Source organism: Pleurodeles waltl, chromosome 3_1 (genome assembly GCF_031143425.1).
Source record: "Pleurodeles waltl isolate 20211129_DDA chromosome 3_1, aPleWal1.hap1.20221129, whole genome shotgun sequence".
Taxonomy (NCBI): Eukaryota; Metazoa; Chordata; class Amphibia; order Caudata; family Salamandridae; genus Pleurodeles; species Pleurodeles waltl.
Genome location: NC_090440.1, coordinates 1,869,094,597 through 1,869,166,685, shown reverse-complemented (window position 1 = coordinate 1,869,166,685; position 72,089 = coordinate 1,869,094,597). Strand labels below are relative to the sequence as shown.

At 44.8% G+C, this 72,089-nt stretch overlaps 1 protein-coding gene across 1 annotated transcript; it reads right to left on the bottom strand.

The window, feature by feature from the left end:
- Positions 1 to 25,526: 25,526 nt before the first annotated feature.
- On the bottom strand, positions 25,527 to 34,027 carry LOC138283456 (gamma-crystallin-3-like). The gene is made up of 3 exons (XM_069221410.1): positions 33,947 to 34,027; positions 30,650 to 30,892; positions 25,527 to 25,863 (listed from the first exon to the last, which is right to left on the bottom strand). The coding sequence occupies exons 1-3, from the start codon at positions 33,953 to 33,955 to the stop codon at positions 25,588 to 25,590; spliced, it is 528 nt and encodes a 175-aa protein (XP_069077511.1). The 5' UTR covers positions 33,956 to 34,027; the 3' UTR covers positions 25,527 to 25,587.
- Between the last annotated feature and the right edge of the window lie 38,062 nt (positions 34,028 to 72,089).

Sequence of the window (72,089 nt, the reverse complement as noted above, 5' to 3'; positions counted from 1 at the left end):
GATGGCCCAGTGGGCAGGCCACCCACTGTATGGACTGTATGGACTGTGGCTTTGCTCTCCCCAGGATGGCCCAGTGGGCAGGCCACCCACTGTATGGACTGTATGGACTGTGGCTTTGCTCTCCCCAGGATGGCCCAGTGGGCAGGCCACCCACTGTATGGACTGTATGGACTGTGGCTTTGCTCTCCCCAGGATGGCCCAGTGGGCAGGCCACCCACTGTATGGACTGTATGGACTGTGGCTTTGCTCTCCCCAGGATGGCCCAGTGGGCAGGCCACCCACTGTATGGACTGTTTGGACTGTGGCTTTGCTCTCCCCAGGATGGCCCAGTGGGCAGGCCACCCACTGTATGGACTGTATGGACTGTGGCTTTGCTCTCCCCAGGATGGCCCAGTGGTCATGGAGTCCCCTCGTGGATCTGGCGTCGTGTACTCAAGTGGCTGAGGTGCCCCCCCTTCCCTTCCCCCTGAGGTGCCTGTCCTATTTTCTTTCTGATGCCCCTGCAGTGTTCTCTCCGTGGAGTTCTTGTCGTGGGACTGGGCCTTGCCCCTTTGCACAGGACCCCTGTGATCCACGGACAGTGGTTGGACTACATTTAGTAGCTGTATATATTTTGTACATAGTTTATTTATTTATTGGGATTAATGGCGTACATATTTCAATATATCTGCCCGTTTATGATCTCTTCTTTTGGTCTTTGCATTATTTCGGAGGGGGGTGGTTTGTGGGTTGTGACAGTGATCTGTGGGAATGCATTGATGTGTGTGTTGTAGTGGGTGTGGGTGGGTGGGTGTGTGCCGGTAATCTTTTCCCTCCCCTGTGTCGTAGGTGCAGTACTCACCGATGTCTTCCGCGCCGCCGGGCGTGCTCCTGGTATATGAGGAGGAATAGGAGTGCGGGGATGACCTGTAACTCTGGCTCCATACTGCCGGAATCTCCCGTGGAGTGCGTAGAGGTGAGCGTTTTCCCGTTCGTAGTCTGTTTCCGCCGTGTTCTTATCGGCGGTGCTCCCGCCCCGGAAAAGGTGGCAGATTGGTGGGTCGTAATAGGGTGGGCGGTACTTTGTCTGCCGCCGGGCTGTTGGCGGGAACCGCCGCGCTGTTTGTTTGTACCGCTGTGGCGGTCGGAGTGTTAAGTTGGCGGGCTGTGTTGGCGGTTCCCGCCAGGGTCAGAATGCCATTTTTAATACCGCCGGTCTGTTCGCGGTCCGACCGCCGCCTCTCCGCCGACCGCCAGGGTCAGAATGAGGGCCAATATGTTCAACCGTTGATTTTTGGTTGTCTGAGGGTCATGAGATCCTTGCTGAACACTAAAGGATTTTTTATCTTTCGATTTCTTGCTCACCCTTAACAGGTCTGAGGTTTTGTGGAGACAGGCCAAATAAATATCAAAGTCATCAAGTGAAGCAATTTGGTCCTTTGATACTAGTCCCTTGAGTAGGGCATCACACATATGGCAGCAGATATCTCTCTGAAGCATGTGACCAGGATGATAACTTTACATATCACTTTTGCAGTCCTTTATTTGTGTGGTTTTGCATATGGACCTTCTGATCTGATGGCATGGCCTCATATGTGCACTATTGCCGCCCAGATAGTTCTCCATTATGAAAGTGAGATTGAAGATTAAATCCTAGATAAGCTCAAAGACTTGTTCAGGAATCACTGTTCAGCAGTGCATTATGAGTTTGTAGTTGTGTGTGGATATGAAAGAAGAGGTCACAAGGCTGAGGAGTGATATAAAAGCATATACAGAAAGAAGACATAGCAGGGGAGATGTTCAATGGTTAAGGAATCTGACTCAGGCAAGCCTCTAAGAAGGACTACTGTAGTTTATGTTAGGTGTAGGTATGTGTTTGCATGTCAATGGACTGCTATAATCTCCGATAAGTTATGCAGGACCAGGAATGCAAGAAGGGAGAGGGAGGCAAATACATGAACTCATAGTGGTAAAGGAAAGGGTGAAGTAGAGGGATAAAGGGGGTAGCTAGTGAAGAAGCACAGATGCAAGAGGTCAAGCTTGAGGTACAATGGAAATTGTAAGGGTAGGAGGGGCAGGGGAATGAGGCTTCAATGTAGCAAAAGAGCTCTACTGGCATGAAAGAGAGAGGGTGAGAAGCACAGGGAAAGGCCAGAGTTGCATAGCATTGTAAGGATGGAGAAGAGGCCAGAGCTATGAAAAAGAGAACATGGGATATGGATCAAGAGAAAGAGGTCAGAGGGAGTGTGAAGAGGGCCGACTTGGAATTCAGGGTGAGTAGAGGAAGGTTGTTGAAAGATTGGGAGAGTAAGATTGAGAGAGACACATAGGGTCTGAGGAAGTCTAACATTTGCATGGCAGAATCATAAGACTAAGAGGCAAGGGAAGTGAACCTATTATTGAAGCAAGTGTTTATTTTACCTACGATTAGGACTTCTAGGTACTAAAAGACTTGGGGTCTGATTTAGATATTGGCAGACGAGTAACTCTGTCACAATGGTGATGGTATCCTGTCCGCCAAAAGTCTAAATTCCACAGGATATAAAGGGCTTTAGATTTCAGTGGATGGGATATCTATCACCATTGTGATAGAGTAACACATCCACCAATATCTAAATCAGGCTCTTGGTGATGAAGTTGATTGGGATTGGGATGTTTCCTGAGGGAACTTCTCATAGCAACCTTTAAGCAGGTATGAACCTTGTTTCAGCTAATTGATGAGACAGGCAATTAATCCCCCAGGGAGTAGTAGATGAGGCCCATAAGACATATTTTCCTAACCTATAACAGAATTAAATCTTAACCAATTATGAGGGCCACCAAGAAGTTGCGCTATTGCCGTGAAATATGATGTTCCCTTAGGTAAGGCAGGGAAATGACCAGAGAAAGATCCAGTACCTATAAGGTGGAGTGAAGGGTGACATGGATGTTCCCAGAAAAAAATGCTGCTTCCTCAATACCTCAAACACATAAAAGGTGATGAGAAGAATACTTGCAATAAGTCTTACCACTAGCAGTTATGCGGGTAGCATTCTAATCCATCTTTCTTTTCCCTACAATGTCACCTCAGTTTGGACCCAACCATATGCAAATCAGTCTTGACCTTGCTCCAATAGGAACTGTCAAGCCTGAACTGCCAGGCCATGTCCTCACAAAATTGAACTCAAGCAATCCAAATCCAGTTTTGCCCTGATTGAGGTTCTTCAGTTGGGTGTTGCTTAGTTCTAGTGGCTAAGGGAGCAACCCTTGGGCATACCCTTGGCTACTTAACCTCTTCTGTGCCTTGGACGAGATCATCTCGTCCATGGCACAGGGGAACTTGGGGGCGCGCTAGCGCGCCCCCCGTGCACCCCCCTTCCCCCCCCAAGTCGGGGATGGAAGGGGAAGACCTTCCCCTTCCACCCCCGACCCCCCCCCACCCCCCCTGTGACGTCAGCGCGCGCGCTGATGTGTCACAGGGGCCTCCCTCGTCGCGCTGGAAACTCTGCTTCCAGCGCGATTGAAAAAGAAATGCAAAAGCATTTCTTTTTCAATCACTTGGGAGGCCCGGAGGGGCTTCAAAGGGAAGGAAAAGTATTTCCTTCCCTTTGAAGTCCCTCCGAGGGTTTCAAAAGCCGGATTGCTTGCAATCCGGTTTTTGAAACCCCACTAGACACCAGGGATTATTTTTTTTTTCGTAGAAATTGACAAAAGGTAGCGACCCCTTGGGCAAGGGTCGCTCCCAGGGGGGGCATTTTTTTGAAAAGGCCTTTTCTGCCCCCCCTGGGGGCAGAAACCTCTAGGCACCAGGGACCATTTTTTTTTTTTTTGTTTCATTTTTTTTTTATTGAGGTGGGGAGCGACCCCTTAGGCAAGGGTCGTTCCCCTTGGGGGAAAATTATATTTTGGCCATTTCTGCCCCCCTTGGGGGCAGATTGGCCTATTTTGATGAGGCCAATCTGCCCCCAAGGGGGGTAGAAACCACTAGACACCAGGGATTTTTTTTATTTTTTATTGTTATTGACAAAAGGGAGCGACCCCTTGGGCAAGGGTCGCTCCCAGGGGGGCATATTTTCGGGAAGGCCTTTTCTGCCCCCCCCTGGGGGCAGATCGGCCTACTATTAGGCCGATCTGCCCCCAGGGGGGGCAGAAACCTCTAGGCACCAGGGACCATTTTTTTTTTTTGTTTCATTTTTTTTTTTTTGGTGGGGAGCGACCCCTTAGGCAAGGGTCGCTCCCCTTGGGGGGAAATTATATTTTGCCCATTTCTGCCCCCCTTGGGGGCAGATTGGCCTATTTTGATGAGGCCAATCTGCCCCCAAGGGGGGTAGAAACCACTAGACACCAGGGAGTTTTTTCTTTGCGTGAATTTCACGCAAAGGGAGCGACCACTTAGGCAAGGGTCGCTCCCTGGGGGGGAGGGGAATTTATTTTAGGCCATTTCTGCCCCCCCTGGGGGCAGATCGGCCTATTATTAGGCCGATCTGCCCCCAGGGGGGGAAGAAACCTCTAGGCGCCAGGGCAAATTTTTTTTTTGTGTTTTTTTTTTTGTTCTTTTTTTTTTTTTTAGAGATGGGGAGCGACCCATCAGGCAAGGGTCGCTCCCCTGGGGGGCAAATTGTATTTAGACCATTTCTGCCCCCCTGGGGGCAGATTGGCCGATTTTAGGTCAATCTGCCCCCAAGGGGGCAGAAACCACTAGGCACCGGGGATTTGTTTTTTGGCGCCAATGTCACGCAGGGGGAGCGACCCCGTAGGCAAGGGTCGCTCCCGGGGGGGGGGGGTTGGGGGGGCAAATTTATTTTAGGCCATTTCTGCCCCCCCGGGGGACAGATCGGCCTATTATTAGGCCGAACTGCCCCCGGGGGGGGGGGGCAGAACACTCTAGGCGCCAGGGCAATTTTTTTTGTGTGTGTTTTTTTTTTGTTGTTTCTTTTTTTAGAGATGGGGAGCGACCCATCAGGCAAGGGTCGCTCCCCTGGGGGGGCAAATTGTATTTAGACCATTTCTGCCCCCCTGGGGGCAGATTGCCCAATTTTAGGTCAATCTGCCCCCAAGGGGGCAGAAACCACTAGGCACCGGGGATTTGTTTTTTGGCGCCAATGTCACGCAGGGGGAGCGACCCCGTAGGCAAGGGTCGCTCCCGGGGGGGGGTGGGTGTTGGGGGGGCAAATTTATTTTAGGCCATTTCTGCCCCCCCAGGGGGCAGATCGGCCTATTATTAGGCCGATCTGCCCCCGGGGGGGGGGGGGGCAGAAACCTCTAGGCGCCAGGGGAATTTTTCTTTTTTTTCTTTGTTTTTTTTTTTTAGAGATGGGGAGCGACCCATCAGGCAAAAGTCGCTCCCCTGGGGGACAAATTGTATTTAGGCCATTTCTGCCCCCCTTGGGGGCAGATTGGCTGAGTTTAGGTCAACCTGCCCCCAAGGGGGCAGAAACCACTAGGCACCGGGGATTTGTTTTTTGGTGCCAATGTCACGCAGGGGGAGCGACCCCGTAGGCAAGGGTCGCTCCCGGCGGGGGAGGGTGGGGGTTGGGGGGGCAAATTTATTTTAGGGCATTTCTGCCCCCCCCCCCCTGGGGCCGGCTGAGCTACAGGCCAAACACCACAGGTAGGCACCTTGCAAAAAACACCTCTGTTTTCTGCGAAAAAATATGTTGTGTCCACGTTGTGTTTTGGGCCATTTCCTTTTGTGGGCGCTAGGCCTACCCACAGAAGTGATGTACCATTTTTATCGAGAGACTTAGGGGAACGCTGGGTGGAAGGAAATTTGTGGCTCCTCTCAGATTCCAGAACTTTCTGTCACCGAAATGAGAGGAAAAAGTGTTTTTTGGGCCAAATTCTGATGTTTGCAAAGGATTCTGGGTAACATAACCTGGTCAGAGCCCCGCAAGTCACCCCATCTTGGATTCCCCTGGGTTTCTAGTTTTCAAAAATGCACTGGTTTGCTAGGTTTCCTCAGGTGTCGGCTGAGCTACAGGCCAAAATCCACAGGTAGGCACTGCTTTTTATAAAACAAATTGATGTGTCCACGTTGTGTTTTGGGCCCTTTCCTTTCGTGGGCGCTAGTCCTACCCACACAAGTGAGGTATCATTTTTATCGGGAGACTTGGGGGAACGCTGGGTAGAAGGAAATTTGTGGCTCCTCTCAGATTCTAGAACTTTCTGCCACAGAAATGTGAGTAACATGTGTATTTTTAGCCAAATTTTGAGGTTTGCAAAGGATTCTGGGTAACAGAACCTGGTCCGAGCCCCGCAAGTCACCCCTCCTTGGATTCCCCTAGGTCTCTAGTTTTCAGAAATGCACAGGTTTGGTAGGTTTCCCTAGGTGCCGGCTGAGCTAGAGGCCAAAATCTACAGGTAGGCACTTCGCAAAAAACACCTCTGTTTTTTTCCAAAATTTAGGATGTGTCCACGTTGCGCTTTGGGGTGTTTCCTGTCGCCGGCGCTAGGCCTACCCACGCAAGTGAGGTATCATTTTTATCGGGAGACTTGGGGGAACGCTGGGTGGAAGGAAATTTGTAGCTCCTCTCAGATTCCAGAACTTTCTGCCACAGAAATGTGAGGGACATGTGTTTTTTTAGCCAAATTTTGAGGTTTGCAAAGGATTCTGGGTAACAGAACCTGGTCCGAGCCACACAAGTCACCCCTCCTTGGATTCCCCTAGGTCTCTAGTTTTCAGAAATGCACAGGTTTGGTAGGTTTCCCTAGGTGCCGGCTGAGCTAGAGGCCAAAACCTACAGGTAGGCACTTTGCAAAAAACACCTCTGTTTTTTTCCAAAATTTAGGATGTGTCCACGTTGCGCTTTGGGGTGTTTCCTGTCGCCGGAGCTAGGCCTACCCACGCAAGTGAGGTATCATTTTTATCGGGAGACTTGGGGGAACGCTGGGTGGAAGGAAATTTGTAGCTCCTCTCAGGTTCCAGAACTTTCTGCCACAGAAATGTGAGGGACATGTGTTTTTTTAGCCAAATTTTGAGGTTTGCAAAGGATTCTGGGTAACAGAACCTGGTCCGAGCCCCGCAAGTCACCCCTCCTTGGATTCCCCTAGGTCTCTAGTTTTCAGAAATGCACAGGTTTGGTAGGTTTCCCTAGGTGCCGGCTGAGCTAGAGGCCAAAATCTACAGGTAGGCACTTCGCAAAAAACACCTCTGTTTTTTTCCAAAATTTAGGATGTGTCCACGTTGCGCTTTGGGGTGTTTCCTGTCGCCGGCGCTAGGCCTACCCACGCAAGTGAGGTATCATTTTTATCGGGAGACTTGGGGGAACGCTGGGTGGAAGGAAATTTGTAGCTCCTCTCAGATTCCAGAACTTTCTGCCACAGAAATGTGAGGGACATGTGTTTTTTTAGCCAAATTTTGAGGTTTGAAAAGGATTCTGGGTAACAGAACCTGGTCCGAGCCACACAAGTCACCCCTCCTTGGATTCCCCTAGGTCTCTAGTTTTCAGAAATGTACAGGTTTGGTAGGTTTCCCTAGGTGGCGGCTGAGCTAGAGGCCAAAATCTCCAGGTAGTCACTTTGCTAAAAACAGCTCTGTTTTCTGTGATGTGTCCACGTTGTGTTTTGGGGCATATCCTGTTGCGGGCGCTAGGCCTACCCACACAAGTGAGGTATCATTTTTATCGGGAGACGTGGGGGAACGCTGGGTGGAAGGAAATTTGTGGCTCCTCTCAGATTCCAGAACTTTCTGCCACAGAAATGTGAGGAACATGTGTTTTTTTAGCCAAATTTTGAGATTTGCAAAGGATTCTGGGTAACAGAACCTGGTCCGAGCCCCGCAAGTCACCCCTCCTTGGATTCCCCTAGGTCTCTAGTTTTCAGAAATGCACAGGTTTGGTAGGTTTCCCTAGGTGGCGGCTGAGCTAGAGGCCAAAATCTACAGGTAGTCACTTTGCTAAAAACAGCTCTGTTTTCTGTGATATGTCCACGTTGTGTTTTGGGGCATATCCTGTCGCGGGCGCTAGGCCTACCCACACAAGTGAGGTATAATTTTTATCGGGAGACGTGGGGGAACGCTGGGTGGAAGGAAATTTGTGGCTCCTCTCAGATTCCAGAACTTTCTGCCACAGAAATGTGAGGAACATGTGTTTTTTTAGCCAAATTTTGAGATTTGCAAAGGATTCTGGGTAACAGAACCTGGTCTGAGCCCCGCAAGTCACCCCTCCTTGGATTCCCCTAGGTCTCTAGTTTTCAGAAATGCACAGGTTTGGTAGGTTTCCCTAGGTGGCGGCTGAGCTAGAGGCCAAAATCTACAGGTAGTCACTTTGCTAAAAACAGCTCTGTTTTCTGTGATATGTCCACGTTGTGTTTTGGGGCATATCCTGTCGCGGGCGCTAGGCCTACCCACACAAGTGAGGTATCATTTTTATCGGGAGACGTGGGGGAACGCTGGGTGGAAGGAAATTTGTGGCTCCTCTCAGATTCCAGAACTTTCTGCCACAGAAATGTGAGGAACATGTGTTTTTTTAGCGAAATTTTGAGGTTTGCAAAGGATTCTGGGTAACAGAACCTGGTCCGAGCCCCGCAAGTCACCCCTCCTTGGATTCCCCTAGGTCTCTAGTTTTCAGAAATGCACAGGTTTGGTAGGTTTCCCTAGGTGGCGGCTGAGCTAGAGGCCAAAATCTACAGGTAGTCACTTTGCTAAAAACAGCTCTGTTTTCTGTGATATGTCCACGTTGTGTTTTGGGGCATATCCTGTCGCGGGCGCTAGGCCTACCCACGCAAGTGAGGTACCATTTTTATCGGGAGACTTGGGGGAACATAGATTAGCAAAACAAGTACTATTGCCCCTTGTCTTTCTCTACATTTTTTCCTTCCAAATATAGGAGTGTGTGTAAAAAAGACATCTATTTGAGAAATTCCCTGTAATTCACGTGCTACTATGGTCACCCCGGAATTCAGAGATGTGCAAATAACCACTGCTCCTCAACACCTTATCTTGTGCCCTTTTTGGAAATGCAAAGGTTTTCTTGATAGCAATTTTTTACTCCTTATATTTCAGCAAATGAATTGCTGTATACCCGGTATAGAATGAAAACGCACTGCAGGGTGCAGCTCATTTATTGGCTCTGGGTTCCTCGGGTTCTTGATGAACCTACAAACCCTATATATCCCCGCAACCAGAGGAGTCCAGCAGACGTAACGGTATATTGCTTTCGATAATCTGACATTGCAGGGAAAAGTTACAGAGTAAAACGTAGAGAAAAAATGATGGTTTTTTCACCTCAATTTCAATATTTTTCTTTTTCAGCTGTTATTTTCTGTAGGAAACCCTTGTAGGATCTACACAAATGACCCCTTGCTGAATTCAGAATTTTGTCTACTTTTCAGAAATGTTTAGGTTTCTGGGATCCAGCATTGGTTTCATGACCATTCCTGTCACTGACTGGAAGGAGGCTGAAAGCACAAAAAATTGCACAAATGGGGTATGCCCCAGTAAAATGCCAAAATTGTGTAGAAAAATTGGGTTTTCGGATTCAAGTCTGCCTGTTCCTGAAAGCTGGGAAGCTGCTGAGTTTAGCACTGCAGACCCTTTGTTGATGCCATTTTCAGGGGAAAAACCACAAGCCTTCTTCTGCAGCCCCTTTTTCCAATTTTTTTGAAAAAAACGAAATTTTCACTGTATTTTGGCCAATTTCTTGGCCTCCTTCAGGGGAACCCACAAAGTCTGGGTACCTTTAGAATCCCTAGGATGTCGGAAAAAAAGGACGCAAATTTGGCTTGGTTAGCTTATGTGGACAAAAATTTATGAGGGCCTAAGCGCGAACTGCCCCAAATAGGCCAAAAAGGGCCTGGCACAGGAGGGGGAAAAGGCCTGGCAGCGAAGGGGTTAAGGCATTACATTGAACACACAAAAGAAGAAGGGAGTCACTGGGGATAGCATTTCAACCTATCATTCTTTTGCCCACCATGCCACCTCAGTTTGGACCCAGCCTCAATACCTGTCACAATAGTATTTTGCAATGATTATGATTTCATCCAAATAAACAAGTGTGTTGTTTCATTAGTGTTGGAAGGTGATTTATTAGTAGGGGTTGTTAGGAACCCATCACTAGTAATAAGGCCACAATCACAATATAAGGTCCAGGCAAGATCTCAATAAATTAATCCTATTCTCCCAGAGGTTAAGATCTGGCTAAGCCATCCCACTGGTGTGGCTAAGTTTCCTTAACACCCTCTCTCCAGCCACTCTGCCAATCTAACTACTGGTCCTGCGCAGCAGAAATTAGCAGAACTCTGCAAACTCTACCTAGAATGATTGCTTTGCTGCCTGGAGCCAGCCTTGAAACCTAAGAGGCAAGCCCTGCTGTTGAGCCCCGCATCTAGACCTGCACCCAGGACTACCAGAAGTGAATCCAAGGGCTAGTTTGCTGGCCTCCTGTTCAGAGCCACAGGGACAGAACAGGATCCCTTCATCTTGAACCTACACCTGGACCCAGCCTGAGTGAATCCTGAACCACCCAGAGCTATCTCATCATCCCTGGACCCTTTGATCTGATACTAAATGCGACCAGAACAGAGAAACTCAAATATATCTGAAATATGCTCTGAGAACCAGGAAGAGATTGGGGCCAACCTGCTTGCCTACTCTGAGAACCAGGAGTAGATTGGGACCAAACTGCTCACCTACCCTCCTGAGGTGCATCCTCAGACGCATTGACTTCACGACTTTCCCCCGCTATATTCTTAGTTGTAGCAAATCTGTTTCAGCAGTCCTTCTCCAAAGGGGTATCAAACCTTGTGGAAATGTCTTCAACTACAGCCTTCTGCCTCATCTTGGTAGAGGTTTTCAACTTCCATTTCAGTGACTAAGTTCAAAAATAGAAATCTTTACCCCAGCTTCGACCCATTGCTATCCAATGATGATGCTCCCTCCTCGGGCACCTCCTGTAGCCTTGCAAAGTAAGCGTTGACTGGGGCCAAATCCACTTCTTGTCTCCAAACCATGCTCCATCCTGGCCGGCCTCAACTTTTGACTTTGATCCAATCTTGCTTAACCAGATGTCAATGGTTAGCGCTATGATCTTTTCGGTGCTATTTTGAACTTTAAAAATATGTAACTCTGGTTCAACTGGTTGGATTTTGGTCATTTTTATGTCAACTAATATATTCAAATTTACCATATTTTTCTGAATTGGTTTGGGATTTTTCTTTTGCTGTGTTTTCACTTTATTATTAGTTGTGGGCTGCATAAATACTTCACACATTGCCTCCTAGTTAAGACTGCCTGCCTTTGGTGCCCCTCTGTAAGGGATTGTGGTTGCTGCTTGACCAAGACTCACATCTCAGTACAGCAAAAACCCAATTTCTCACAATCAGCTTCACAAAATCACCTACTCCTAACAATATAAAAGCCACACCTCCACCATGCCACCCTTTCCTTCCTCCACACTCACAACTAGAGTAGGTGTAGCAGCAGCAATATTCCGAAACCCATTTTTTATGTAACTACATATTTTTTAAAATTTTATTTGACAGGAAGATGTGCCCCATAGATTTCTGAAAATGTTTTAACAGTTATGGTGGATAAAGTAGTAAAGGATTACGTACTGCTACTAGGAGCCCTAATGCATACAACAGCCATGAATCAGAGAAATCAAGTGTGGAATGGAATAGTGGATAAATGTCAAGGGTCTCAAGTTTGATTCCAGGTCTATTTTCATTAACTATCGGTGTTTCCCATCATTGCAGTGATCGCCTCATGTCAGAAGCCATATCTCTCAGTGTTTACCATTTTTGAGTGTTTCTGCACGTCAAAGGCATGTTGTGCAAATACCATTGTATGATGTATCTGGTTTATATTCATGCAATTTGTCTCCGAGTCTCACCCCCCACACTGGGGGTTTTTCATCATCGGTCTCAGGCTCTGCTTGATGTCAGATGGCATTCAGGATGCTACTTCCTGGTCTTTGACTAAAATGCTCTAGTGTTTTCTGACGGACGCTGAGATCTTGGGGGATCAGATGATCTCATGAGCCGTCTTGGGTGTGGTCTTGCGTGCAGTCTATTTAAACTACACTTGACCGCCAGCACATGCATTGTGTCAAGGATTGAAGAGACATGGACCTCCCTGCTCCAAGAATACAGAGATACGCACCCACCCACTCCTGTTTTAAGAATCCAAAATACTCAACAAATTGGAATTTGGCGCTCCTGGAGCCCGATCCTGAAAACCTGCAGGAAAAGGATAGAAAGAACTGTAAGTGCTTACAAGATACATAGCAACAATGGTAAAATAAGGCAAAATTGCGATAAGGCATATAATTTTATACTACCACAGATACTATTTTGGATAGAATGGAGTGTAATAACAAGAAAGCTCAATAACTAACGAATGCATGCCAAAGGGCCGGCTTGTATACAGGAACAAATTAAGACAGTTAACAGCTTTTTAATGCTTTTCATAAACAAGACTCATGATGTGAATCAGTAGAAAAAACTGGTGATTCACAAAAAATTTAACAGCGGGCATTGTGCAATAGGATCCACAGACACTAACAAATAGTTGCAGGACTGACGCCACTTCTGTATATAGAGTTAAACATGTTATGCCAAATCCAAAGATGTCAAGTACGTGATACTTTCTTATTCATGACTGTCTCAAGCAGTGAATGTATATGTGTGCCACGCCATATTTGTGGTTCTGGTTTGTGTCTCCTCAAGTAACTCTATAGCTGCCCTTCCCATTTGGAGGACTAATGAACATTACCATTTCGAGTTAGATGGTCTTCCAGTTGATCACAGGTATCATTCAATAGGGTATACACTCATAGGTCAGGTAGGAGGATGGAGGGTTAACTCTAGTGAAGGAATCAGTATTGTAATCGCTCCCTATCTTTTGAAGATTGACAAGGTATTCCTGTTTCGTTATCAAGATTGGATTGTTGATTGATTCAGATCAGAATGTTCTGCGACTATTACTTATTTCGGTGAAATGAGTTCCATGTGAATGATTGTTTCTAAGTTTCTCACTTTCTAGAAGCAGCATTTCTAAAGTACTAATGTTAAATCCAACTTTACCAGTAAAGAGAATGTATTATTACCATTCCATTGATGTAACAAATGACACAGCTACTCCTTCTCAATCAGGAAGTTCAGCTTAAAAGTGTAATAAGAAACTCCCAATGTTAATCTATTGGAGGAGTAAGCCTCACAGTAGTGTGAAAAGAGTTTAGGTGTTTTCCCTACCAGGACATGCAAAACGTGAATGTACATGCCCTACCTTTTACTTACATAGAACCCTTCCCTATGGGCTTACTAGATAGAAACATACAGTGCGTTTGCCTATTTAACCCCACATCACCAGGGCTTAAACAAATATGAAAAAACAAATTGGCAATCTGGGGACTGATCAACAAATATTCAACATGGTGAAAATATAAATTAATCACCGGTATACTGAAGAAATATATCATCAAACAATGTTATTTGCAGTTTTATGCACAAGCCCAAAACCCAATAGTGCAGTTACTTGAGCAATAAAGGCATCATACATATTTTACAGACACGACAATACATAAACAACACAACATGATTCCAATCGTACAAGAACAAATAAATAAAAAGGCATATCTGCTATCTTCAAGTCTTTTGTAGATGTATGGCTTAAACAACCTTTTCAGGAAAAGTCCACAATTGGAGGTAGTCTTAATTAGAGTACACACAAGGAAGACCTCCTAGCCTTCCGTACCGTCACTCAATGTACTTTTGCAATATCCAATATTTTAGAACTTGATGTAGACTCCTCCACAGACGTGCAATGGGCTATCTAGGACCTACCTTAGGAGTGACGTGCATTAAAAGTGGAGTTGAAGTCTTGCAAAAGGTTTTGAAAGTCAAGTCAAACCGGCAGTAAAACTGCAGGCAGGCCTGTGACATGTTTAAAGGGATTTTTATGTGGGTGGCACAAGCAGTGCCGCAGGCATATTAGTAGCACTTAGTTTATAGACCCTGGGTATATGGTATACCACTTTACAAGGGACCTACAAGTAAATTGAATGCGTCAATTGTGTATACACCAGAGTCACCATGTTTAGGAGAGAAGCACATGGACTTTAGTACTGGTTAGCAGTTGCCCAGAGTCATCAGGCCAAGAGAAAGAATCCGTTCAAACATGAGGCAAGTAGGCAAAAAGTTTAGGAGCTGATAGGTGAAACATCCCCTTTTTTAAACCATTTATATTAAAATCCTAAATCTGTGGCAGTGCCAAAAACTCACACCACCCCACAGGTGGCAATACTTTTATTCCTCCTTGTTTTTCTTTTTTCTCTGTGTGCTGCATGATGCAGTACACATAGAAAGAGCAAAAGGCCATGATTGATTGTTTATGGGCAAGAAGGGACACCTTCCTGCACATAAAGAATCACACCCCTCGATGTAGACAACCTTGCACTATGGCGCAAGGATGCCTGTGTTGGCGTTGGCAGCTTAATATAGTGACAGTGCAGGGGGAAACACAGGGGTGAGCCATAGTTTTGTAAATACAGTGCATCGCTGCAATTCAAAAGTGGGGCAGCGGGCACTGCAAATTTTATTACCTGGGCCAAATTCTGAAATTTGATTGGAGAACTGACATTCCCAATGTGAATAACATGTCCCTTTGCTTATTTCCTAGTAATCTTATTGTATGTTGTTTTTTTACAAATTACTTTTTTCACACAGGTCATGACAGCAAAATCACAAGCGCACCAATCCAGCTAAGAATCATTCCTTACCTATTTTTTTTGGTGGTTAGATCCAGACTGCATTATTTGACTTGTAATGAAATATAAAAAGTATATATGAAGCATTAACCTGATGGAGACTCATAGGCAGTGTCTAATGTTATGTCACTTGGGTTATTGATTTTGAGTTTGTGCACACCACACGAGTAAACCCTCATTATACTCAGAGAGACAGATGAATATCAGGCATTATTTGTTTCCCACTGGGGTTTTATATTGTAGTTTGATGTGATTACGCAAGTGCATGCCTCTTAAACATCTAGGTCCTCATTATGAGTTTGGCGGGCGGCGGTGTCCACCCTCCAAACTCTTTGGGCTTGAAAACCAATAGTCCAGTTTTCCACCCACTGGCCATATTACGAGTTTCAAGTTGGGTCAGCGGGAAACAAGCCACAACATTGATGCCGGCTCGTAATTGAGGCGATGGCAATGTTGAAGTGGGCCCGGGTGTGATAGGGAAATCATAATCCACAGGGCAGCGCTGCTTGCAACGCAGCCCAGGTGGATTAAGAACATCGGCACTGCCAGGCTGTCGACCCGTGACAACGTAGCAGTGCCGGCTATCGGACGGTGGTGGCTCTGCCACGGTCCTAATGTGGAGGCTAGATGGCTGATTTGCTGGTGGTCCGACCACCACTGCAAGTCTGGCATCCCAGGACTGCCAGACTCAAAATAAGGGCCCTAGTCTTGAATGACTGATTATGGGCATCCATCCTGTGGACATTTCACTCAGCAACACAGCTTAGCATCACTTTTTATGAGGTTAACAGTGGCAGCACCTTGAGATATTATTAGTGTGGAAGTACACACATTAAAGATTAGCCAACACATCGCATGCCTGTAGTCTTTGTACACAATGGTGGCGTGATTATTTCAGCATAAGTGGCTTTATTATCATTTACAGTATTCTAACATGGTACCTGAATGAGAAACATCTCAACAACTATTTATGATTCTGAACAGTGGTTTAGTGTGCCTAACCTGCAGAACAGTATGAACTCTTACAATTAAGAAATGTGAAATTCAACTCAACTCAATTTGATGCAATTTGTAGACAATAATGTGTTGAATATTGCTAAATCTTATCAATTTTGCAGTGATTATGTTGTTACAGGATACATTCAAACATGTCATCCATGAAATAACAGGAGGATCTCGGTTTGCATTGATCATAATTAATCTTATCACTTTTTGTATTTAAATATATGGTTTACTGCTGAACCGCTACCCATGACCAAGGTTATATGGCTGAAAGGTGTAGGGTTTCTGATCATCTGCTTCAATAAGCAAATTGCAAGTACACTTGCAATTAGTCTCCTTGTTAATTTGACTGCATTCTTCTCCACATAGTTCAGGGCATCTCACACCCTGTGACCTGAAACCTTGTGTGGACAATCCATATACCTATATTTACTGAGTGGGGGTAGCCATTCTGTAGTTATAGCTAGGTTTCCCAGTTATAGGAATTCCTTGGGATTTTGGTAACTGATAAGTTTTCCCACATTTGATGAATCTCCACCAAACTTTCCAGACCTATTGTTTTTCTAAATTTGTGGAAGATAGAAAGATTTGTGGAGACTGGTTAAGAGCGTGCAAAGATAAAAGGGCTGGGTTATGAAATGTATTTTTCCGCCCAGACTTTTGTATCCCACATTGCACAAAAAACAGCTGAATGGATTAGACATTATGGTGCACAGATTATAATTTTGAGTGCTACAGATAAGTATATTTTAAGTTATAAGGCATTTTAACTTAGCGACATCTGTTGTTGATGTATTTTCACAAAAGTTCACAGTTCTTCACTGATATACCATGGTACATATTGATGACAAGTCATTATGTCATTGGCTAAATACTGTATTTTCAAAAGGTAAAGGCAGTTATGTTGTTCTTAGGTAACTTTGCCTGTGTTCTGCATCTGACCCATTGATGTAGATAAGTATTAAGGGACATATTTACAAGCCCCTAGAGCCACACTGTCCCACCCTAACATCATTATTTTTAACATTAAGGTGGCATTACGGAGGCCTTTCTCCTCTTGCATTGTGCCACTTTGTGAACCCTTCTGCCATATTATGCCTGCACCAGGCATAAAGTATGCAAGGGGGCATTCCAAAGCAGAGAGGCCTGAAAAAATGAGCAGTGAAATTTAAAACATTTCACTGCATTTATATTTCCGTCATTTCTAATGCCTTCTCAGAGCAGGTGTTAAAATTACACACCCATTTTAAACAATGGGCACCCTTGTGCTTTGCTGCACTAGTATAAAAAATGTTGATGCTAGTACAGCAAAGTACCACAATAGGGTAAAAAATGTTGACGCTATTGTCCTAACGACTGCCATGGTGTGCCGTATTGTAAATACGGTGCAACAATGGTGCCATTAGGTGGGGCAGCGGTGACGCAAGAAAAGTGGAGCATTGGGACCAGTGGGCCACTTTCTTATAAACATGCCCCTAAGTCTGATATTTTTTATCTTCCTATTACTATTTTATTAAGGGGAAAATAGATAGGGAAAATATACATAAGTTCATAAGGTACCAAAAATAAAATTTAAAAATAAGTATGTGAAACCATTAAAAGTACACTGTGGTGCCCTCTATTTTTCAAATATAGAATACATGTGCTACAATGCATATTCTATTTTTAACATATTTAAATCTTCACAAAAAGGATGGTGGCATCTGCCCTCAAAGGATAATATAGCTCACCAGCCTGCAAGGATTCTTGCCTCTTTTATGGTATAGCTAGTTTTGCCATCCCGCTCTTGCGACCCACCTCAGGTGATCTATCCTCACAGTTGTTTTCCAGACTACTATGTATCCAGCTAGCCACCTACCTTTGTCTTGTCTATCAGCCTGTAGATCATGTGTGCATCACCTTTCAGGAAAGCATGAATACGTTAAGAGTTTCAAGCTCAGTTAGGTGTGATGCTCATATAGGCAAAATGATTCTCACTGTGTTCTTGTGAAGTGGGGAACTCAGTCACCAAGACAAGACACCGGGCCTATATTTATTATTGTATGGCATTAGAGCAATGCAGCAAGATAACTATGCTATGCTGCGTCAAATGGAGAGGGCTAGAATGCACCATATCTATCAAGTTATGGCGCATTCCTGGTCTTTCCCAGTTCTGGTGCGCATTTGGCTCCTTTGCACAATTTTACAATTTATTTTATTTCATGATTTGGAACTCCAAAGAGGTCCACATGTACACACATCATCAACACAAAATAAAATCCATAAAAAATATGTACAGACTATCTTGAATACAAAACTTAATATACATAAAATCAATGAAAAATATAAAACAGGGTTCTCTTCAAAATACAAAATAATCAGATCTCTACCCATCACTTGTGTCTTTGAATACCGTGCAATATTTACATGAAGGAAATGACAATCCCCGAGAAAACTACAGTTTGATCACTTAAGTTCTCAACCCCCTCTAACCAATTACACAAATATAATCCGCTGCGTAACATTATGATATATAAAAGATAGGTTAAAACCCAGCAACATGAAAGTTTAGTGCATAACCCTAAGCAAATAGCTTCTGGGAGGGGCCAGAACAGCACGTCCCAGACTGTGAGGTAAAATAGTGCATTTGGAATGTGGCATCCATTACGTCCACCAAAAGATAATAAAATCAATAAAGATTTTAAAAAGACATGAAAAATGTAAAAATCCTAAAACAAAATATTTGATTCAGAGGTTTATACATAAATTGCAATACCTCACCTGCTGAAAGCATATTAAAATTCACAAAAAGCAGTTTCAGCCATTTTTTCCTTAATTTAACTAAGGTGGGACAAACGAATAGCACATGCTTGAAATTCTGTACCCCCAACTGGCAAATATCGCAAATGTTCGAGGATCCATCTCACTTGGAAGTTAAATCTTTAAGGGGTAATCTATCAAATCTCTACAGGATAAGAAAGCGTCGTACTCCATGTGGTAAATTTCAAGATAAATAAGTGTGAGGGTATTTAAAAATCATGAATTAGTTAATGGCCCAAGACTCCTCTTTTGATGACAAAACTAATTTCCAATAAAAAACGTTTACTTCGTATACCCTCTTTTAGGCTCTTTGTAAACTAAAAGGGGTGTTGAGGAAAAAACGGATCAACATCTAACTGAAGACATGGCATTGCAAGGTTGACATTGCTAAAGAACCAAGATTTATCTCTTAGCGTACGTATTTCTTTGTACGCTAGGGTGGAATCTGCATTCTGAGCTAAGCAGAAGGCCCTCAAATTACCGCAGCTAGTACTCTTAATGGCAAATTCAAGCCTTAAGGCTGGCACGGATACCGAATTATTAAAGGAGACCAAGCTTCCTAAAATACAACCTTCTATCTTTTTTAAAAACTCCCATTTTGGAAATTTCAATTCCTTCTATGGCATACAGGAGGGTGGGCGGGATGTTTTTTTGATAAACAGATAATAGATGAGAAAAATGCCGCCGGCCCACTGCATTGTAAACGGCCAATATACTGTGTGCCTGTGACAGAGCCTTGCTGACATTATTACATATATGGTCTCGATCCCTAAGAGAACAGGATAAGGTTTTTCTAAAAAAACAGTAGGATTTCCCCCGCTCCAACTTCTGCTGACCCACAAACCATACAAAATTAATTTATTTATGGGATTTATTCCCTAAAAAGCATACCACTTGAGACTTTAATGCATTGATTTTTAAATGATGCTGCTTAGAGTAATCATATAAGGCAGCCAGACGCCAATTGAGACCTTTCGGGGTAAGATCAAGCAACACTATGTCATCAGCATAAAGAAGGCAAGGAATTGAACTGCCTCCAATTTTAGGCGCAAAGCCTTGTGTATTCCCCAATACAGAGGGCAGATCATGAATATAAAAGGAAAACAGAAAGGGCACCAACAGGCAGTTTTGTAACAAATTCTGCAGACAGACCCTGCTCTCCACCTAAGAAAACTTTACACCATGTAGAAGAGTGCAGGGCTATAACTGAGCGTAACAAATTTGTAGGAACACTCAATTTAGATAATTTCTCCCATAAAATCCACCCTATCAAGGCTGTTCAGAAGTGTATAAAAGCGGCATATACCACCTCACCTCTAACCAGAACATACTTTTCATTTATACTTTGCATTAATAGGATATTATCTAAAGTATTATGATCCTTCCTAAAACCTGCCTGTTCAAAAGGGATTATCGAATTTTCTTCCACCCAAGATGTTAAATGCACAAGTATGCTTTTAGCAAAGATCTTACCAACCGCATCCAGCAGGGCTATTTGCCGATATTTTATGGGTGAAGATTTATCACTCTTTTTATACAAAGGGACTATGATACTCCCAGTCCAAGATGCCGTAATTATGCCTTTTGAGTAACAGAAGTAGAATACCAGGTTAAGAATCCTTGCCCAGAGCGAGGGCTTTTGTTTAATTACTGCCATTGGAACCTCATCTGGACCCATTGCTCCAGAGGCCCGCATCAACCTTATAAACCCCTCAATCTCGGTAACTGAAGGGGCACAGAAAGCATCAGGCTCCAGCCAACTACCAATCTTGATGTCCAATTCATCTGACTCAACTTCCTCCATTTCCGCATACAGGGGAGTAGTCCCTCCATTCTGCCTCAGCTATCGGAGGAGCTGAGGAAGATTCATGTGACCCACAGCCTTCGAAAATGAGTGACCAAAATTTACGAGTATTTTTAATCATGCCTGCTTCCCTCAAGGCTTCCCTCTGGTCTGCCTCCTCCTTCCTTATTCCCAACTTCATCCGTACTCTTCTCTTCTTACGTAGGGAAATTCTTCTATTCCGCTCCTCAGATTCCAACCCATTCTGCCACCTAACCAATCTATTGATTTCCCTATTCAATAGAAGAAGAGAAAGGCTTGATTTCTTTCATGGAGGTTTAATACTGTTTAACTGTTCTCTCTGAATTATGTTTCCCATGAAGTCAGAAAATCACTTTAGCGCATCTTCATTCCAATCATCAATATTTCTCATAGCCATTTCAAGCATTTCTTTCACACATAAAGTTTTCAAAGGTGACCAATAGATTCTACCTGTTTTTCCATTGAAGTTAATATCATGACCCTTGAAATTCCATGTTCTCTATTGAGGGCAGTTGGAGTTTTAGCGTAAGGCTCAGGATCTTATTGTCACTAAATGGAGTATCGATGATTGTCATGTCCTCCACTAATTGTGCTAGGGAGTAGGATGCCAAAAAATAGTCAATGATGGAATTACTCAGACGAGATTTGTGGGTAAAGTCTGCTGGGGAGTCGGAGTGAAATCAACCATTTAAAATTATACAACTAAGTTCCCTCAAACCTTTCAATAAAATATACCCCCTTTTATCCGTCCTAATTCTTGGAGGAAATAGGATAGGAGGAATGTTGAGCACAGATTCCCTCTCTTTATCACAGAAAATGAAAAGAGACAGATAAGAGATTTTGCAATTTAAATCCCCCGTTCACTTTCATGTGAATTTAAACAAAAAGAGGAAATACAATTAAGCATATGCAGTAACGTTGTATCATGCTCCTTATCAGGGAGAATATAAGCATTCACCACTAACACAGGTATTTTCATACCATCCACCATTGTTGGATTAACTCTAGTTATCTGATATGGTTTCAGTGAGACGGAAATATTTTCAAACTCCCATTTGTACATATCACTTAAAAGCATAGGGATACCCCCTTTTGCATACCCCTTCCTGGACAGCTGTGCATTTTGACGAAGGACCGTGTACCCCGTGCAAGAGAGATTGGTTACACTCCAGGTCTCTTGGATGTAGATTAGATCTCCCTGTAGAGAGTAGATGTAATCTAATTTACCCGTATGATTCTCTTTTCCTGCAGCATTCCAAGAGACCACATGAAGTTTATGGTTAAAAAACATGTTGTGGTAATTTTCCCTTCACCCGAGTACTATTTAAAGCCCCCGCCAACCAACTCCAGTTATCCTGCTTAGGACTCCAATGAGAAGACGAGACATCTTCAACAAGCTTCACCACTCTTCCTCCATGGAGAAGAGGGACCTTAACATTTTCCAGGGAGGAAGCGGAAGACTCTCGCCCATGAAAGAGATTACTTCCGTTCACACATGGAACAATGTGGGACTGCATTCTGAACAAATGAGAGTCCTTTCTCCTAACTGGAACCACACCTATGCCTCTACGCTGCAGTTTTTCACAGTTGATTAAAATCAAATTTACAATTGTTTTAGAATAAAAACAGACTTTTGTCTTTACAGATCCGAGACCTTGCATAATGAATACACCAGAGATATTACTACTTTCAATTAGTTTTAACTCAGATATATCTCTAAAGCAAGATATTAAAAGAGAAGTAAATTCAAATCAAATAAAACAAAAAACTCAAGACATAACGTTGTCTCAGATTGCTGGGAGAGGTTCTCCATCTCACAATTAACATGTCCACCACCTAAGGGGTCAGAATTTAAGTACGAGGTCACTGGGTTTGTTTTTGCATTGCAAAACAAATTGGCATCTGGATTTAGGGAGGATGAAACCCTCTTTACAATAGGTAGGTCATCCGAATTGTTCAAAGGAGGGCCCCGAAGGGGTACTAAATCAAGTTCTTCCCTGGACGGGTAAGATCTTCCAAATCTTCCAAATCTTCTGAGTCTTTAGACCTATCCTTCCTTGGGACCTTATTATTGTCTCCCTTAGGAGAGGGGCTTCCTGTAGGTACCTGGATGTCGAACTTTACCTTTCTTGTTTTTTGGGGGGGAAATTTGCTGTTTAATCTTTATTCCCAACTTTTTTCCTATTAATGACTTTCCCATATTCCTTTCGTTATCTGCTTGCTTAATAGGTTAATTCCCATTGTTCTCAGGAATCGAGGAATTGGGAGGTATTTTAGACTGCGGTAGAAAGATGGGGAAAAGGACTACTTGGGAAGTTGACTTTAACTCCAGGTTTACTGGCACCAAGATATTCGACTGAGTAAGTGAAGAGGAAAATAAATGTTCCTAAAAATAGTCAAAACTTTCTGATTGAAAGGTTTCAGCGCAGATCCACGGTTTAAGGGACACTTGTGGTTTACCAGCCTGGGTTCCCTTATTTGTATGATCTGAATATTTGGCTAAATTCACATTCCAATTTACATCGAAGGTACACAATGGTATACTAGGACTGCTGCATCCCCCGATTTATTGAAGGCTTCCTTTGTAGGCATCAGGACTTTCTCAATCAGAGTTGGACAATCCTTCTTTTGACCCGTCAGAGCTTTCAATATAACCAAGTGAGTGTCTTGAGAATGATCAAAACTATTTGTTGATTTTTCTAAAAGAGCTAAGATAAAAGATAATATTCTCTCTAAGCATTTAATGAACTCAGAAATTACTGTGTGTTGATCCAAAGGTACACTTGGGGATTTCCAGGGAAGCATAACATTTGGTGTCAATGAAGAAAATACTGGAGACAAAGTGGGGTCCGAAGGTGTACTGCTAATAAGCCTTAGGCCGGGAAAATTATCTCTTCCATGGAAGGACAGGGTCACACAACAGGACAGGCTCTTTACATCTTGCGCTCCTTTCACCTCAATGTCCAGCATTGGGGGGGGTCCCATGTTAATAGGAGGAAAGTTAATGTTCTTCAAATCCCCCCAACGATAGGCGACTTACTGATCGGGGAAATTAGAGCCACACCCTTTCCAGAGTTATCAAGAACATTAGAGTTTGCGTTAGCTTGTTCCTTGGATGGTAGCTCATCAAGTAGGTCCTTTTGAAAAAAGGGAAGAATAGTGCAAGAGCTTTTTTATTCAAGTGAGAAATGCTCTTGTTTCTTAGGGGATTTGATTTAGTGTTTTTACATGACCGGTTAAGGAAAGCTCCACATGTATTTGGAGACGTTTAGCCATCATATCCAAAGGAGGAACTACCTTGGGGAATTGGCCTACAGCTCTGAACTTTTACCTCTCGACTCCTGTTTTCAGGTCTCTTATATTCAGCGCCTTAATATCCCAACTTACGAAATTTTGTGTACGGGAGTAGTCCAGAATAGACCGAGTAGACCAGAGTAGGAGTTCTAGGTAAAAGCAGTATGAGCTAAAGGTCAAGTACACTGGTGGAATGTCAAACAAAATTGTCAATAAGCAGGTAGCATGCTAGAATGCGGGAAGTGATTAGTTTAGGGAGTTTGATAGAAATAATCCTGAACTTCCGCCTTTTCCACCCTCAATTCTCCACTCCCCAATAGCTCAATAGTGGTACAGCAGAAATACAGGCGTATGACAAAACTGTGCCGTCGTCGTCTTGCTCCTCAGGCCACTGACCAGGCGCTCCCACAACTTTCGTTGCCAGGCCAGACGCTCACAATAAGTTTTATTGCTTTTTGTAGTCTTTTATCATCTATAATTGCCTCTTTGTTCTGTACTTTTTTCTGCCGGTTTACCTTAACTGGCTCTCCTGGTAAGATCACAGCGTCAAAGAGAATGCCCAAAGGACTTCACCAGTCCGCACCAGCATTTTCTGCTAGCCTTATGTCCGATATGGGCGTAGCGAGGAAGAAAGTGAGGAGCGGCTGTGCAGAGCTATGTTGGGCTATGCTGAGCTATGAAGGGGGGTTCTCCATGCCCAAGGCCTAACAACCCATTGTCCAGCAACGGCAACTCAACTGGATGCCAAGCCTAGCCACCAGCCCCCAGCCAAATCACCAGCCATCAGACACCCAACAGAATGCAGCACATTAGAAGGAAGAAACAACAAGGAGAAATAAAGATATTTCTCCTCGTTTCCCCTCTATCTTGAAGGCGTACAATTTTGATGTATTCCCAGTTTTACCAGTCTTGGTAAATCTGGAAATGTGCCAAAACACATGGGTGGATGCTTGGGAACCTCCATGCTCCATCCATGGCACAAAGTAACGCAAACCAGCAACTTGCACTGACTTGTGTTACTCCAGACTTACCAAGCCATGTGAGGCCACACAAGGTGGTCTTGCATAACTTGGTAAATCGGACTTAAGGACTGTGTTCTCTTGCGTCACCTTTAATAAATCTGGGCCCAAAAGCAGTAAGTACAGTACAACAAATTGAGAGGTCTCTGGGGTTTATTTTAGTGTCTCCAAGAGCCTCTCCTTGCACCCTCGGTAGTCAAAGAGTGTGTGTGAATCAGTGTTTAGCTATGACATGGGTCACATAGGGTCCCACGTATGTGCCATGCTCGGAAAAAAGTTAAGACAGCTGGATAATTCAAAAAGGAAATAAGGCAAAGGACAATTACAAGACAATAAATGATGGCTAAAAAAAGAGAGGCAAAGAACGCTTCAAGGATTGTATGACGTTTTAGTATTTACATAATACTTCACCATTCTATTAGATTGATTAAAGCAATTTGATTAGAGAGATGTGCTGAGTTGGAAAATCATAAATCCAACAGCTCACAAATGACATTTAAGTAATTGCTTTCTAGATAAGTGACAAAGTAGTGCACTCAGGTTCAATTAGCATATGGCAAGGAAACCCAGGGTTGTCTGTCTCACAAGCTCATTGGGAAGCTTATCAGGGAATGTATTTGTCTCAAGACATGGGTTGGTGGGTGTCACAGGTATAATGGGGTTAATGCTTAGATCTTGGTAGTGTTTTCCAAGCATGCTGCCTAGAAACTGCCACTTCTTTGGCTTTCAGTTGGACCTTTAGGGAAACTAGTTATTTTGAATACCCATGGCACCAGGGTTATTATGTGGGTACTTGCTTCTAGTGAATTTAATTGGCTTGCTTACATTTAAGGGCTGAAAGGTGTTAACATCCCTTGCTACTTTGGTACCCTGTGAATTCAAGGACCACAATTGAATTATTGATTATTAATAAAGAAACAAAACAAATTAATTTGTCCAATATTTAATTTTGTTACATGGATTGTTAAAGCAGAACATAAAAAGTATCTCAGTAAAGATCCCGAACTCTCCTGAAGGATCCAACTCTAGGGCTTGAGGCTCCCCAGTCACTGTATCTCCTGTACTCGCTGGGTCTCAGGTAGTACTGAGGTCCTCTGTAGTTGGGCTCTTCATAGAAGACCCAGTGCCCATCCTGCACGTTACAGGAATAGATGTCATTGTAGCGGAACTTCTCATACACATGTGGACAGTCTTCAGAGAACTCCATCATCTGACCTCCAAAGTTCTCTCGTTCGTAAATCCTTATTCTGTAGGATCCACGGTGCTGGATATCAGACAAGGCACGACATGGAGAAAAAAGAAACTAGGATGAACGTTTGTCTCAAAATAACGAATACATATTGTAAGATAATAGAGCGCGTTTCTCTTAAGCAAAAGTAGTGTTTGTAGTTTTGAGATGTGCATGTAGCTCACTGCCCCTCTTACACAAACCTAACTTTACTTGACATATTTATTATGTAATCTTATAATGTGGTTAAAAATGCCTTATAACCATGTGTGCCTGTGTTATAGCATGAATTGTGGACTGTATAATGGACGCAGAGTTTCTACCTTCATAAAAAAAATCAGTGGCCTAAATGCATAAACCAAACAATCTGTACATTATTTACCAACTCAGAGTTCTCAGAATTTGTTTTTCGAGCAAAATAAATTGTAATAAGACTTGAAACATTCCAAACCAGGAACATGTGCCACAATTTCCTGTTTTCTGTGTTTCGCTAGGTAATATGACCTCTTTCTGCAAGACGTAAAGACAATGGCATGGTCGTTTCATAGCAGCCTCACTCTTGCTGTTTGTTCTATTTTAAATTAAGCTTTGGTGCAATTATGAGCATTTTGGAGAAAGGCAACGCGATAGATTTAATTTTATTTTAATAAAATACAATGATTTTCCGGGATATAAAATGATATCCATCACATTGAGAAAATTAATAAAATATAAAGGTTAAACCGACTCTAACAATGAAAGGACGAAAAGACATCGAATTATGAGGTAGGTTAAAGTAGGGGTTGTTACTATAGCTAGGGAGTGAGTTAGCTTTTGGGTTTGTTAAGAAATAGAGTTAGGTACGAACTATTGCAGATGATTTCCCTCATTCTGGTTTTCCTTTTTTCTTTGATGGGGATTTCTCATAACTACTCCCTGCAAAATGTTTTTCATCATTGTTGAATTTTTCACTGTCACATAGATCAAGAATCTGCCTCATGTGAAACTAATTCCAATAATGACCAAACCACAAAACATTGATAGTTTTTAACGAGATGCTGTCAAATTGTTCTCTCAACACAACTATCAGATACATGATATCTTCCAGTGTTATATGTATGCAATAGTGATAGTGCCTGAGCAGTCCCCATATTGTATCGCTAGTATCATACCAGATTAAGAGTGAAATAGTAGTAAAACGGAACGCAGATGTTTACTTAGCAGATAAAAACATACTGATGGTGGCCATAGGGCAACACCTGCTAAATATTCAAGCCACTGAAAATAAAGATCATAACAACAGTGGTACTAGAAAACTATACTGCTATGTCAAGAGAATTCATACACTACTTGTCCACAACTAGGATCCCCAAACAAAAGGGTTGGAATGAGAGTGCTATTGGGTGGTATGATAAGGAGTGTAGATTTGCCATGGTAAAAGATTTTAAAGCATAAACAGGGCCGATTATCATTGGTCAGCTTCAGTTCAAATGTTTAGGATTGAAAGGAGTAAGTATAAATCATTACTAAGGAAGAAGAAAGTAATCTTACATCAAGGAGTGTGAAATAACCTGATTAAGGCAGCTGATGAGAAAAAACTGAGGACCTGTTTATGACTTTGACGGTCCGATTGTCGGACTGCCAAAGCTGCGGGGAGAAGGTCACCGCCAAGTCAGCGCCCTCACCCCTGTCGTATTATGATGTGTAGCTGCACTGGCCTCAGCTCCCTTAAGGCCTCTGAATACACACTGCCTGCATTGATGCTGGCAGAGGGCCCCCTGCACTGCCCACAACATGGTCATGGGCAGTGCATGGGTTCTCATGCCATGGAAAGGGTTGCAGAAAGTGAAGTAGTTATCAGCACTGCAGTGCTGCCGTGCTGCCGTTGCCGTTGATCCTATCGATATCATAATCTGGCCGTCGGACTGACAGGAGTGCGGCGGTCAGACTTCCACCAGGAGTTTGGCAGTCAGTGGACTGACAAACTTGTAATGAGGCCCTAATTTTGGGGGAGAAAAATGTCTGTGTGTTTAGGGATGGCCCAAATAGTCATGACAATAGATTTGCTCACAGATCTGAGTGAACCACTATAAGGCAGTGTGTAATATCAGTGATGGTTCAGTTCACTTAGAAGAACCTGCCAACCATGTATCAACTGGAGAATTCAATGTTCTATGCCCAGAGTTAGACAGAACAATCATAGATCAAAAGGCCAATAAATCCCAGGTCCTGACCATGTTTTAGTGGACATATTTCGATCTGACCAGAGGCCAGGTCAACGATCTTGGATAAAATCTTCAAGTGAAGTGTTAGGGAAAATCTGCCTTCCTTCTTCAAGGCAAACTGCAATCATAGTGCCCTTTCATAAAAAGGAAGTAAGTTATGTTCCAGTAATCATAGGTCCATTTCATTACCTGATAGTCCTGGGAAAATCATTAGCCATGTTCATTTAAACAGGTTACTGGCCTGGGTTGATAAAAAGAACATATTAATTGATGCACAGGCTAGATTCCGCAAAGGCATCAGCACCATTGACCAAGCAGTCGAACTATATATGGCATATGCCAAATTTAGAAGGGTGCATACATTGGCACTATACCTCTCAGTTATAGATTTAAAATCAGCAGTATAGCTGGTTAATTTATACAAATTATGGTACTCGCTTGAAAAATGGTGGTCGAAGATACCCTCCTCCAAGCTTGTAAAATGTTTATGCAGAAACAAGTGCCTCTGTGCACTATGGAAGCTCTGGAGTAGGTATCCCCTATTTTTCAATATGCTCTGGTGTACGCAAGGATTTGTATTGACCCCGTTGTTTTTCTAATTTTTAAATGACTGTGAAGAGATGTTATGAAGAGAAAGCCCAGATGTTCTGAAGTGAATCTTTTCACAGATGATGCAATTTCATTGACGTGTATGCAGGACAAAATGCACAAAGCCTTGGAGAAATTTGAGAGCCTAAGTAGCCAGAAGGATTTTCGCATCAATGCACAAAAAAAACCAATTTCTTCGTCCCGGCCTCTAGGGAAGTCTGCAGGGATGGCATACCAGGTGCTCCAAACAGTGAAAACCTATAACTACCTGGATATTTGCTTCAATAATAAATTGAATAGGCAAAAACACACTGAAAAGACAGCCACTACTTTGCAATCCCAAGCAAATGCTACCCTGCAGGTTAAAAACAAAATTAGTTGTGCCCTGACCATCATTCATCAAGTCTATAAACAAAAGGCGGTAGAAGCAGAACCACAACATTTGCTGCCGAAATATGGGGATAGGGATATAGAGATTGAAAAAAATTGAAAACTCATTCTTGTGCCCCTTTTTAAGTTTGGGTCCTGGCATGTCACTTTTTCCCCTATATCTGAAATTTGGGTTTCTTATTGGCCAAGTCGGTTCCTCATGCCTGACTGTTTTCTAGTAAAACAGGCATTGGGCATTGAAAAATATTTTAACACAATTGTCCTTGATACACGTCTTACTTTGTTTTTAAAATGTCTCTTTGGCATTTTGCCTTCTAAAGTGTACTATGCAAAGTTTGCTGCTAACAGTGTTGGTATTGATTGCTGTGATTGTAAGTTTGGAGGGCAGGAGACGTTAATGCATTTTATGTTTTATTACACGAAAATTAGCACCTTCGCTCTGAGGGACTCATTTACAACAAACTGGCACCTTGATTACGATGCGCTAGTTTGCTTGTGCTGCCCGGTGTCCCCTTAATGACACCTTGGTAGTGCTGTATTTACAGTACAGCTCACCATGGTGCTTCTTAGCAGAGGTGCATCAAAATTTCTGATGAATTTGTGGCGCTTTAATGGGCTAGCATCAAAAATGTGGACGCTAGTCAAGCAAAGCACGGGGAGGCCCCCTCAAAGCAGCCTGGCATCACTTTAATGTCTTCCCCTGTACAAAATGACGCTAGAATGATGCAGTGAAATCTTGTAGATTTTACTGTGCCAATTCTGCGGGCCTCCTTGTGGGAGAACACCTCCCTTGAATACATTATACATGGTGCAGGTATAATGTGGCACAAGCGTTTTTAAACTGGTGCAATGGTACCCTTGCACCAGTTTGTAAATATGACATGGGTTGGGTGATATTCTGCACCACTGTAGCCTAAAGAAAAAAAATAACGCTATTGCGGTGCAAGGGACTTGTAAATAAGTCTCTAAATGTCTTGTACCACAACTTGCACTGTAGTGCTTGAAATTTGCTGTTGAACGAATAATCTAAAGATCTACATGGCAGTATCCAGTTATGTCTAGGCTGCTTGAACAGCCAGGAGAAGGCCCGAGCTAACGTTCTACTGTGCTACTACTAAGCTGACATTTCCTTTGCTCTAAGTATATGTCTATTGTCTGACCTAACTAATGAAAACTTTTACTTTTATTATTTTAATCATTTTTGAGAGGACTGATTATATAGTATAAACTATGGAAACTGGTGATTCATGAAATGCGAGGGCTGCTCTTTGTTTTTAAAGTTTTTAATGGTTGCTCATATTAATTATTTTATTTGATACTGTGTAATTTAGTTTGTCATGCCATTGCATATTTATGCTAATGAAGATTGCTAATTGAGATAAGTCACATACCACTGAGTTCATTGTCAATTCCATAAACTGTGGGAATGAAGACATTTACTATATAGCTTTGATGAAACACCCGTGTTTATTTTGGTTGGGTCATATGTTGTAATTAGAATGTGAATTTCCACCTGAGGACGTCAAGAGCACCAGCCTGTCAGTCATGGAGTGGGTGCCTAGTGATTAGTTCTCATAGGCCACTGTGGAAGTGTTGGTTTTAAAGGAGGAATAAATACAATGAAACACAGCAACACTCACTTGTGGGGTCAAGCGGCAAGACTTGATCGAGTCATTGAAGCCCATCCAGTGCTGAAAGTCAGGGTACTCCCCTCTTCTGAGATAGTACTGGTGACCCCGGAAGTTGGGGTGTTCATAGAGTATCCAGTTGCCACTTTCCACTCGGATGGAGTTACAGCGGCTGAAATAGGAGCTCAGATCGGCACACTCAGAGCTGCACTCATAGGACCGGCCCTGGAAGTTCCTGTCCTCATAGAAGATGATCTGTTTGAAAGGAAATAATATTTTTTGTATTATCAGTTCAAAATTACAAAATATGATCTGTGATTCTGTTGTCAACTATGAAATCTTTTGGTTTTATAACTTCAATTTCCGAACATCAACTTGCTTAACTGACTTGCAAAAGCATATCAGAATGTTTTCGCTCACAATTTCAAATGACTCAGACAAAGGACAAATATTAATTTTTCGTCAGACTTCAAAGCCGAACTATCCTCCTCACATAGAGGGTTTAGCTAGGATGCAGTTGTAGAAGTAAATGTGAAACAAGGTGTCTCAAACTATGACACAAACTGCCATGTAATCTGTTGCAGGTCAGGATTTTTTTCACACACAACAAAAAATTATTGTCAAATGGAAACAGTGGCACATTACAAAATGCAGCCATTTTGGATGCATTTTTCATTTCTGCAATACAAGGAGTATATGTAATTTTCAGAAAGTGAAATATTATTGATAATCTTTCACCTCCTATCTGTATCTCTCTACCGTTTGGATTTCTTCAACCCACTGTACAGACTAAGGTGCTCATTTACAAGAAAGTGGCGCATCGCGATCAATGCACCAGTTTTCTAGCACCGCCCTGCACCCCCCTAACGATACCATGGGAGCCCTAAATTTACAATACAGTGCTCCATGGCGCAAAGTGTCCACAACAGCATCAGAAATTCTGATGCTGTTATTGATCTGAACCTTAATATTGCTGGACTAGCGTCAAAATTTTTGCCCTAGTATAGCAATGTTAAGAGAGTCCTTTAGACACCAGCACAGCATCACTTTTAACGTCTGACCTGAGCAAGCAACAAAAGAAAATGAAGAAATGCTGGTGCAGCATGGTGCAGTGAAATCTTGTAGATTTCACTGCCCCATTTCTGCCGGGCTTTTAATGAGGGAATGCCTACCATGCATACAATATATCTGGCACAGGCATAATGTGGAGCAAGGCTTTACAAACTGGTGCAATGGTGACACTGTGCCAGTTTGTAAATATGGCTTGGGGTCGGGAACTGTTTTGCTCTGCCTTAGTGTAAAAAAAAAGAAAATATGCTAAGGCGGCGCAAAATCCTTGTAAATAAGGCCCTAAGGGCCAGATGTAAGTAGAAAGCAAATTGCGAGTTACAATTTGCTATGCAGAAAGGTGTCTCAGACACCTTCAGCGACTCGCTATGGGGTCGCAAAGACCCACCTTATTAATATTAATGAGGTGGGTCACAGTTTGCGACCCCATAGCGAGTCTGGGCACTCACGGGGATGGTGGCCTGCTGGAGACAGCAGACCACCATGTCCGTGACTGCTTTTCAATAAAGCATTTTTTTTTTCTATCTGCAGCCCATTTTCCTTAAAGGAAAACGAGCTGCACTTAGAAAAGAATACCGAAACCTTTTTTTTTTTTTTTTTTTCAGAGTAGGCAGTGGTCCATAGGACCACTGCCTGCTCTGAAAAAATACTTTTGTGATCATTCACAAAGGGGAAGGGATCCCATGGGGACCCCTTCCCGTTTGCGAATGAGTTACCATCCAATTCAAGTGGATGGTAACTGCGAGTTGATTTGCAACTTACATCACGGTGCAAGTCGCAAATAGGAAGGGAACACCCCTTCCTATTTGCGAGTCAGAAACACATTTTGCGAGTCGGTTCCGACTCGCAAAATGTGTTTCTGCATCGTGCGCAGGCATTAGCGCCTCGCAAACGGCATTTTTCACCGTTTGCGAGGCGCTAATGCCTTGCTACATCTGGCCCTAAGTGTACAGACATGACTCATAAAGTATTACCCTCATTCTCTTGTGATAGAAACATGTTTGAATACGCATTCAAAACACGCAGACCCTCATTATGAGTTTAATGGAAATCCGATAGGGATTGTGAAATTGGCAGGAAACCGCACCCCTTCAAGATTTTCCTTGGGCACGTTGCCCCCTCAAAATCTGGTAGAATTTATCCAGAGAACGTTATCTCAGTGAGTAGAAACTCACAAAAATTATGCGCAAAACACAGACACCACTGATATCCAAAACTGCCATCTAGCCAGTGGAAACAGTGGCTGTACCTTGACATGGGGCAGCTAGAAATATAATTGCCCTGAATCTAATCATAAGGGCGGTTCACATGGAATCAAGTCAAGTGGTGAATACATAATCGTAAAGCACTCAGGGGCGTATTTAAGAGCCCCTAGCACCTCCTTGCTCCACATTAACATAATTTTTTTCATGGTAATGTGGCCCAACGATGCCAAAATCATCCCACCAGATTTACAAAGTACTGCAATGCATGCATTGCACTACTATGTAATCCTTTGCGCTACATTATGCCTGCACCAGGCATAATGTATACAAAGGGGGCGTTCCCCAATTAGGGAGGCCGAAAAAAAATAAGAGATTTCTTTGCATCACTTTTTTTGGCACTATTAACACTTGCTCAGAGCAGGAGTTAAAAGGAGACACACCATTGTTTACAATGGGCCTCAATGGGCTTTGCAGGATTAACGTAAAAAAAAATTATGCTAATCCTGCAAAGCTTGAAATTAGCATCAAAATCTTTTAAGCTAGAACGCCTAACTACTGCCATGGTATGCCGTACACATGGTGGTGTTAGGGGTGCGCTAAAGTGTGAAAGAAAAGTGGCGCTGCACTGGGTGCAACGCCACATTTCTTAAATCAGGCCCTCAGTACATTCACATTCATTCTCACTCAAGTGAACAATAACAATATGCATCTTCCCCCTTAGTGTCTCTTCTGATGTTATCTATCTCAAGGTGAAACAGTTCACTAATACGGAGATGAAGTGGCGTGCGCCAGACTCATTGGACGCACTTGGCCACGTGCACTCGGAATTCGTCTCCAATATGAGTGACATAATCTACAAAAACATCAGAGTTGAATGAGCTTTATGAAAAAAAAACATATTTGACTAATGTCAGGTAATTTATAAAAAGGCATATTAGATTTAACGAAAACTTCTGCTACTCATATATATCGTTACATTCTTGTGTATGAATGAAGTACTGTCACAAAAGTACACAAACGGGCACTTCTCACTTACTTTCCCCATGTTGGCTGCTGGATGGATTTGAGATCTCGGTGTTGTAGATGGGAAAGCACACCCCTTATATACATGCTCTAATCCTACCGTCTGTATGTGAACAATACATTGACTGCATACAACTGTTTTTGCACAATAAGGTTAATGCGCTCTCAGTCCTGTAAAACGCCCACTGGTATTGTTTGGAGTTGCTTACTTAACAATCGTTCTGCAGTGAACAGTAACTACAGCACAACGCACTGAAAGTGTTAAAAGCAACCTATTGTATATTAGAACAAATGACTGTGAGAAACCGAAAAAAAAATCTAGTGTTCTCGCTGGAACAATGGCTTGATTATTTGTCTTTGTTTCAAGCTGCGCTCACTAAAAATTCTCGTTTGAGCCAGTAGATGCATCGAAGATCGATTAAATTAAGTATATCCCTTATGCCAAGAGCGCAACGAGATGGATTTCCATTGTATAGACGCTATGATAATATTTGCATCTTTTCATTTGTTTATGTATTTATTTTTTGGTTTTATTAGGACCAGCCAAATACAGGTGTCAGAGCTTTGGAGCAGTTCATAAAACAAAGTTTAAGAGACCAAAAAATATCAATTACAACTGAAAACAATATAGTGTAATTAAATATACATACTATAAATCGAGACTCACTGAAAAAACAAAGATTACAGGGAATACAAAACAGTGGAAATTCACCAGTTGCAGTCAGAGTTCTTTCAAGTATCTAAAACTCGCATCCTAAGGTAACTATAACTCACAACTTCGCTATTGCACAGTTGTCTCATCAATAATTTTATTGCAAATGTTGCAATGAGAATATGAAGGATGACAAAGAATATGTCATTGATGATATAATATGTGGAGTAATCAGCTGTGCATGGCAAAGGTGCTAGTTACAGTTACCTTAGGGTGCGAGTTTTAGTTATTTGAAAGAACTCTAACTACAGCTGCTACATTTCTAAGGTTTTGTATGAGTTAATTTAGAACATAACTATAAAGTCCCTGTAACCTTTGGTTTTCTCAGTGAATTTCTATGGCTTTTTTGACATATTGTAATTTTACTTGCTAAACGTGAATCCACGCACCACAACTAGGTAATATCTATATGTATCTCTCTCGCTATCTATATATATGGATATATAATTAGGACTATGTTTCCATAGAAATTTTTTGGGGGACTTGCCTAGATCTTTGGCACCATTTAACAAATCTTCAAAAAAAATTCCCAAAAAAAGTGGCCCAGTGATTCTTGTTGTGCACAGGAGGTGATCCATTAAGCGGGGGCCGAGAAAAAGTGGGCTAAAAAAACATTGTATTTCCCATTTTAATTCCCATAGGATCTGTCAACAGGTCTACAGCCCGAACGACTTGACGGAATTACGCCAAATTTGGCCGAAAGCTAGCTGCTGGGGCGCAGATTGTGCTTTTCGTTATTTGGTGTAAATCTATTCAGTAGTTTATGAGTTTTTTAAGGGCAAATAAATTGTATAGCTCTGGCCGTGATTAATTGGAAAATTCACAAATATTTGCAAATACGTGTGCGAAAAGAAGCATTGCAATTGGCTCACCACAACCTGACTAGAGTTGCAACTGTGATTTATTTAACTGGACACGGTCTCTTGGGAGTGAAAATTGAAAGTGGCATAAGGGGTCAGGGTGAAGGTAGCCTGACCCAGGGGTGTGATATAAGTGTGTTTTAGGGGACAATTATAGTTTTATAATAATTTTGTCATGGCGCACGATATTCGTGAAAATTCAAAACATTTCACTCATTTCTGAGATTTATTTGCAAATATTCACGATTGTGAGAAAACACGCCTGATTGCAGAGGCCCCCTAACTTTTTGCCCCCACTTTTCACTTTTTGCTGGGGTTTTCCTGACTGTGATGGTGCCCTGGGTACTGCAAACTAGCCCCTGTGTTCTGTGTAAAATGAGTATGCAAATTAGGCTAATTGTAATTGGCTATGTATATTGTAGGGCATGTCGGTTTTTGGGATCCCAGCATAAGTAGTGCACCCATAGGTGTACCCATAGGTGCACTACTGAGGTGCCCAGTGTCATTTGAAAGGTGGACCTGACTTGCTGGCTGCTTTTAAATTAAAGTTATATGCAAATTCGACTTTGGAATTAAAAGTACTTCTAAAGTCTTAAGCTACCTTATTTTTCAATATGTCACCCCCAAGGTGTGCCCTATTTGCCCCTAGGGTAAGGTGCCATGTAACTATAAGCAGGGACCTTATCAAAATAGTTTTATAAGCCCTGGTGAGGTAAAAAAGTCAAAATTGTTTCCCCTTAATCTAGGGAATGGCCTCTATAGGCTACAATGGGGGAACTTTATTTTAATTAACAGAGTCCCCTTAAGTGTCAGATACCCTGAGTTTGGTATCAAATTAATTGCTATAATACATCCCACAACTTACAATTGTTGGATTTAATATAATTAGTTCAGGTAAAGAGTTTTAAACTCTACCTGAAAAGTTGCAAACTGCAGTTCTGTTGTGCCCTTCTCTGACTGGACAGCCTCTGGCAGCCTGTCCAGGCTGCCTTGATTACGTGTGAAGTGGCCTGGCCTGAACACAAAGGATGTGCCTGGAGGAGAAGATCTGCCTCAGCAGATGAGGAAGCAGGATGGGGGAAGGGCTGCCAAACTGGTCTTCAAAGGCAGGGAAGGAAATTTGGAGCATCCCAGCACCTCCCTCACATCCTGCAACCCCAGACAACTATATCCCCTCTTGATTAGATTAGGAGAGGGCAGGAAAGGGGTGTGCTTAGGGTTTTTAGCCACAGCAGTGGGTGGGCTCAGCCAAATCTAACCTCCAAAAATCATTTTCAGCTATGTTGTATTTTTGAAGAATGGTGCTACCTGGGATTGATTTTTGCCACACTTCCCAGGAAGTGGTCATCACATGGGGAAGAACCCTGCCTCTGACTGGACACCCAGGACCCCACTATTGTTCACACAGGAGCAAGGATAAATATGGAAAAACTGCCCCCCACATCAGATGCCTACCAGATCCCTACAAGGAAGAACATCAGAAGAAGAAGGACTGCCCTGCTGGACCCCTGACCTGCACCTGGACCCTGCACTCTGAAGGACTGCACCAGCTGCACACTTGGGACTCATCACTAAAAGCACTAAAATTACTTTGCCTGTCTTCAACTGGTTCAAGAAGGGACTTCCTGCTTGCTACAGGTATAAAGTAGCTAACCAGAGTCCCCTGCATCAAAACCTGAAGGAACTGACCAGTGGCCATTTTTGGATTTGAACCAGGTGCATTCTGGAAGCTGGAGTCCAACTCAGAGCTTCTGGAACCTTGGTCAGAGCTGCAGATTCCTAAAGGACCTTCAAAGACCTTCTAGGAGAAGATCCAGAAGTTTGGAGAAGATTGATGGACTATTGTAAAAAGCTCCATAAAGGGACCGACCCACCGCTGAGAGTCAAGCCGGTTTATGTTGACTGCGACCCGGCCTGACTTGCAGGTTCATCCCACTGAAAAGCTCAGGACCCCCAGACTTCCAGGATTTCACCGGGGGCTCCTTGAAAGTAAATCGGACAACTTTGACTCAAAATCGGCTTGCTGTGGAGGGTCATTGGACGTCCGAGAGAAAAAGCTCCAAAAAAGTGACAAAGTCCGAATGTAAGAAGCTTATCGAAGGAGGGCTCCATGGACGTCATATCAAGATTCAGCTGTGGCCCAGAGGAAGATTTCCACCCTGAAAAATCATCTAAATCCGAAGGTAGAATTCTTCATTGACGTCTCCTGCGAAGCGTATCTGAAGAGGGCTTCAGCGAGGTTGGAGCCGATTGGTGACTTCATCCCACTGAAGAAAACCTTCAAGAAAAAGGCTAAGGGACATATTTATGAGCCCCTAGTGCCCCTGACGCATCACTTTTTATGACTCTCCGTGGCGCTATGCCCTACGCCGTATTTACAAGGTGGCTTTAAGCCACTTTTTTGTGGCTTAATGCCACCTTATAAATACGAACCCTTCACATGCAGCCCTTTGCGTGGAAGGGGAGTGCAATGGGTGTTGCTGTGAGCATGCCACAGCAACACCTATTGCATTTTGATGCTGCCTCAGATTTATGAGTTTTCGTAAACCTGAGGCAGCACCAAAATCTGGGGTAGCGTTAGCAAGTCGAATACTTTGATTCTTCCTCGTTTTTTGCCTTTTCTACGTGTGCTGCACTCTGCAACACACGTACAAAGAGCAAAATGCCCGGCAAGATTGTTTACGTGTGAGAAGGTGTCCCTTCCTGCACATAAACAGTCATTTCAAAATGACGCTTTGGCACTTCTGTGTGTGCTACATCCTGCAGCACACACAGAAGTGCCAAATTGCCACTAGTGATTATGTGAAGGAAGGGACACCTTTCCACACATAAACATTCAAACCCATCAACGAAGACATCCTTGCACAATGGTGCAAGGATGCCTGTGTTGGCGCTGACAGCTAAATTTAGTGCCAGCACAGGGGACAACACAGGGGTGTGCCATATTCAATTAAATATGGCGCATAACTGCATTGTGAAAATTAAGGAGGTGGTGCTGACAATTTTGCAGTAATTTTCCTTTAGATATTGGACTAAATCCGAAAGTAAACATTTGACCGAGGCCTCCCGCTTGCTGTAGCTGAGCAGGGCTCCATCGCGGTCAGCCTCAAACTCTGATTTTGCCTCGGTCTAGAGCGACCAGATTGGCGCTTTTAGCTTCTATAAGCTAGAAAACATTAAGGCCCTCATTCTGACCTTGGCGGGCGGCGGAGGCCGCCCGCCAAAGTCCCACCGTCAGGTTACCGTTCCGCGGTCGAAAGACCGCGGCGGTAATTCTGACTTTCCCGCTGGGCTGGCGGGCGGTCGCCTTCAGGCCGCCCGCCAGCCCAGCGGGAAAGAGGCTTCCACGATGAAGCCGGCTCGGAATCGAGCCGGCGGAGTGGAAGCTGTGCGACGGGTGCAGTTGCACCCGTCGCGTATTTCACTGTCTGCGCAGCAGACAGTGAAATACATTTAGGGGCCCTCTTACGGGGGCCCCTGCAATGCCCATGCCAGTGGCATGGGCACTGCAGGGGCCCCCAGGGGCCCCGCGACCCCCCCTACCGCCATCCGGATCCCGGCGGTCGGACCGCCGGGATCTGGATGGCGGTAGGGGGGGTCGGAATCCCCTCGGAGGCTTCAATGGGGAGGCGGTACACTGGCGGGAGCCCGCCAGTGGTGCCGGTCCGACCGCGGCTTTACCGCCGCGGTCGGAATCCCCATTGGAGCACCGCCGGCCTGTCGGCGGTGCTCCCGCGGTCCTCCGCCCTGACGGTCTTTGACCGCCAGGGTCAGAATGACCGCCTAATTCTTTAAAAATTCATATCTCTGGTTCCCCTTTTTCTGAATTTAATCATTTTGCTGTCATTTTAAAGATAAAAATATACTCTATTTTTATAAATTGGTGTTGGATTTTTATTGTGTTTTGTATTTTATTTATTTACCTTTTTGTGACTTTGTTATGCTTTTCACACCTGTTTTCCTTAGTTAAGCCTTATTGCTCATTGCCAAGCTACCAAGGATTGAGAAGGGATTAATTTATTGAGACCTGACTGGACCTAGTGGGGGTTAGTATCCCATTGCTAAGTGTAGGTACTTACTTGCCCTTACCAATAATCCACTTCCCAACACTGGCCAATGCCTATAATCACCCAACCCCATGCCATGCATGGCCTTAGGCAATGCATAGCTGGGGTTGGCTGCAGGGCCTAGACTATGGCCAGGCCCTGTGGCCAACCCCTATAACCACCTAGAGAGAAACTGAGCGAGGGAGATAGCTTTTTCAGGCTTTGATGAATTATATACTTAGAATTAAAAAGTTTTAGACAAATTGAAATGAAAAATGTATTTGTCAAGTAGAGTTAAATCACTTTCTGGTACGTACCTTAAAAATGTGAAGTTGGGAAGAAATTTAAGTATGGAAAACACCACAGACACACATAGACTAGAACCCAAATCTTCAGTGTGACAGTCTGAGACATTAACTACTATATCACAGGGACTTATTTCTCTATAGTGTCCAGACATAACTATGACACACAGTATGAGATACCAGGACTTGAACCTTCAACCTACTGAGTGACCGTTCAATAGCTTTCCCGGAAGGTCTTTCATTTTAACTTTGCGGATTTCAGGAGGAACCTCAAGGCCCCGGCAATCCTAGCTGGCTCCTGACTCCTGCGGGACCCGGTATTGCTCCTGCAAGCAGGGAGCTGCTTGACATATCAGCTCCCTGCTTATGGGAGCAATGTTTTCATCTGTTTTGCTGTACGCACATTTGTGTGCAGGGAAAAAGATGGAATCTCCGCTATCTGCTAGCAGGAGCAGAGTTTGTTTGCTTTAGCTTGGTGGGAGCAACAATATGGGTGTTGATGTGGCACAGCCACACTGATTGCACGCCCCTTCCAAGCAAAGAGCTGCGTGTGCCGGTGTCATATTTAGGAGGTGGTGTTAAGCCACAGTTAGTGGCTTAACACCTCATTGTGTATGTGTCGGAGTGCATAGCTTCAACATAGCTGCACTAAAAGTGAGGCTCCAGTGGCGATGGGGCCTTTTGATTCTGGTCCTATTTGTTTTGATGCAACCCTTTTGCCCGCATTCAGTGTGTCCAATGTGCCTCCCCCTTCTGCCATTTTTAAAATTCCAGATAGTTCCCCCGTGTAACTTACCATGCATTTGTGGTAGTTCTTGGTAGTCTGCTTTGTCCTGTCCTGCAACTCCAGTCACCAGCTCCTCCGGGATGACTGCTGCCACCATCGCCTCCAACTCATCCAGGTCCTCAAGGGGTTCAGGACTTCAATCTCCAGTCCACAGTGCTGCCTTTCAGTTCCTGGCCAGTTTCTCCTTAGTTCTGCACTTGCAATCGTGCCAGCACTTCTTACAATCACCTCTGCCAAGCTGTTGACTTTATCTACTAGTGCCTGTCATATAGCCTCTATCCTACCTATTGACAAGTTAGAGGTGACAAAGAGCTGTTGTTGGTGCTCCGTCACCTTTCCAATCAAGATGTCATTCTCCCCCTCACTAAAGTGACACTTCTGCTTCCTCTTCTCCTTCTCCTGGGACTTTGCTGGTCCCTTATTGTTGGTACTGGTGTGATTGGGATCTCTCTGGGGTCTCTCTTGGCCTGCCTTCTCCATCTTGTCTCCCTATTTTTTTTTCCTTTCTCATGCGTTTGTTTACGCTAATATTGTTAAATATGACGCTAACATGTTTAGCATCAAAAAACGTGCAGCAAAACATTCTAATGCCACTTTTACAGCATTAGCATCATTTTCTTTTCAGGCATGTCGCAATGGTTAGTGTCATTTTTTTTCACTAACCTTTCCTTAGCACCATGGTGCTTCGTTTTTTAAATATGGCACATGGATGGTGCTCAGGAATGGACTTAGCCTGCGGTAATTTTTTTTGGAGCACAACTGCACTAGTTGTGCGTCATTATTCTTGAAACAGGGCAATAATGTGTTCAATACCTCTACACACCTATGATGCATTAGAAGCAGATGTGTTTTGTAAACACTTACCCCCTTTAGCTGGACACAAGCTGTACAAATGTATGTAGAACATAATCATGTAGTTACCCACCACTATGTAAACTATCAAACAATCTAACAGACTCAGAGGATGACTTCATTAGTAATATCAAGATAAATGATGTCATACAACATATCATGAATGATGTAATATGTGAGGTCATAAGCAGCGCGTGGCAGGGGCCAAGTTATAGTTAGCAGGGCTTGTACATCAAATGCTACCAGTGGGCCTTCAGCACTGATTGTGCCACCCACCTGAGTAGCCCTGTAAACAATGCTCAGACCTGCCACTGCAGTGTCTGTGGGTGCAGTTTTAAACTATCCTCTTGCCAGGCCCAAATCTTTCCTTTTTGAACATTTAAGGCACCCATAGGGTAGGCCCCAGGTAGCCCCATGTTCAGGGTGCAGTGTATGTTAAAGGTCAGACATGAACTGATGTGTTTTACATGTCCTGACAGTGGGAGCAGATAGAGAAATGGTTTTGGGGGTCTCTGAAATCACAATTTAAAAATACATGTTTTGGTAAAGTTAATTTTTAGATTGTCAGTTTGAAACAGCTACTTTTAGAAAGTGGACATTTTCTTTTTAACCATTCTGTGCCTCTGCCTGCTTGTGGAGTCAATGTCTTTGTCAGTCTGACAGTTGGGCTGTTTGTGAATTCCCTTTAGACAGTGACACAAAGGGAGCTGGGGTGTAGCCTGCATATCCTGATGAGTCTCCTGGGTTAGAGTGGGGGAAGGAGCCGACACTTACACCTGAAAGGGCTGTGCCTGTCCTCACACAATACAGTCTCCAACCCCCTGGTGTGTGTCTGGGGCCAGGCCTGGGCAAGACAGGATGTTGTGAACAACAGGGACTTTCCTTTAAAGTTTGCCTATGTCGAAGGCAGAAATGAGTATAATTAGTGGACCCAAAACCCCAGGCTTTTAGATTACTTCTTAATCAAGAGGAACCTCTGTCACTGAGAAGAGCTGGAGGAAAAGTATTGCCCCTTTGCCTGTGAGTGTGCTTTGCTGGGTTGGTCCTGCAGTTGCTGTTTCTGCCTTAGAAAGGACATAGACTGGAGTTTGCTGTGTTTTCCTGCTTGTGAAGTTTCTCCAGGGGCTTGAACTGCACTTGCCCCCTGTTCTTAAGTCTCAGGGCCATCAAATACTTCCTCTGCCAGCACCTGGACTCTCTTGCTGAGAGCCCAGTCCCTGGGCCCTTGAAAGAAAAAGCTGGTGGAACCAAGAAATTCACGCACAGGAGCCATGTGGGAGAAAAAATGACGCAGCACTTGCTTTGCAGCTGAAAAATTGATGCACTACCTGCATCGCAGCTGGGAAATCGATGCAACACCTGTGAGTGGCTGCCAAAATCAATGCATCACCCAGGCAGTGAGGCTCTTCACTACCGTGTGCCGGAATTTTGCATGCACCATCGCTGGGCATCAAAATCATCGTGAACCTACAGGTACTTGAGGGTGCCCATCCAGAAATCGACGCATTGCTCTTCTGTGGGAGAGAAAAATAACTCATGGCCTTCCCGATTGGAGAAGAAATGATGCATGACCTCACTTGTAAGTAAAGAATCAGCGCATCGCTGACTTTTCCATCCAGGCTTGCCTGCGCAACTTTATTTCTGACGCAAACCGGATATTTTGTGTAAAAAAAATGCGCCCATTGATTTGTATTGATTAAGCCTCTTTTTAATTTAAAAAGTCATTACTTCACTTGTGTATGTTGGATTTTTGTAATTTTGTTATTGTTTGATTTATATAAACATTGGCAATTTTCTAAATTGGTGTTGAGTCTCTTTTGCAGTTTTTTCACTGTATTACTTTGTGTTGGGACAAATACTTTACACATTGCTTCTGAGATGAGCCTGCCTCTTTGTGGCATGCCATCAAAGGGGTGAGCAGGGGTTATCCTAGGTGTTAACCTAGGAGTGCATCTCCCTTATCCTGACTAGAGTTGTATTGCTAATAACTTTGGTCACTGTTAGACAAATTTCCAAGAAACTTTACAAGCTAGGTCTTGGTCCACAAATTGTGCTTTTTGTGATTTGGTGTAAATTTCTTCAGTAGTTTTTTTAGAAATTAAGGGTCAAATATATTTATATATCTGGCGGTTGAATTTGTGAGGCTCAAGAGACTTTTGTGGGAATGCCATTTCAAATGTAGAGTATTCTGATTGACCCACAGAGCTCTATTTCCTTTGGGACAATTTGCTCCTGCTGGAGTCAGACTCCTGCTGGAGACAGTGCTCTCAGTGGCTACTAGCAATAACAGAAAAAAAATGCTGGTAGCCATTACAGGACCTGGGGGACTTAGGGCCAGATGTATCATTTTGTCAAATAGCAAAAACAGGATGCATTTAAACAAGAAAAATGAAAATGATAAATGAAAATGAAAAAATGAGACCACTGCCTACTCTTGAAAAATGGTTTTGCATGCATTCACAAAGGAGAAGGGGTTCCTTGGTGAACACTTACTGCCTGCAAATAGGTTACCACCTACTTGAAATAGGTGGTAAAATGCAAATGTTTTGTGACCACATTTGGGTCAAAAAACATTCCTATATACCTCTATCATTCGGTATTAGGAAGGGATGCCCTTGACACTCCTCTTCGTAATGCCTAATCGTTATGGAGTCGCAATTACAATTTTTGATTTGCTAACAAGTTACTGAATCGTAAATTAGAATTCATACATACCAAAATGCATGCTTGCAATTGCGGATCGCAAAAATGCATGATACATCTGGCCCCTAGTCCCCTGTCCTAAAGTTGAAAAAATGTGACACAAGGGGGCAAGGTAGGGATACCCTGCCCCCTGAGGCCCCATTGGGAGACCCAGAGGGACCTCCTGTAGGGCCAAAGTACAAAATAAATTTGCAGCCCCAATTGCATTGTTTAATTAAGAGGAGGGGCATGCTCCCCCTTTGTGAGCCATTAAAGGCCCTGGGAAGCCCACCCCTGGGCCAACATTCCGTAGTGAGAGGGGTGCATGGTCCCCTCCCCGAGCCATTATAGGCCCTCAAAACCTCACCCCAGGGACACTGCAGTCTCTTTGCCCACTCTGGTGGAGGCAGGGAAACTTGTGTTTGCTCCTTTCTGGCACTTTCAAAACACCAGCCGAACAGGAGCAAACATAAAGCCTGCTCTCAGTGGGCAGAAGCTTTTGAAAATGCTCCTGATAGCTGGGAGCAGAGTTTTGATCTTGTTCCCGGTCCCCACACTAATTAGGGCAGTAAAACAGATCAAGATATTTCTCCCACCCAGAGGGAGTTGCATAAATAGCTGTTCCCTGCAGACGGGAACAATGACAGTTTTTGTAGCATACAGGGAGCTGGCTGGGGCAGCGAGGGCCCTCCTGCTCCCTCTGCACCCTCCAATGTTGTGCATGGTGGGTTCCCTTGGTGGGCACTTAAACTCAGTGGGTTTCAATATAAGCAACAGATGTATAGTGCCATTCAAAAAGCAGATAAGGTTGGAGGTTGGAGGTTGAAGGCACTTGAATATCAGTGACTATATACAAGGTTGTCTTGTCAACTGTTCCATGGTGATCAAGACATTGATTGAAAGTTACATTATTTATTCAATATTTATTCATCATAATATATGAGCTTTGGCATAGCTACTTATCCTATTGAAAACAAGCACAATTCATTAGAATTTCAAAAGTGTATATGTACATTTGTATGTTGAAGCCACACACTCTGACCTTTGTAAAAGATATTTGAAGCAGCTACATCTGACTCTCGAGGGACATTTAATAACAACTTGAGTTATAGCAGCTTTGTGATAGATTTGTTAGGCACTTGCATCTGACATGAGAGGGACAATTAGTAAAGGTTTGAAAGGCTGCAGCCTTGTTGAAGTCTCCAGCTATTGCTTCATACTGCAGAGGGACATCTAGTAATGACCTGATGTATTGTACTTATGAGGAAGACCAGACCTACTGGCTTTGGTAATGCTTGTTTACGATGTTAAGAGACGTGGAAGCAGAAGCCAAGAACTAGTGATATATAAAGTATTTGAAGAAAATTTTTTAAAAATAAATTTTGTCTCGGCTGGGCTATAAATGAGGTATTAGATGGCCATCCAGCACTAATTTGCCAGACTGGATAATCAAAGATTCTGCTATATTTTAATCAACTACATGTTAGTGGAAATGAATACTAAGCTGCCCTCATAAAGTGAAGTGTGCCTCAGCATGCATAATGGACAGCGATAAGGCAAGAATCAGTAGTTAGGGGACTTCAAAATGTGTTGAAGTTGGGGGAGAGAAGGACAAATTTGGCTTTATTTAGTGTGACTGATTGTTTAAAATGGATTAACCAATATAGTACAATGCCTCCTAATCTAAATAGCTACTCATGGGTTTTGAGTATAGTGGCATGACCTACAGTATTACTAGCTGATAATATCTGGGAATTTTAAATGTAGATTGTTAAAACTTTTTTTTTTCTTGAAAATTGCAGAACAGGGAATGTGTTGTCACTCTTAGCACAAAGTTTGAATAAACTGTTCTACCACAAACTAATATGCAATGCTCCTTCAAACACTCAATAAGTGGGGTGTAGGGGTGTAGGTACAGTCGCACAGACTGAGCATGGTAGCAGATGGGAAGAGAGAACATGTAGGAATAATGGGCAGCTAGGAAGAAGGAGCAGATACCAAGAAGGGATGGGTGGGCAGGCGGAGCAGCTGTACAGGTCTTAAGATTCATGTGTTCCGCTTCACATCGGACATGGCCTACCATCATAGGATTTACTCTGAATAATGGAGTAGGATTGTCATGAAGACTGTGACAAGGTCTATTTAGACCTCCTCTATTTTTATTGTGTGTTTGTTTGCAGATTCATTTATCTCTTTTTAGTATAAAGTGTGAAGTTTTAGGCATGAGTAGGAGTGTTAGTATCATGCCTGCCTTATTTTCATTGTTTTTGTATGGAAGCTGCCATGAAATTATGGGCGCTTACAATAGAAGCTGACATATTTTTATAGTTTTAGTTATAGAAGCATATTTTGTATATGTAAAATTGACATGATACTTTTATCACCACATTTCCTTAGCCTTGTTGATGCTTCAGTGTTGCAAGTGCTGTGAGATAAACCAAGGTATCTGACCATTAATTGGAGTGGTTTTGCAATAAAACTATCAAAGAAGATGTCACTCTAGTTTGCAGTGACAACCAGCCACAGTTAAGGGTGTTAGTATCATTCCTGCCTTATTTTAATAGTTTTTGTATGGAAGCTGCCATGAAATGATGGGCGCTTACAATAGAAGCTGACATATTTTTATAGTTTTAGTTATAGAAGCATATTTTGTATATGTAAAATTGACATGATACTTTTATCACCACATTCGCTTAGCCTTGTTGATGCTTCAGTGTTGCAAGTGCTGTGAGATAAAACAAGGTATCTGACCATTAATTGGAGTGGTTTTGCAATAAAACTATCAAAGAAGATGTCACACTAGTTTGCAGTGACAACCAGCCACAGTTAAGGGTTTCTCTGGAAGAGGTGCAAAGAAGTGGCCTTCAGCTTCACACTGCTTATGATTCCCAGGAAAGAGGTGTGCTACAGCATGCAATCTGGTAAGGCTCTGTGGGCGGATGGCCTCACACTGGCCTTTTATAAGGCTTATCAGGACTTGCTGATACCGTATCTGGTTACTCTGGTTAAAGAAATGTCTTCCAATGTTATAATGCCCCCATCTAGGAAAGAAGCCTTCCTGAAGCCTGGAAAGCCAGCAGATGCTTGCTCCTCCTATTGACTGTTGTCCCTATTAAATGTAGACACAAAACCCTTTGCTAAAATTCTCACCAATCGTATGGCGCAGTGTTTGCTAGCAGTGGTTGGCCAGGAGCAGAAAGGGTTTGTACTGGGTCGCTCCCTCACGTATAATCTCCAAACCTTTTTTGGAGTGGTGCAGAGTCTTAATCCAGAGGTGCAGGTGGTGGCAATTTTTATTGACATAGAGAAGGCGTTTGATTCAGTGGCATGAAGCTTTTTGAGGGCTGTCCTGTGACGGTTAGGTGTTGAGGATGTTTTCCTGCAGCTGGTAAATGTCCTTTATGCACAGCCAATGGCACGGATAAGAATCAATGGGATGGTTTCCGAGCCAATTGTCTTAGGTAGGGGCACTCAACAGGGCTACCCACTATCCCCTCTGCTATATGCCTTGGTGGCAGGACCCCTAGCATGTACGTTATGTCAATACCACTTGCATCGAGGACTACTACTGTATTCTGGGCACAGGATAATAATCTCTTCCTATGTGGATGATGCATTAGTGTATGTTCGCGAGCCGGATCGTAATTTGGTGCCAGTGCTTCGTGAGGTCACACTCTTTGGGAGCCACTCAGTGCTACATATCAATTGGGGGAAATCTAATATCATGCTGCTTACTCCTGCAACAACGCGGGTGAATGTAGAATACCCTTTGCAGTGTACCACGGAGCTCATTTGTTATTTAGGGATCAGGGTACATACCGACCCGGACATCGTGTGTTGTGAAAATTATGGGGCGGCAAAGAAGAGATTGGCTGAGAATGTGGAGCATTGGATTAAACGACCGTTATCACTAATTGTTCGGGTAGTAATTATGAAAATGATTGTGCTCCCCAGCCTACTGTTTCTGTTCATAAATATATCTTAATGGCCGTATCTACACATTTGCACGAAAACTTGACCAGGTGAAGAATGATACTTACTTGAAAACTTCTGACACTCACCCTACTAACATATCAGCTCCTAATAGCATGACGGACGTTTCAAGCATCTCCAGTAGTGAACTGGACACTTCTACTGAAGGGACCTCAGTGAGTATGCCAACACCTGGGGGTACCCATCCCTCCTCTTTTTTAGAGGACATGGCAAGAAACAGAAAAGGCATACGGCAGAACTACAACAGACCAAATTTAAACCCAAATTCACCAGGAGGTGGGGAGAAACCCAGGTTCAGATAAAAGGGAAGGCATGACAACACGCTTGATTGCAAGAAATCAGAGAACATGAGTGCAAGTTCCATACCATATCACAGTACAACTGATCATGATACTGTTCAGGTTATTAATTTGTCCACATCTGTTCTGTCCCAAGATGAAATAAATGCTTTGAGCAAAGGATTGGGTTTCTGTCCTGTTTCTGGACCTGACTATAACGATCTACATATTGGGTTATTTAAATTTATACGTCACATGAAGCTGAGAAAGTTCGTCATGGACAAACCAAGTTTTAACAAGAACTATGTCCCACCATTACCCAGATTTAATAGAACCATTATGGACCTACAGAACATTCACACGATTATGTCTATAGATCCCCTGACACCTTCCACTCCCAGTGTTGATGAACTTTTGGAACACTTAGACATCCAGCCGAATCTGGAACTTGACAGTGGATTTAAGCCGAAATCTACTTTTATGCCAACCTTACCACCAGACAACATTGATATATTTGACAAAGCAGTTAGTGCAGATTTATTTACTCTGGAGGACAAACACATAACTAATGGCCTTAGATACAAAAACAACCTCAGTTCGACAGAACTCAAGGCCTTAAAAAGAGTATCCTCCTGCACTAACATTATAATAAGGGAGGCAGACAAAGGGGGCAACGTGGTAGTGATGGATAGGATGGACTATATGTCCGAAATCAACAGACAACTAGGACACATGCAGGCATACATACGCCTGCCTGACAATCCCATGCCTAGGATCACTAGTGCAATAGGTAACAGACTGTCTTATTGGAAAGACTTATGTCTCATCTCGGACTGTGAGCACAGATTTATGCATAATACTACACCCCGACACCATGTATCTATCTATTACTCAAAGTTCACAAACCAGGGATCTTCCCTCCTGGTAGACCAATTATTTCAGGCATTGGATCACCTACGGAACACATTTCCAAATACATTGACTCTATCCTACAACCATTGGTAAAAAACTTACCTTCTTTCATTCAGGACACTAGAGATTTGCTATGCCAGCTAGAGGACATTGATTGGACTGACGACTGTTGCTTCGTAAGCTTGGACGTAAACTCACTTTACACGTCCATCACACTAGAACGGGGCCTTGAGACTCTGTCAAAGGTACTTTTAGGCAGGGATGCTACATTGTATGAACACACCAACATGTTGCTAGATCTTAAAAAACTAGTTCTAGAGAACAATGTGTTCCTGCATGAGGGCCACTGGTACCAACAATCCCAGTGAGTAGCTATGGGTGCTAAATTCTCACCTTCTTATGCGAATTTGTACATGGGCCAGTTTGAAAAACAACATCTTTGGATAGAGTGCCCCACAACTGTTACACAACACATCCTCTTCGGGGGAGGTACATTGATGACATACTTACCATCTGGACTGGAGATAGACAGGACCTGGTCACACTTATAGACCATTTAAACACCAACAACTTTAACCTGGTCTTCACACACAAGGTAGATCGTGACCAAATAGATTTCCTTGATCTTCTCTTATTTGTCACCAACAACAAGATTTGTTCTAGAATATACAGAAAACCTACTGCATGCAACTCTATCTTTCATGCACTTAGTGCTCAGATTAAGGCCATTCCATATGGTGAAATGGTAAGAACCAGTCGTAACTGTAGAGATAATGAGATCTTTTCACAAGAATTGGAACTGTGAGCTCATCGCTTCCACAAGAGAGGATATTCAGATGGGCAGTAAAAGTATAACTTCCAAACAACGTAGTACCCTACTTATTAGGGGATACAAAAAATCTAGCAATTATCAAGAGTAAGGACATTTTGCTTATCACTAGATTTAGTCCTGCCAGCAACTCACTGTTCCGTATACTGAAGAAACATTGGCATCTGTTACTCCTGGACACAGGGCTTGGGTCTGTTATAGGCAAGACACCATCCATTACGCACAGTAGGGGTCGCACTCTGAGGAACATTGTCTGCCCTAGCTACATAGCACCTCTCTCACAAGCTCACCCTCAAATGTGGTTACCCAGCAAACCTGCTGGTTTCTATAAATGTGGTTGCTGCATTTCGTGCCAATTTGCCCTAAACAAAACCTTGACCTTCACATACAACACGGTAGTTACTTACCATGTGAGACAGTTCATTAACTGCAATACCAGGTACACGGTCTACTGCATTATTTGTGTTTGTGGTCATATCTATGTGGGAAGTACGATTCGCCCTCTGAAAGAACGCATCCAAGAACATATTAGAGTAATCCGAAACTTTAATTCTGGCTATCCTCTGCTGACACACTTCAATTCACAACATGGAGAAATAAACATTCCTAGTATTAGGTTCCATGGCATTACTCAAGTATCCACATCACCGAGATTGGGGGATAGGACTAAAGAACTACGCAAATGTGAAGCAAGATGGATACTTAAACTACAGATTGTGGAAAAAAGTTTAAATATCGACAGGGGAACTTCATGTATTCTTGATCTAGGAACGTAGCTTGGTGGATCGGGATGTGTGGTCTTTTCTATGCTATTCTATATAGCTGGCAACATATTATGAGTAGCTAACAGTGGTGTTATATCTCTTTGCGTGTTTTCTTGTGTATATTCTCAACATCACAATGTAAACATGCTTAAGGAGTCATTTGATTACTTGTCTGTACTTTTCCTCTTGGCAATGATTTGCCTTCTTATTACATTTGACTTGGACGTTGCAATCCAAGTTTACATGCTTTAACAATACTCTACTTTGTGGTACTTAATTTCTCTAGTGCTTAGTATTAACCTGTGTTGCACGAGTAACACTGCTTACTGATATCGTCACCGCAATCGTAGTTCTTTGCATGCAGGCTTTACACCACTCAGGTAGCACACTGCACCATCACGTTCTCTTCAATGTGTTTCACTGTCCATAAGAGCTAGAAACAGTTCTTACTATTTGAATTACGAGTCACGAGTCTCTAGCCTGACTGACTTCCTTCTTCATTCATTACCTTTTTCCCATCTGTTCTATACTTTTTGTTTTTTGGTACACGTCTTTAACTTTGCCTAATACACGGCTATTCACCTGCTCGTTTCTTATCCAACATGGCTGCTAATTCACCTATCTTGTTGGAGTGTTCTAATGGGCTACGGTCTACTTATTTTACCTCTGTTCAGTCCTTCCTCTATTTCTTGCGTTACTGCTACTTAACTCAACAGTTTGCAGAACACTACCAGAACTATTCAGAACTTAAGACATGCGCGGTTACACAGCATGGAGGTAAGATTTTAAGTTACGCCACTGCTATAACCGCACTTTGGAGTATTTTTTACATTCCAATACTACTCTGCTACTGCGCTCAACCGCAGCTTACACAGTGCTCAACGTTATGGCCAGAGTCCTGCAATTCCTGAATACTCTTAGATTTCATTTTTTATTTGTATATTGACCCTTGGGCTCACTACATCCCACTGACCCTCTAGTCTGACCCCTGGCTTTTTATCAAATGCTTCTTATTCAAGGAGTAGTTTAGAGCTACACTTTTATCCCATTAGACCCTAATTTCAGTCTTTCTTTTAACTGCAGCTTCCCTCGTCAACTATTCCCTGTTTGTTTACTCCAATTTGTACATTCCCTCTATACCTGGCTATGAGAGGACAGGGCTGATTGCAGAGGCCACCTAACTTTTTGCCCCCATTTCCCACTTTTTGCTGGTGTTTTCCTGGCTCTGATGGTGCCCTGGGTACTGCTAGCCAGTCCCAGGGCCTGTGATCTGTGTAAAATCAGTATGCAAATTAGGCCACTTATAATTGGCATAGTCAACCTACCTATAAGTTCCTAGTATATGGTAGGGCATGTAGGTTTAGGGACCTCTGCCTAGGTAGTGCACCCATAGGTGCACTGCTGAGGTGCCCAGTGTCATTTTAAAGGCAGACCTGCCTTCCTGGCTGCTTTTAAATTAAAGTTATATGCAAATTCGACTTTGGAATTAAAGGTAGTTCCAAAGTCTTAAACAACCTTATTTTTACATAGAAGTCACCCCTAAGGTGTGCCCTATGTGCCCCTAGGGCTGGGTGCCATGTAACTATAAACAGGGACCTTATAAAAATTGTTTTATAAGCCCTGGTGAGGTAAAAACAGCCAAATTCATTTTCCCCTCATTGTAGTGAATGGCCTTCACAGGCTAGAATGGGGAGACTTTATTTTAATTTTTAAAGTCCCATTAAGTAACAGATACCAAGAGTTTGGTATCAAATTATTTGTTATTATAAATCCCACAACTTCCAGTTGTGGGATTTAATATAACTTGTTCAGGTAAAGAGTTTTAAACTTTACCTAAAAAGTTGTCAAATTCAGCCCTGCATTGTTTTTGCTGCTGTGCCCTGATTGGCCAACCTCTGGCAGTCTCGCCAGGCTGCCTTGATGAGGTGTGAAGTGGCCTGACTTCACGCAAAGAGATGTGCCTGTGGGAGGAGATCTCCCCTCAGAAGATGGTGAGGCAGGAAGGGGAAGGGCTGCCAAACTGATCTTCAAAGGCAGAGAAGGACATATGGAGCAACCCAGCAACACCCCCACATCCTGCAAACCCAGACAATATGGTGCCCCCTTGATTAGATTAGGAGAGGGCCGGATAGGGGTGTGTTTAGGATTTTTAGCCACACCAGTGGGTGGGCTCAGCCAGATGTAACCTCCAAAAATCACTTTCAGCCATGATGGATTTTTGAGGAATGCTCCTCCCTGGGATTGATTTTTTTCCACACTTCCCAGGATGTGGTCATCACAGGGGGAAGGACCCTGCACCTGACTGGAGAATCAGGACCCCCCTGTTTTTCACCCAGGAGCAGGGATAAAACTGACAGACCTGCACCCACACCTCAGTTCCCTACCAAGAAGAACTACAGAAGAAGAAAGACTGCCCTGCTGGACCCCTGGCCTGCACCTGGACACTGCACTCTGAAGGACTGCACCAGCTGCACACTTGGGCTTCACAACAAGAAGGACTTTGCCTGGCTTCAACTGGTTCAAGGAGGGACTCCCTGTTTGCTACAGCTGAAAAATTGCTAACCAGAGTCCCCTGCACCAACTCCTGAAGAAACCAACCAGCTGACCACTGTCCAGTGGCCAAAAAGGAGTTTGTGCTAGGTGCATTCTGGGAGTTGTAGTCCACACCCCCGAGGATCATCTCAGAGCTTCTGGAACCTTGGGGTGAGCTGTGGACCTCAAAAGAACCTTAAAGGAACATCTGGGAGAAGATCCAGAAGTTTGGAGAACTTTTGAAAAAAATCTCCATAGAGGGACCGACCCGCCACAGCAACTCTAGCCGGCTTGCCTCAACCGCGACCCGGCCTGACTTGCAGGTTCGTCCCGGTGAAGAAAATCTCCAAAAAAGAGACTAAGGTGGTCATTACAACCCTGGCGGTGGGTGTTTAAGTGGCGGTAAGACATCCAACAGGCCGGCGGTAAAAAAAAATGACATGGCCGTGGCGGAAACCGCCTACATAGACAGCCACTTTAACACTCCAACCGCCACGGCGGTACAACCAAACAGCTTGGCGATCACCGCCAACAGACAAGCGGAGGACAATGTACCACCCACAGTATCACAACCTACCAATCCACCACCTTTTCTGGGGCGGATTCACCGCAGACAAAAACACAGCGGAAACAGGACTTCGAAGGGAAAATGCTCACCTCTACACACCCCATGAGGAATCTGGACGCCATGGAACCCGAACTCCACATCCTGCCAGCCCTTATCTTCTTGCTCCTCTACCAGGAGCACGAACGCCAGCGGCAAAGACCACAGTGAGTGCAGCACCTACGACACAGGGGAAGGAGGAGGGAAAAAACAGGGACACACACACGCAACATCAAACATCCCCACCCCCACCCTCACCCACAACAACACGCACACTAATACGGCATGATACATTACAGTTACAACCCCCAACCCCCCCCCGGAAGAATGCAAAGACAAAAGGAAATGAGTGAAACCATTGTAATATATTAAACTCCAGTACGCAAAAATATATATATATATATATATACACTATAAACAAAATATACACCAAGATTAGTAGTCCAGGTAGTGCTCCATTGAAGTCCGTGGAACACTGGGCCCACGCGGTATGGGCGAGGCCCACACTCAGTCCCCGAAATGACAGAGGGAACACTGCAGGGGCATCAGATAGCAATAAAACAGGCACCTCAGGGGGAAGGGAAAGGGGGAGCACCTTAGCCGGTTGAGTGCACAATGCCAAATCCATGAGTGGGCCACATGCCCACTGTTCCATCCTGGGGAGTGCAAAGCCACAGTCTCTCAAGTCTCTACAGTGGGTGGGTTGCCCACTGTTCCATCCTGGGGAGTGCAAAGCCACAGTCTCTCAAGTCTCTACAGTGGGTGGTTTGCTCACTGTTCCATCCTGGGGAGTGCAAAGCCACAGTCTCTCAAGTCTCTACAGTGGGCGGTTTGCCCACTGTTCCATCCTGGGGATTGCAAAGCCACAGTCTCTCAAGTGGATAACAGTCTCCAATGGTTCTGGAGGGGGCTTTGTGTCCAGAGTGCTTCATCCTTCCAAGGACAGAGGTAGTGGATGTGATACTCCACTGGTTCTGGAGGGGGCTTTGTGCCCAGAGTGCTTCATCCTGCCAAGGACAGAGGTAGTGGATGTTTGTCTCCACTGGTTCTGGAGGGGGCTTTGTTCCCAGAGTGCTTCATCTTGCCAAGGACAGAGGTAGTGGATGTTTGTCTCCATAGGTTCTGGAGGGGGCTTTGTGACCAGAGTGCTTCATCCTGCTCGTGATGGACTCAGTAGCATCAGCGCCCTTGGCGCTCATGGGCCAGCGGTGCTTGTTGCGGCGGTGTCATTGGCAGTGGTGCTTGTTGCGGCAGTGCCCTATTCAGCTGTGCTTGTGGCAGCGGTGCCCTGTTCAGCGTTGCTTGTGGCAGTGGTGCCCTGTTCAGGGGTGCTTGTGACGGAGGGGTCCTTTGCAGTGACTCAGCTGCTGGCAGTCCTGTCTGGTCCAGCGGGGCTGGTGCTGGCGGTCCTGTATGGCCCAGCGGGGCTGGTGCTGGCGGTCCTGTCTGGCCCAGCGGGGCTGGTGGTCCTTCATGGCCCAGCGGGACTGGTGCTGGTGGTCCTGTCTGGGCCAGCGGGGCTGGTGCTGCCGGTCCTTCATGGCCCAGCGGGGCGGGTGCTGCCGGTCCTGTCTGGCCCAGCGGGGCTGGTGCTGGCAGTCCTGTCTGGCCCTGTGGGGCTGGTGCTGCCGGAACTATCTGGCCCAGCGGGGCTGGTGCTGCCGGTCCTGTCTGGCCCAGTGGGGCTGGTGCTGCCAGTCCTGTCCTGGGCAGCAGGGCTGGTGCTGGCGTTGGCCTCCTGGGCAGCGGGGATGATGGCGGTGGCCTCTTGGGCAGCGGGGATGATGGCGGTGGCCTCCTGGGCAGCAGGGCTGGTGCTAGCGGTGGCCTCCTGGGCAGCGGGGATGATGGCGGTAGCCTCCTGTGCAGCGGGATGATGGCGGTGGCCTCCAGGGTAGCAGGGCTTGTGCTCGCGGTGGCCTCCTGGGCTGCGGGGATGATGGCGGTGGCCTCCTGGGCAGCAGGGCTGGTGCTGGCGGTGGCCTCCTGGGCAGCGGGGTTGATGGCGGTGGCCTCCTCGGCAGCGGGGATGATGGCGGTGTTCTCCGCCGTGCTGCTCTTCCCAGCCTTGTTGACTTTCTTGTGGCCCTTCCCCACCTTGGAAGGTGTCGCAGCAGACTCCACACTCCCACCTGTACCCCTGGGAGCGGCTTTGGTTGCTGGAGTCTTCCCCCTCTCCCGACGGGCACTGGGCAACTTTTGATGCTTGACGGGTGGGGGACTCTCCGTGCTGTGGCTCCGTGCTACACTGGCTGCCCTGCTGCCCAGTGCACTCCAGATTCCGGTGACTACAGGTACCACTGGTCCCGGAGATGTTGTGGCTGAGGTGCTAGGTTGGGACCTGGAGAGTCGGGCCCGAGGAGACGGACGGGGTGGGGGAGGTGAGGGAAAGAGGTCAAGGTTGGCCAGGAAAAGTTTCTTGGGAACACTGGGACGGGTAGCTGGAGGGGGTTTGGGAGTGGAGGAAGAGGTTGTGGTTGTAGGAGGTGTTTGTTTGGTGACTTTGGGTGAAGGTGCATGCGCTGGAGGCTACCGTGAGGTGGATGGCTGTTGGGTGGGTGTGTGCCTGCGTTTGTGTATCTTGGAAGGTGGCGTCACAGACACACTGGGAGAGGACACAGGGGACGTGTGAATGGCAGTGGGGGTGGTGACTGCACGTGAGCGGGGTGTGGAGGTGTGTGTGCTGGTGACCGAAGTAGTGGCTGTAGATGTAGTGCATACAGGTGTGAGTGGAGACGAGACTGGGAGGGAGGAGGGCGACGAGGAGGAGGGGGACACAGTGGAGGCAGTGGATGTTGGTGTGTCTGCATGTGTCTGATGCTTGAGTGAGTGCCTGTGGGATGTGTGGTGCTTATGTTTGCCTGAGCTTCCCTTGGTGTTGACGTGTGTGCATGCTGGTCCGAAGGTGTGCTTGGGATAGGCTGAGGTAGAGGGGATTGGGTCTGGGTGGAGGAAGTTGGAGGGGGGAGGCTAGAGAGAGGGACAATGGCTGCCATCAGTGCTGAGGCCAGAGTCTGAAAAGCTTGCTGAAGGGCAGCCTGACCAGAATGAATGCCCTCCAGGAATGCATTTGTTTGTTGCAACTGCCTTTCTATACCCTGGATGGCATTCAAAATGGTAGACTGCCCAACAGTGAGGGACCTGAGGAGGTCAATGGCCTCCTCGGTGAGGGCAGAAGGGGTGACTGGGGAAGGGGCTGAGGTGCCTGGGTTGAAGGTGATGCCCACCCTCCTGGGTGAGCGGTCATGGGGCAAAGGCTGAGGGGCTGCTGGGAGGGCGGTGCTGGTAGGGGGGGTGGCGGCTATATCTGTAGATGAAGGGGGCAGAGATGGTGCCGCCACCACAAGGAAACTCCCATCAGAGGACGAGTTTGTGTCACTGGTGTCAGCTCCTGTCCCCGCCGTGGAGCTCCCCTCGCCCTCCGTCCCACTGGTGAACTCCGAGTCCGTTGTCTCGCACTCCAGGGCCATTTGGGATGCAGCTCCCTCCTGCTCCGGTGCCACTGCTCATCCGCCTGATGATGCTAATGCACACAAGAACAGGGAGCCCACAAAAAGGGGGGGGGACAACAGAAGAAAGACATGTTGAATGCATGCATTACTGCTACCGTTGGCGGACACGACAGACACAGAAGCCCCCTGCACTACGCCGTGCACTTGGGCTCCTCTGTTCAGTCCCTGGGACATGGCCTACAAGGCCATGGCCGACATCTGCACACATGGATGACACAGGAGCCTGACTAGGTGTATTTGGCACTGTACACCGGTGGGGTGGGGTGCCACAGGGTCTGCCAGAACAAGGGGACCTAACTAGCACACTCGCCCTGGCCTAGGGAAACCCACAGCCCACCTCCCCCACACAGACACCTCTACTGCGCGCAAAATCAGCAGAATGAGAGTGTACTCACCCCCTTGTGGCTGCTGTGATGCCATCAAGCGCCCATTGACCTCCGGGTATGCCACCGCCAGGATCCTGAACATCAGGGGGGTCATTGTGCGACGGGCACCCCTCCCACACTGGGAGGCCATCCCCAGCTGGACCTCCGCCATCTTCTTGCTTCAGCGGTGAATTTCCTCCCAACTCTTACAGCAGTGGGTGCTCCGTCTGTTGTAGACCCCCAGGGTCCGGACCTTCTTGGCGATGGCACGCCAAATATCCTTTTTCTGGTGGGCATTGACCTACATGAATTTTACAGGGGGAAAAGAAAAGTTATTACCAACTGCACCGTCACAGTCATTGGCCCCCATCCCTTCCCTTGCCATGTGGCACATGCACTCACCGTCGTTTCATGCACACCTCAATCTACCCCCCATCTTTCATCCACCCCACTCCACACAGGCATAGCCCATACAGCATGCTCCAAGTGTACTTACTTGTTTGTCTGGAGGACCGTAGAGTAGCGTGTACTGGGGGAGGACCCCATCCACGAGTTTCTCCAACTCCTCCGATGTGAAGGCAGGGGCCCTTTCCCCAGACGCACGAGCCATTGTCTCTTCCAGACCAAGGTCACAGCAGCACTTGCAGTGTAGGTCCTCTCCTGTCGAAGATCAGGTATCGAGTGATTGAACAGATAGAAAATGGTGGTGACGGTCCACGGCAGTGCGTACCGTCACTGCCGGCATACATCGTCATTGGCTCCTGGGACCCATAGGGTCCAATGTTAACCAATGCAGAATTGCACCGCGGTCTTCGACCGCCTACTGCGACGGTGTACAACGCCAGCGCAGTTACCTCACATGCCATTGTCCCACTTTACAGGTCAGGCAGCCGCCATTTTAGGGGCCCACATGGCTTAATTTTTAACTGCGTCACACATACCTAGGCCTTGCCTCAACACTCATACAGGGCAAATTTCAGATTATGATTCGTGTTCTGTGTAAGCTGTGGGTACGTACCTCTGAGTTGGTTGACTCTGTGCTCGCTGTTGTCCTTCATAGGCAACGTCCGCTGGGACATGTGAGGAGATGGCGGCATCCTCCATTGTACAGACCACTGGTGGACCTGTCGACAATGGAGGAAAGACATGTGATCATCACCTACAGGCTTGATCGTGCCACAATCCAGGAACTGTGTGCCCAATTGGAGCCAGACCTGATGTCAGCTATCCGCCATCCCACAGGATTCCCCCCTCTAGTGCAGGTCCTGTCTGTACTCCATTTCCTTGCAAGTGGGTCATTTCAAACAACAGTGGCCATAGCATCAGGGATGTCCCAGCCTACGTTTTCCAACGTCTTGTCCAGAGTGTTGTCTGCCCTGCTGGGACACATGCGGAGCTACATCGTTTTCCTTCAGGTGGAGGATTTGCCTACAGTGAAAGGTGACTTCTATGCCCTGGGACATATCCCCAACATCATAGGTGCCATTGATGGGACACATGTGGCTTTGGTACCCCCCCGCAGGAGTGAACTGGTGTACAGAAACCGGAAGAGTTATCATTCCATGAATGTGCAGATGGTGTGTTTGGCAGACCAGTACATCTCCCATGTGAATGCCAAATTCCCTGGATCAGTGCATGGCGCTTACATCCTGCGGAATAGCAGCATCCCTTATGTGATGGGTCAACTCCAGAGGCACCGTGTGTGGCTATTAGGTGAGCACCTGGAAGCAAGTCAGTGGGAATGGTTTACTGGGTCTGGGGATATCCCTACAGGTTAGTGTGTGTCTAACAGTTGTCCATCCCCATTTGCAGGTGACTCTGATTACCCCAATCTGTTGTGGCTACTGACCTCAGTGAGGAATGCCAGGACAAGGGCAGAGGATTGCTACAATGAGGCCCAGGGACGAACTCGGCGGATAATAGAGCAGACCTTCGGCATCCTGATGGCCAGGTTCAGGTGCCTACATATGACAGGTGGATCCCTATTCTACTCACCAAAGAAGGTGTGCCAGATCATTGTGGCCTGCTGTATGCTTCACAACTTAGCTTTGCGACGACAGGTGCCTTTTCTGCAGGAGGATGGTCCAGATGGTGGTGTTGTTGCAGCTGTGGATCCTGTGGACAGTGAAGACGAGGAAGCAGAAGAAGAGGACATCGACAACAGGAACTCGGTGATCCTGCAATATTTCCAGTGAGACACAGGTAAGAATACAAACCTGCCTACTACATGTACTTTAACACTACTACCTCTCTACTGTCTGTCGTTTTCACCCAGTGTATGGTCACTGAGTTGTCACTTTCCCTTTCGATTTCACAGATGTGGGTCCCACTGTGTGATATCTGCTGTGTTTCCTCATGGACTAGAGCTGTGTCACATAGGTATGTTGACATTACATTTGAAAAAGCATTTTAACACTGTAATTGCTAATACACTACAGTATTTCGAAATCACAGACTGACTCCAGATTGTTTTGTGCTTCCAGGGTGTTTATTTAAGTGCTCAATATTGGAGGGGGTTGTAAAATGGTGAGGGGTGATGGTGGAGGAATGTCCATGGCAGAGTCCAGTCTATTAGTCTCACAGATGCATTTCCCAAATGGGCACAGCAAGTGGAGCTGGGGCAGTTTGAGGATGGACAGGGTGACAAAGTGGGACAGAAGGATGACATTCAGGGTGGTCTCATTTCTTGGCGGGGGTCTTGGCATCGTTCTCTGTCTTTGTCCTGGATCTCAGGGACCGTTTGCGGGGTGGTTCTTCCTCTGCAGGGGGTGGGGTGCTGGTGTGGTTGCCTTGTGGTGGGGCGTCCTGTCCACTTGCGCCGGCGGAGGTGGTGGGCAGTTCATCGTCCAGGCTAGTGTCAGGGGCCCCTTGTTGTGCCACAGTGTCCCTCCTGGTGTTGAGTACTTCCTTCAGCACCCCTACGATGGTGCCCAGGGTGGAATTGATGGATCTGAGTTCCTCCCTGAAGCCCAAATACTGTTCCTCCTGAAGTACTGGTTTTTCAGAACCCAGTGGTGCCAGGGAACACACCCTAAGACTTCGAGTCCTTCCTGTTTCAGACTACAGAAACACAGAGTCTTCTTGGTGAAGTCAAAGATCTTGTTTATTGGCTGCAGCCAGTAACAGGTATCCTAGAAGTACAACACGGTGTATATTCTCAGGAGACTCCCCTCTTGCAAAGCTAACCTTCTCTTTTATACAAAATATTATGCTTTGGGCAAACATTCCTTATTTTACAGTTGACCATTCACATATTTTCACTACAAAGAAATAGCAGGGTTATGATGACAAGCCCATAATTCAGTTTGTCCAGCCCTTAATCAATTACCCGGCAAGGCTTAGTACTTTCATCAGATATCGACGGACCCCCAATATAAACGGGCACCTCCTCCTTGTAAAGCAAGTCATAAAGAAAGAAACAGGGACAGGTGTGTGTAAGATTAGGCATGGTTTGTGTGTGATGAAAGGTTTATGATGTGTTGTGCCTTGATACTAATCTCTTTCGGCCACTGGGAAAGAAAACTGGCCGAACAGGTTTGGCTTCAGGCAGTGGAGTCAGCTTGCCCAGGTCACAGAGGAGTCAGCAAAGATGTACGTGTCCTTCAGACTCGTTTTCAGCATTAGACATTGGCCTATGTGAGGGCAATCACAAAATGGCTGTCGTTTAAATGGAACACGAGGGTTCAGGATGGAAACTCTGATATTCGGGTGATTTCGTCACCCGAATATGAATACAATGCTTGTGCATAATATTCTAATCATTCTCGGTCTGCTGATACCAAAATCGTTGTGATACGACGATGTTTATAACACGGGTCCAGAATTTTCAGTACCACACTCCTGCAGGCGCTGGGTCTCCTGAAACTTACCCAGTACTACTGCCACTGTCTCCTGGGAGTGGTGGTAGGCTCCCATGATGTTGGAGAGGGCCTCGTGGAGAGTGGGTTCCCTTGGCCTGTCCTCCCCCTGTCGCACAGCAGCCCTCCCAGTTACCCTGTTTCCCTGGGCCTCTGTCCCCTGAACTGTGCGCCCACTACCACTGCCCCCAGGTCCCTGTTGTTGTTGGGGTGGTGGGTTAGCCTGGGTTCCCTGTAGTGGTGGACACACTGTTGATTGACGTGTCATGGGGACAGAGGTATGGGCCGCCGGGTGGGTGCTGTGCTGGTGTTTCCAGAGGGGGGAAGCTCTGTGGTGGCCTGTGACTGTGTGAGGGGAACCGACTGTCCCGAGGTCCCCGATGGGCCGGGCTGGTCATCTAGATCCAGTTGGACAGAGCTGCTATCATCACTTTGGGCCTCTTCTGTTGGTGGTGTGGACATATGTTGACCCTCCTGTCTGGTGACGTTGGGTAGGGGTCCTGCAGGGGTATAAAGGGATGTTTATTACATCTGTGTGTGCTATGGTGTGCAATAGGTGGGTGACCGTGTACCCCAGTGCTTGCATTCCTGTGTGGGACCTTGTGTGATGGTGGTTTAGGGGTGTGTATGTGCAGTGCCCATGCTTTGGTGATGGGTGTCAATGCTTTGTTGTTGCATGCAGGGCTAGGTGTTAGTATGTGTGGTTTGTGATGTTGGTACATTTGTGAGGAGTTGGAGTGATGGGGGTGAGGGTGGGGGTATGTGATAGCATGCAAGTAGTGTGGGGGATGTAATAGTTAAGATTTGACTTACCATCTACTCCTGCGAGACCCTCAAGATGCAGAATCGCCAAGACTTGCTCCTCCCATGTTGTTAGTTGTGGGGGAGGAGGTGGGGGTCCACCGCCAGTCCGCTGAACCGCAAGGTGGTGTCTTGAGACCACGGAACGCACCTTCCTACGTAGGTCGTTCCACCTCTTCCTGATGTCATCCCTATTTCTTGGGTGCTGTCCCACTGCGTTGATCCTGTCCACTATTCTGCACCATAGCTCCATCTTCCTTGCTATAGAGGTGGGCTGCACCTGTGATCCGAATAGCTGTGGCTCTACCCAGATGATTTCCTCCACCATGACCCCAAGCTCCTCCTCAGAGAACCTTTGCCGTGCCATGGGGTGATGTGGGTGATGTGTGGGGTGTTGTGTGTAGTGATAAGTGTGGTGATATTTAGTGGTGTGTTGTGTGAGGTGCGTGTATGTGTATCAGGTGTGTGTATTTCGATTTGTCCAATGTGGCTGTGTTTGTAGATGTGTGTGTATTTTGAGCGGGGCGGTGTGTACCACCAATGGAATACCGCGGTTGCAAGACCGCCGCGTGGATTCGTGGGTCGTGATAGTGTGGGCGTATTTCTGTTGGCATGACGGTGGAGGATTTGTTTTCGCCAGTTAATCACTGACCTTTGGTGTGGCGGACTTGTGTGGGTGTCTGAATTGTGGCGGATTCCGAGCTGTGGGTCATAATATCTGTGGCGGATTTCCACGGCGGTGTGTTGGCGGTCTTCTGCACGGCGGTAAGCAGCTTTAACCGCCAATGTTGTAATGAGGGCCTAAGTCCGAACGTAGGAAGTTGACCGGGACCTCCCAACCAGCGTATCTGAGGAGGGCTCCAAGGATGTCGGATCAAGATCCAGGTTATCCCCAGTCGAAGGATTTTCACCTCGAAAAAACGACTAAGTCCGAAGGTTAAAATCTCCACCAAACTGGCCTTTTGGGAATAGTCACTTCACAAAGTTGACGTAACTAGGTGCACCCATCAAGTCACACCTAACATTTTTTTAAGATTATGTGTACTCTATCCATGTCTACATAGCCCCTTTGTTTAGGGCTTGAGTTACTTCAAATCCTTCTCGTGTCTTGGCAACACAGCTTGATATTACATTACTTCCTGTTTTTTGCAGGACTTACCAAGGTCTTTTGGACTTAATTCTCACAGTACATTTGGTACAAATTAACTTTCGGTATCCATTACTTTGTGACATCCGAACAAGCAACTTCCCTACACATCCAAATGGGATACAGGTACTTTTTTCTACTTTACATCATTGTTTTTTGCCCCTTCCATTTAGGTCTGCTCTCCTCACTTCTCAGTACTTACATGGTATTTTTTCTCCTCTCTGTCCCCGCCGCAGCTCCCTTTTAAAATTTCTTCTTAATTGGACACTCTACTATTTTCATCTACAGTCTAGGTAGGTTTTTCCTTAAACCACCAAACTTTCCCCTACCCTCATGCATGCCGGATACATTTTACACACGGGCCATTCTAAGTAGTTTTACTTTAAAACATGGAGTGCTTGTTCTTTATAACACTGTTGGGTGTCCTGAATCGCGCTTACATAGTTTGGTGTTATGGTATCCTTTCACACACCTTCTCCCACTTCTTGATAACCTGGTAGGTTATTGTTTATACACTTGCTCTTTCACGTTTCACCACCAGTTACTTTGCTCATATCTGTATATCATAATTATTTTGTAACATATATTTAAATAAACAATCTCTTTACTTTTGCTGCCTCAGTATAACTATGACTAGTAAAAACTTCTGTATAACACATTCCTTACAGCCTTGAAAAAGTCACTGTATGATGAAACATGTGTTGGCTGTGCTTGATTGACTGCCCACTGACATACAACTATTGATACAAATAAATATCCTTCTGGAAAATGAAGAAGAGTACTGTACTATCTACCATCAGACTTACTGAAGCTCTTACTTATTTTAACTACTGTATATGCTTTTCTGTGTGCTGTGGTCATATTGGTCCATTGTTTCTGTTCATAAAAATACCACTGCTACTGCCAGAAAAATTATGGTCCACACTCTGGTCAATACTGACCAGATTATCTTGGGTGGGGGATAACCTATGGTGCGCTGGGACACACTTACGCTGCCATACAATATGGGGGGTTTGGGTGTACTGGACTTGGAGACTTACTACTATGCAGCGCAGAGCAGTTTTGCATATTATTGAATAGATGGCACCCAGGACCTTCCTCCTTTACAACTTGAGCGCACATTGGCACCTCCCTCCCCCCAAAACTGACTCAGACTCTGTTTTGAAAGCCGACATGGCAATATGGGGTTTTGGATTCTTTGGAAAGGGGTGCCCTACTATACACCACGAGTGCTCCAGTAGACTGGTGCTTGGGGTTTCCATCGAGGCAGGAGCGGGGCGCAAGGCAGGCATTTGACTACTGGACATACACCTTATGGAGGACTTCTTCTCAGAAGGGAAAATTAAGGAATAGACTCAAGTAGTGGAGTGCAAGCGAGAGCACATTGCATTGGCAAAGTTTCACTACTCCAGAGCCAGACAGGCTATGGGGAATTGTTGGGCGACAACCTCATGGAGCCTTCTGAACTGCCTGCCTTGACATATTTGGTGGAGGCTGCCTCACCTGCCAGCCTAGTAGCATGACTTTACACATACTTAGAGCAGAATTGTAGACCTGCTTTATCCTCGCGTAGGCTGGAATGGCATAGGGAACTACACCTTACAATAACAGCTGCTGAGCGGCAATATTGCTGTTCGCTTATGAAGTCAATATCCCTTAATGGGAGGCACCGACTGATTCACTTTAAATACATAGACAGGGTGTATTACACTCCTTCCCACCTGCCAGATATGGTTTGCTGGGAAGTGTTAAGTGCTGTCGGGAGGATGATGCAGGCTTTGCGCACGCAACCTGGGACTGTCTGAATATACAGCACTTCTGGGAGGGGTTTTTCCTTTCTCTGGAAGATATCACAGGGGGCACCTTGAATAGGGACCCGCTGCTTGCTTCACTGGGATATGATAAAATGGTGGCAAAAGCTAATAGGAGGATGGTAGCAATGAATTTATTGCTAGCAAGACGCAGTATTACTATCCAGTGGGCCAAGGGTCCGGTGCCTCAAATCAAGGACTGGCATATCGATATTGTATCTGTTGCACACACTTGGATGTCTATAGAGAACTACAGCCTAGTTGCTGCAAACTGTGTGAGATATGGGGGTCATATAGGGAATACCTGCAAGGAAAGAAAACTACTGCTGCCAATTGTCTGGGACCAGTGGGAGACGAGTAGAAACTGTAACCTGGGAGGAGCGTAGGGGAGAAGAATCCGAGTTGAAGGAAGAAGAGATTTCTATGGATGAGATATATGGACAATGTCATTGATGATAATATGCTAAGGTTACTGTGAATATAGATTGTTCCACGCTAGATAACGCATATGGGGAGTCTTGCTGTTATAAGAAATGTTATGTAATATGCGCCAACGGAGATTGCCTGTTAACCTTGTATATTTTGGGATGAACCGGGCTGAGTATCTGAGACTTAATGTATTCCTGTAATTGATATTTCCCTTCAACGGCAACTATACTGCTGAATAGTCTATATTATTGTCCTATAATTACATTCAATGGTTATAATTCAATAAAATCAATAAAAGTAAAAAAAGAGGTGTGCCAGAGAAAAGCTAAACAGCTATTTAAAATAAAGAAGGTATGCTGTTTGCTTCTTCTTACGAAACTCAAAGGGCCATATTTATACTTTTTGACGCACAACTGCGCCAACGCAGTTGTGCGTCAAATATTTTAACGCCGGCTAACGCCATTCCAGAGCGCCATGCGGGCGCCTTATTTATTGAATGACGTTAGCCGGCGCAGCTGACTGGTGTGCGTAAAAAAAAAATGACTCACACCAGGCTGCGCCGGCGTAGGGGAAAATGGAGCTTGGGCATAAAAAAATGGGGCAAGTCAGGTCATGGGAGGGCACCTCTGGGCTCCTTCCGAGCCCACAGGTCCCTTAACGCCTGCCCTGACCAGGCGTTAAAAAATGACGCAAAATCGGCTGGACGTCATTTTTTAAGGCCCGCCCACTCCCGTGCGTCATTTTTGTACGGGAGTTTAAATAAGGCGCACATGCCTTCGAGTCATTTTTTAGAAGGGAACGCCTACCTTGCATATAATTAACGCAAGGTAGGTGTCCACGCTAAAAAATGACGCAAACTGCAAGATCTTTGGCGCTAGACGGGTCTAACGCCAAAGTATAAATATGGAGTTAGCTTTGCGTCGGATTGCGTAAAAAAAACGACGCAAATCCAGCGCAAACAGAGTATAAATATGCCCCAAAGTATTTTCTGCTTCTGCTAAAATTTTGCATAGAGTTTAGAAGTAGCAAAAGGGTGTTAAGATGCTAGGAACTTTCTAACCACGTTAGGAATGTTCAGATTTTTAGTATGCTGTGTCATGAATTGCTGCATTTATTTTCTCAATTTGTGTGGTCACAGGTCTTATTTGATGCATTAGACTTTGGTTTTGGAAATATACATGTTACACTGCATGTCATCTTTTTTGTGTAATTGGCTAGAAAACACTTACTACAAAACATTGCTCAGTGGGCTGTGCATGGGTTGCAATCCAAATGAATTTCTAATTTGCATCAGTGCATTGATCACAGTCCTTGCACCCGGGAGATAGAAGCCTTACCCTTACAGGTCTGGGTCCAGGACGGTGCCCCGACTGTTACAGGACCAAGGCTGATTTGAATATAGTTAGTCCTGTTCCTTATCGGTGCACAAGAGCTCAAAGACAGTCCTAAAGAATAATCCCCGAGTAACTACCAGTGGTTAAGATTAATTCTATCATTTACATCTATAACAATTTTTCTTATTTTTCTATTAGTAAAGGGTACACAGAAGACCTATTACCAACACTATTCAAGAAAGTACAGTGTTGTATTTAAAAACGTTGGATTGATTACATTTTGTCTTGTGTGGATTTTAAATCTACACTTTTTTTCTTTAACATTAGGATTTTCCCTCACAACTACCTATCTCAAAAGAATTGCAATATCTTCTTTTAACAGACACCCTGCTAAATCATTCACCCACTAAAGCTCTTAATTTAAAATGCCTAAAAGGGTTTTTAAATAACTTAAATAAAATGTTTAAGATAATATCCACAATGGGAGATGTTCTTCTCATTGAGCAGCTTTGAAACTGAAAATTATTCATCATTTTAAATATAAGGAAGAAGTCAAGACATGATGTGGGTTTTATTTGTCAGCAGATTCATCTGTAGGTATTATCAATCATTATTTCCATCCATACATATAGGAATCTATCTTTCCAGCATGTTTACCCCTGATTGTTCAACTATTTCTCCTAATTTATTGCTGCCTTTTATACTCTGCACATTGCGACATTGCTGTTCATGTCCATTGTATGTACTTTGACACCTAAAAGAGTGAGGAATTAGCATATCCCTGATTGGTATATTTAAAATTTTTATAAAGCTTAATATATGGCGTGGAAATATATCCATGGCATGAAAAGTGAACTGTCACCTGTGGACCCCAGCACATATTGTGCTATCCACTAGTATCACAAAAGAAAACATGGTTCAGGCCTACCATTGCAGCCTGACTGCTGCAGTGTAAAACCTGCAGTGTGACTTGTTAAAAAAAAACTTTTGACACGTAAAGACCTCCCTTTTAAATATTAATAAGTCACCACTATGTAAACCGTCTAGCCCAAAATGTAGTGTGCACTAAATTTAAAAGTGGGGCATGTAGAAAATTATTGTCACCATGTTCCTATATTGAGAGGCCCTAAAAGCTACTTTCAATGTGGCAGGCCTAGCTTTCCTATGTAAAAACCCAAAACATAGTCAATTGACATAGCCTCCATCACTGATCCACAGTCACATGACAGAAGTCTGGTTTAGCAAAGCAAGAATGACCTTCTGCATTTCGTTTGGAGTCTGGACAAGCCTTCTCATACACTGCTTGTCTGAAAAGAAGTTTGCCAAAGAAGACTATTATGGCCCTAGGTTATCTGCTACCGGTTGCAGCTCCCTGATCTGTTCATTTTAATGTTAGAGGGAATCTGTGTGCCCTCTAGATCTTTTGGACCCAAGGAATCACCCCTTTTACGGTCTCCTGCTCCAAGTCAATCAAGCTTGCAGCCTCTGCCCCTCTGAGCATACTATCATGACCTTATCGAGACTCCTGGCTGTTAGGGGTTCATTCAATGGTGCTGGGAGTATATGAAATGATGCCCCAAAACTCATTCAAACCAGAGAGCATCCCAGCTCCACTGTCCACCCACTGATCATCTCCCACAAAGTCTTAGTCCCCCCAAGACTTCTCCCCCACAGGCTGAGACCTTGTAGCACATCCCCTCTCAACTCCCACTAGGTTAGTACCATTGATACCATTAGTGCCTCCATTAGGCCGTACGTTAAAGAGAGTGTACCTGATGAACCTGGCAAGGCTCAAGGTTACACATATGGACAAGTCTTGAGTGTTCACATCAGAGATTAAGGATAAAGAATATTTGGACAATATCGGACTTGAAATGAACGTGAACCTTAACCGATCTGACTGTATGAAATGGCTTGATGTAATAGTGCCCTAGTAGGGGATGGGGGAAAGCATAGCACAAATGAACAACGTGTTTGACCACAAGCTGGTATTTATGGTATCAGGGTTGTTATTTTTTGCTAACTCTTTTGATTTGTGCGTTTTTTCCTCACTTGGAAAAATTCATTTCTTATCCTCTTTCTTTTTCTGCCTTTTAGTAGATGTTTTAGATTTGAGGAGGTTGTCTCTGGCAGGATGGGAGGGCACATAAACCATTATTCAGCCCAGTTTCAGTTTCATTGCTTCATGTGGGAGGAGGGTGGGTGAAGGGAGGCAGGGTATGGGGATGGTAATGGGTGGGCTGGGGTCAAGATGGGTGGCAGACTTAGAAAAAGGAAGCACCTTGAAAGATGTAAAGTACACCAAGGTGGAACAATATAGATTTATAGGGGAAGGCCTACAGAAGATTTATGGTGAAAGGGTAAGAGCTTGGATGAATGTGGGAATCACAATGGTATTATTCATATGATAGGGTGACTAAGGATAATTTTTATATGTACCGTTAGTGTCAGTGTACTAAACAATAGGTCCAAAAAGCTCAAAGTAGCAGTTGGTCCAGACATTGTGTGTTTACAAGAAAAACACATTGAGTGGTCTGAAAAGAGTCTACTGAAACTCTGGGTTATGAGCTGTTAGTTAATGTGACACAGGCAACCACTATGAGGGGGTGGCAATTCTAGCATGAACGGGAGGTATGTGGAGTTAAATGCAAATTATCTGATAAACTGGGGAGATGGGCATTGGTAGATTGTCAGGTGGCTAACTCTGGTTTTATTATTTGTTTGAATTATGGTTCTAATCAAGAGGAGAGGGTGGCGTTGGAACATTTGACAGTGGAGTTGACTGCCTGGCCTACCCTACTCAGAATATAAGGGAACTTGAACATACATGGGGACTGTACACAGGGGTCACAAGCTTCAGTGTAGTAGGAGGGCAAGAAGCCTAGGGTATTTAGGGCACTACAGCAGCTGAAGAGGGACAATGGCCTCAAGGACACCTGGGGCAGACTCAGGGCGCCTGATGCAGGTTACATGTTTTTCTCATATCCCCATAAGAAATGTGTGAGATTGGAAAATTTCAAGATTCCAACAAGGCTAATAAAAGAGGTCAATATTTAGAGACATCCAATGATATTTCTAGATCAGAACTCCCCTGGTAATCTAGCTTCAGATAGCAAGTGAAAAAGAGCAGGCTCAGTCTTGGTCATTTAATAGGGGGCTGCTACTTAACCTGGATTAATTAGAACACATGAATGAACGGTTGGCAACTTTGTTTGATACTAATTGAGGAAGTGCATTGCTGAGGGTAGTTTGGGATACATTGGAAGCAGAAATAAGGTTAGAGACTCTCAGCTGTGGTTTAGAGATACAGAAGGTTTTGGCTCATGAGATGGGGCACTAATCAAGGATCCAGGTGCATTGGGAGCCTGGTTGGTTGCAAGATTGGGTGAATATTCATGAGGTCCTTCCAAAGATCTCAGTGTTTAAAGTAAGAATTAATAACATTTATTTGGCAAAGGCAGCTGAGAAATATCAAACTTGAAGGGAGAAGAGCTATGAACATAGAGAGATCATGGCAGCCTCCTGGCATTGTGCAAACAACAGAAAGAAGTGTACAGTAACATTCAGTCAATAAGGGAGAAGAAAGGGTAGGAGGTTGGCACACCCAATGCTTTTCTAGATGTTTTAGGGAATTTTATGAAGATCTATATAGGCAGATATGCTACCTGTTGAGGAGTATTTGGATTCAGTAAGGAGTGGAGAACTTAATCATCTGGAGAGGGAAGCCCTGGATGCCCCAATGAATTCAGAAGAAATTAAGACAGCACTCCATTCTTTGGTTTTCTGTTTAATATTAGCTAGGATATGACCAATATCTTCAATAAGGCCCAGGCACGACAAATGCCTCCTAACTCTTGGACAACAACTTCTATAGTGGTGTTCAAAAAGAGAAAATGCCACTAAATCCAGGCTCATGCAAATCAAATCAAATCATTAACATTTATAAAGCGCGCTACTCACCCGTGCGGGTCTCAAGGCGCTAGGGGGAAGGGACGGTTACTGCTGCTCGAAAAGCCAGGTCTTGAGGAGTCTCCGGAATGCGAAGTGGTCCTGGGTGGTCCTGAGGCTGGTGGGGAGGGTGTTCCAGGTCTTGGCTGCCAGGTAGGAGAAGGACCTCCCACCCGCCGTGGAGCAGCGGATGCGGGGGACGGCAGCGAGCGCGAGGCCAGAGGAACGGAGGAGACGGGTGGGGGAGTAGAAGCTGAGGCGATGGTTGAGGTAGTCAGGTCCCTTGTTGTGGAGGGCTTTGTGTGCGTGGGTGAGAAGTCGGAAGGTGATCCTTTTGCTGATGTGGCTGTTGCGGGGTACGTCGAGGATGAGGCGGGCCGAGGCGTTTTGAATACGTTGCAGGCGTTTTTGGAGTTTAGCGGTGGTCCCAGCATAGAGGGTGTTGCCGTAGTCCAGGCTGCTCGTGACGAGGGCGTGGGTCATGGTTTTTCTGGTGCCGGCGGGGATCCAGCGGAAGATCTTGCGGAGCTTGCGGAGGGTGAGGAAGCAGGCGGAGGACACGGCGTTGACTTGTTTGGTCATGGTGAGAAGAGGGTCCAAGATGAAGCCGAGGTTGCGGGCGTGGTCTGAGGGGGTCGGTGCGGTGCCAAGGGCCGTGGGCCACCAGGAGTCGTCCCATGCGGCCGGGGTGTTGCTGAGGATGAGGACTTCCGTTTTGTCAGAGTTCAGCTTTAGGCGGCTGAGTCTCATCCAATCTGCGACGTCCTTCATGCCATCTTGTAGGTTGGTCTTAGCG

Coding starts and splice junctions, on each gene's coding strand:
- LOC138283456 (XM_069221410.1), bottom strand. Junction 25,864..30,649: donor CTTGCCGCTTGACCCCACAA/GTGAGTGTTGCT, acceptor TCTGATATCCAG/CACCGTGGATCCTACAGAAT.